This window comes from Gopherus flavomarginatus, chromosome 25 (assembly GCF_025201925.1).
Source record: "Gopherus flavomarginatus isolate rGopFla2 chromosome 25, rGopFla2.mat.asm, whole genome shotgun sequence".
NCBI lineage: Eukaryota > Metazoa > Chordata > Testudines > Testudinidae > Gopherus > Gopherus flavomarginatus.
Window position 1 is genome coordinate 13,558,384 of NC_066641.1, and position 70,411 is coordinate 13,628,794.

At 49.2% G+C, this 70,411-nt stretch overlaps 2 protein-coding genes across 5 annotated transcripts; both read right to left on the reverse strand.

Annotated features, from left to right (window-relative positions):
• Positions 1-4,693: 4,693 nt before the first annotated feature.
• On the reverse strand, positions 4,694-11,868 carry LOC127040788 (keratin, type I cytoskeletal 19-like). Its single transcript, XM_050935374.1, has 9 exons — positions 11,266-11,868; positions 10,220-10,302; positions 9,167-9,323; positions 7,518-7,679; positions 6,930-7,055; positions 6,475-6,701; positions 5,736-5,866; positions 5,579-5,640; positions 4,694-4,864 (listed from the first exon to the last, which is right to left on the reverse strand). Exons 1-9 carry the CDS (start codon positions 11,866-11,868, stop codon positions 4,694-4,696), a joined length of 1,722 nt encoding a protein of 573 aa, XP_050791331.1.
• An 11,548-nt stretch (positions 11,869-23,416) lies between these two features.
• LOC127040706 (keratin, type I cytoskeletal 14-like) lies at positions 23,417-43,096 on the reverse strand. 4 transcript variants are annotated; one of them, XM_050935223.1, is made up of 9 exons: positions 42,731-43,096; positions 30,966-31,186; positions 27,455-27,537; positions 26,986-27,142; positions 26,378-26,539; positions 26,146-26,271; positions 24,964-25,184; positions 24,219-24,268; positions 23,417-23,700 (listed from the first exon to the last, which is right to left on the reverse strand). In XM_050935223.1, the coding sequence occupies exons 1-9, from the start codon at positions 43,062-43,064 to the stop codon at positions 23,603-23,605; spliced, it is 1,452 nt and encodes a 483-aa protein (XP_050791180.1). In that variant the 5' UTR covers positions 43,065-43,096; the 3' UTR covers positions 23,417-23,602. The 4 variants fall into 4 exon arrangements, with proteins under 4 accessions (XP_050791180.1, XP_050791182.1, XP_050791179.1 ...); XM_050935225.1 differs by lacking the exons at positions 24,964-25,184; positions 26,146-26,271; positions 26,378-26,539; ... (1 more) ...; positions 27,455-27,537; positions 30,966-31,186 and adding exons at positions 39,063-39,283; positions 39,383-39,508; positions 39,616-39,777; positions 40,258-40,414; positions 41,003-41,085 and having other exon boundaries at positions 42,522-43,096; XM_050935222.1 differs by lacking the exon at positions 42,731-43,096 and having other exon boundaries at positions 30,966-31,570.
• Positions 43,097-70,411: the final 27,315 nt, after the last annotated feature.

Here is a 70,411-nt window from a genome sequence, read left to right on the forward strand (position 1 = left end):
TCAGTAATGACCATGTCTGACAAAATTCCAAGCAGGTAAATGAAATCATTACCATGCTGAATGTGGCAACATTGGTTGTGGTCCCAGGTCTTAAATATGCCTTCCAAGGTGCCGATATTGTACATTACTTCAGTTTCTCTCACACAGGTGGTTAGTTCGTAGCTTTGAGTTATCTCAGCACATTTGTTAGTGATGAAGTGCAGGTGCGGTAAAGCGTGTGCAACAAGAACAGAATCATCTACTCATAGAAGCTTATCCCTAATCTCCTCGATTTCTTGTCTGGAGGCTTTAATCTGCTTGTAGAGTCTGCTGATATTTCATGATGCAATAAAGAATCCTGGCATTTACATACTGGGGGCATCATCGTCGATCGATCATCATGGCAAAGAAGAATCCAAAGAAACTTACATTAGGGAATACCAGGAAGAATGAAATGGGAGCGAAGACAAAGCTGGTTCACCCTCCTTTTATATTTTCTTGCTGGGTTGTGTGGGCACTGATGGATTGGAATAGGAGGCAATGCCGGAGCCTGCAGCTGAACACAGAAATGTACTGGTAGAGCACTGTGTGAATGTGGGAAGTGAGCAACAGAGCTGGACTATTTTAAGTGCTTCAAACACCAGACATTAGGTGGTCAGTCCAATGCAAGCAGACAGCCAGGTAGATAGATAGATAGATTCTGAAATGATTCTTCTATTTGTATTTAATATTTTTGAAATATTGTACAATACATTTACGATTTGTCATTCATGTGACCATTTTACAGCATAGAACATTACCAGTCATTGATACTAACACAGTGTTAGACTAGGTGGAGACAATAGACATGAAGAGGTGTGAATTATAACTATTATTTATTGTTATTTCTATTGCAGTAGCATGTACAGATCCCACACCAGCGGAACAGCCGTATTGTACTAGGCACTGGCCAAACAAACAAACAGTCCCAGCCTTGAGAACTCACAGCCTCAGGGTTGGTAATCATCAGTTTACACTTACATATATCTTTACAAATGTTACAAACTGTATAATAAATAAATACAGAAAAACTGATCTATGTTACAAAACAGACTTATCCAGAGAAGTTAGAGTATCTACATCGTACCATAAAATACACGAGTATTCAACAAAATCTAGACTCCACAGAGTCTTGTATAATTATTTTCAACACCCAGTATTTAATAGATGCTCTTTGCAAACACTTTGCACTCTGTGTGACTAGCGGTCTCCTCTCGATCTCCTCATTCACATCTTGTAGCATCTGTTCATTTGTCCCTACAGAGATCTCTTTTTGCTGATGCTGTAATCCGTATTCATTTCTGCTCCCCTGTGAATGGGCTGGTGATTCTGCCTCTCAATGGGAGCACAAATCATTTTAACCACAGCTGTTGGCATCAGTGCTGACAGCTTCCCAAGATCCATTCCGCACTGAGCCTTGAGACTCCTTCCTTGTGCTCAGCCCACACTTCTTCCTTGTTGTTCTCTTTGTCTTCTCCTACTTGCATCTTAGTGCCTTGCTCATGCTGCCTCCTACTCATGGAACAGCCTCCACGTCCCAGCGCACCGAACATCTTCACTCCACCTTTAAATTCCTCTTCAAAACTTATGGAGCCTGTGCCTCAGTCACCTGCCCGTCATCTCTTGCTGTAATTGTTTGCAGTGAGAAAAGAAAAAAAAATCAACGCTTATAAACAACATTCCTCACATAACATGAATCACGTCTCCTCTATTTGTTGTCACTTTCCTTCATCCCTTCCCTCCTTCATCTTAGTCTGTTGTCATCATTTCCTCTGACTGTCTGATTTAGATTAGAAACTTGTTGGGGCAAGGACTGTGTCTTCTTTTATTTCTGTAAAGCATTTTGCACACTTAGCATTGATGAGCAGCATGGGTTAGTGATCAGAGGGACAGATGAGCCTCAGTAAACTTCGTGTACTGTCTCAGATCACGGCTCCAGGCATGCTGCACACCTCCCAGGACATCAGGTCAGGTCAGCAGATGGATGTCTTTGTTCCCCTCAGAAGGGAGTCCTCAGCCACCACCACCCTACATCTCGTGGGGACTGTGAACACCCAGCCTTGGGGCAGATGGCTCCTCTTCCTCAGCCTTTGGGACCTGCTCCTCTCTTACTGTTGGCAGTACAGCATACCAGTTCTTGACCTCAGTGGGTGGGGGACTTGGGTGGAGGGGTGGATCTTTGCCTACTGCCCAAGCTGGCCAGCAGCTAAGATTCCTCCCTGCAGAGCACCTGGTTTTCCTTTCTTTTCTAGTGCTGCGGTAGTCTTTTCTAGTCAGCTAGCATCCTCCATCTTGATGTCTTCACATGTGTCCTGTTGATGAAGTCCTCATGCTTGTGGATGCTACTCAGACCAGCCACCTCCTCTTGCAATTCTCCTACCTGCTTCCTGAGGAACACTACCAGGAGACACCTCTCTCACTCAGTGGTTCCTGCCAGAGGTGCTGGAACAATTTTTGTTGTGGGGATGCTAAGGGCCATTGAACTAAACTGTAAACCCTGGATCTAATGAAAACTATTTCAAGTCAGGAGGTGAAGCAGCACTCCCAGCACTGGTAGTTCAAGCACCTATGGTTTCTTCCGCCTGGCTTTCTTTGGCAGGGACATGCAGGCTATATTCCCAGCAACTCAAGACCAGGGTATAAGTAGATACCTCCAGGGTCAGAATGCCTATCTGGCCAGGACCCACGGAAATGTAGGCAGAGGAAGAGCTAATGGGACTTTTCTAGCTGGCATTGCATAGTATTTATGTGTCTGATACACTAAACACTCGTATGCCCCTTCATGCTTCAGCCACCATTCCAGAGGACATGCTTCCATGCTGATGACACTTGTTAAAAAAATTATGCATTCACTAAATTTATGACTGAACTCCTTCAGGGAGAATTGTACGTCACCTTCTCTGTTTTACCTGCATTCTGCCCTATATTTCATGTTATAGCAGTCTCGGATGATGACCTGACCCAGCACATGTTGTCCATTTTAAGAACACTTTCATGCAGATTTGACAAAATGCAAAGAAGTTACCAATGTGAGATTTCGGAAGATAGCTACAGCACTCGACCCAAGGTTTAAGTATCTGAAATGCCTTCCAAAATCTGAGAGAGACTAGGTGTAGAGCATGCTTTCAGAAGTCTTAAAAGAGCAACAATCCTATGTGGAAACTACAGAACTCAAACCACCAAAAAGGAAAAACAGCTTTCTGCTGGTGACATGTGACTGATATGATGAAAATGAACATGCGTCAATCTTTGGAATGTTATCGAGCAGAACCCATCATCAGCATGGACACATGTCCCCTAGAATGGTGGTTGAAGCATCAAGGGACATATGAATCTTTAGTTTTACAAAATCTTAGAATTTGAGAAAATGTGTCTGGTTCCACTGAGTCCCCAGGGGCACAAACACAGATGACCAGGTTCTGACAGAAGCTGTCACAAACCCATTGAGAACCCAACCCAGTATGTGGCTCAGAGTGGGACTGGATTGTTCGTGGGTTGGTAATGGCTTACATAACCTTCCACCTTTAGATTACTAAGCTGAGTTCAGTTTGGCTGGTAGTGACCAGAGGAATAGCCCAATAACCTCTATGAAGGGAATTGGTTACTTTAGTCCATTTCTTAGGGGACAGCCTAGAAGTCACCAGGCCTGTCTTCTAGTATTATACTGCGGCATTCAGTCTCCACAGCTGTCAGCCCGATTCTTTCTGCTGTGCTCAATTCCTCCATTTTTTTTTTTAAAAAACCTAATGTGTAGCATAGTATCCCAAAAGAAACCCACAAACTCACATGAACCTGCCCGTATGGGTTGTACATATAGACTGGGAACAATAGCAGTTTATACAGTAACAGGCAGTTTCTGACATAGGAGTTAGGACTGGAAAAGACGCGCCCAGTTAGCTAGTCCATTCCCTCAGCCCCGTTGGCCAATGCAAAGTTGTTCTCCTTAATTTATAGGGATGAGGTTTCCACCACTTCCCTTTGGGGACTATGGCACAGTCTAAGAGACCTATCTGAGCATAGAATCATAGAAGATTAGGGTTGAAAGAGACCTCATGAGGTTATCTAGTCCAGCCCCCTGCTCAAAGCAGGACCAACCCCAACTAAAGCATCGCAGCCAGGGTTTTGTCAAGCCAGGCTTAAAAATCTCAAAGGAAGGAGATTCCACCACTTCTCTAGGTAACCCATTCCAGTGCTTCACCACTCTCTGAGTGAAAAAGGTTTTCCTACTATCCAACCTAAACCTCCCCCACTGCAACTTGAGACCATTGCTCCTTCTTCTCTCATCAGGTACCACTGAGAACAGCCAAGCACCATCCTTTTTGGAACCCCCCTTCAGGTAGTTGATGGCTGCTATCAAATCCCCTCTCACTCATTTCTTCACCAGACTAAATAAACCCAGTTTCCACACGCTTTCCTCCTAAGTCAAAGCACATGGCTTTGTGTTTTTGGTACCAGAGCCACTGGAAAGTTTGATAGAGGAATTCATTTCCCAGACACAGGTTTCTTATTGCATCAGGCAGAAGCAAAATTTTATTAGAGTTGTACAGATTATCTCAAGTAAATAATTCTTGTGATTGGACACACAGAACATCACAGAATGGAAGAAGCAAATAGCATGATAGGCAGGAAGGTGGACCAAAGCTCACTTGGGCCCCTTAGGACAGTAGTGTTGGCATTAACAGCGTTGAGTAATTCGGAAGAGCTCTTCTCCATGCTCTTTGCAGAGATGCACAGTGAATCTGCTGGCTGAGCTCTCGCTTTGTCCGTGGGTGGGTCTTTGCTCGCTGGGTCTTGCACTGGAAGATGCCGGGTTTCTCTTCTTAGTCACAAATCTTTCTGCCATGCCCTGGAAAGAGAGAAATAGAACCATCATTTTGCTTAGAAAGGAAGTAAAACCTTCCCTGCAGCATTAGGCTTTGAGATATACCCTGAGGGTGGAGGCTTCACACAGACACTCTGCTGACTATAAATTCTGATGAGCTCCAGAACTTCCCTCAAATTGTTTATGTGTTTAGAATACAAGAAAAGAATATAAATCCCACGGGTCGAGCCAGCCGCTGTGCTGGGAATGCCCAAGCACAGCTCCTTGTGCCCTCCCCCTGGCCACATCCGTCCCCTAGACACCCAGCTCACTCTGCCCCCAAGGGTGTTTTATTTTTCCTAGATTGCAAATGTACATTGTTGTGCTCCCCCATCAGCTGGATGGACCTCCCAGAGATACTGTTTGTGGCCTTGGAGCCATTTTCCCATCCCCCAACAACACCTCGTTGGTTCCGTCTCTCTGTTTTAAGGACGTTTTGCCTCATCCTTCTCCCTACAAAACACCCAGCCTCCATTTCCAGCCTCTTTCTCCAAGTTCTCTAGACTCTCTCCCTCTCTCTCCCTGCTTCCACTTCAGGCTACTTCTTTCTCTTCCCTCTTTCCTCCTCCCTCTCTTTTAGCTCTCTTCACCCTCACTTGCACCATTCAGAATTCATAGTGAGAGAGTCACAGCTGCATTGGGTCCTGTTTCTTGCCAACACTCCCCACACCATACCACTCTTCTGTCACCACGTCCTACCAGGCTCTCCAGTTGCCTTACAACGGGGTCCTGAAAGGTGAGCCACAGCACCTCAGAACCACCTAACAGAGAGTGGGTTTGACAGCTTCTCTCTTGCCCTATGGATAAGAAGAGGAGTAAAGAAACAGTTTCCCTTACACGGTAAGTCAGTTCTTACCTTTTAGGTCACCAGGGTGGCAAGACGTGACATGGGGGAGAGAGTGGGAAGATGAAGAGTAGGAGTGGGAAGTTTTAATGACCGTTCCTCCTCCTATTCCACCTGCTACGCCAATCCCTCCTTCCGGGCCACTATGACAAGGAAAGAATGTTTGGTGAATGAAACAGAAACCAACCTTACAATGGGATTGTAGGTTCAGTGGAGCTATGTGACTTTGCCTGTCATCAATCACTCCCCATCCAGCAAAGAGCCAGGACCTGGCCGGCACAGCTCCCCAACACCCTCACTCCACCTCATCCAAGCAGAAAAGCAAAAGCACATCACTACAGGCCAGTCATTCTGCCCACAAACTTTGCCCACAAAGGATAAATTAGTCATAGGCTGCCATTGCCAATGGGCTTTTTAAACAGGGTCTGCTGTATCCCTTGCTTCCAAATCAGGAAAAATCTTTGCCTAATTATTTATAGCACTTGTTTCACAACGAAGTGGAGTTGGGGACATGCCAGATGCTTGGGATAAAAGAAGGAATGACCTGGACTTTTGGCAAAATCTCAGACTGGGTCTTTTATGCAGGTTTGAAATACTTAGGTTAATCTCTTGTTACAATTCTCTCTCCTTTTCACAACTGCCTCTGCACCCCCTGAATCTCCACACTCTCTGTGGTTTTAGCTCTCACACATTGCACAGATCACAGCATAGGTGTTTGCTTTATGCCCCGCTGTGTCTGTAGTCTACGTACACAATGTCACGCTGTCCTCCTTCCAGCAGGCAGCGGTAAGTGTGAATCTCCTGCTCCAGTCGACATTTGACATCCAGGAGGACCTTGTACTCGTGGTTCTGGGACTCAATTTCTGCTCGCAGGTCAGCCAGTTGTTGCTCCACACAGGTGATCTGTTGCTGTAACTGGCACAGGTGGCTGTTGTAGCGACTTTCGGTTTCAGCCAAAGAGGCTTCCAGGTTGTCCCTCTAAGAATTGAAGCAAAAAACCCACATGTACTATAGCCATGCACTAAACTAAACCCATTTGGATGCAGGAAGTTGAGGATAATAAAAGCAAATCGTTGCTAACGATCGGTTTGTCAGCGATATCGTCACGGCTACGTAGAGTGCCAGGCTGGGCTGGTCCCCATCAGTCCAGAAATGCAGATGTCAGTGTGTCACAGGTGAGATATCAGTGGTGACAACATCACATACCTGGCTAAGATGGGCTTGCAGATCAATCTCCAGGGTCTGCAACTGACGTCTAAGTTCAGAGACCTGGTTGTTGCACGACTCAACCTCCTGACTGCTTGTGATGACCTCACGATTCAGCTCCTCGATCTGAAAGCCAGAAACACAGAATAAAGAGCTTCAGAGGGGTTTTTTAATTGTCAGGTGGGTCTAGGAGTGGGTAACAAAAGATGTAAGATGGGTAGTGGCTGGGCAAGTTTTCTGCACACTGGAATCGATCTCATCTATCGCTTGTAACTCCCCTTGCTATTCCAATGCTAAGACCCCTCACAACTTCACCAGTAATTCTCCTCTGTCCTAATTGACAGGCTTGCCCACTGTTCCACCAACACCCCTCAATAATGACATGTAGCAAACCCTATTCTACCATGAGACACACGCACCGTACATGCACAGGGCCTCCATCCCCTGTGCACCAGGTCACTATACCCGTGTGCTGATCATGTTTGGAACTTATGATACAGGAATAAATTCTCCCCTTGGCGTGACTTTGTGATTCTGAAATAGCTCCTGTATTTTTGCTTGAGAGAGTTACAGTTGTGATGAATTTACCTTGCATTCATACCAATCCTCAACCTCTTTGCGATTTTGCGCAATCATTGTTTCATACTGGCATCTCATCTCCTCTAGGATTTTCTTCAGATCTGGGCCAGGAGAAGAATTGACCTCCACGCTGACATCACCAGTGGTCTGGCTTCTCAGACAATTGATTTCCTGCAAAGATAACGCAGATCAGCTTGTTTAAAAAGGAAGAAATGAGTTGAGAGCAGCAAGACACTGTCCGTGAGCCTCTACATCCTGGGGCCCATTTCTGACAGTCACAACAACTGTCTCTGATGCATCTTGTCCAGTATAGACCCAGCCCAATGGGGAAACCACAGATGATTTCCAAGCAAAGCTCCACAGTGAGCATTCCTGAGGTAAAGAAACAGTGGGTGTTTACTGGGATGTGTGATGGTTATTCACAGCAAATTAAGGAATTCCTGACTATTTTTGCAGGAAAAAAGGACATTTTTTATGCTTCATCTCCATCTGGGTCTTTGTGTCACTGGATCTTGCATAAGAGGTGTTTTCTTCTGATAGTCTCTACATTTTGCTTTTTAGTAGTTCATGTTTTCACAATAGCTACCATTTTTCTGTGTGTCTCTTCTGTACACCAAATCCAGTCAGCACATTTCCACTGCCGTTTTTGTTGCATACATATTATGACTTTTTCACTAGGAGGGGTGATGAAGCACTGGAAGGGTTACCTAGGGAGGTGGTGGAATCTGCTTCCTTAGAGGTTTTTAAGGACAAAGCCCTGGCTGGGATAATTTAGTTGGGGATTGGTCCTGCTTTGAACAGGGGTTGGACTAGATGACCTGCCGAGGTCCCTTCCAACCTTGATATTGTATGATTCTTTGAGAATTAAATTTGATGAATGAAAGTCACTGATTTTCCTGAATGGCTTTAGACTAGTGTTACAGGTTCTCTTGGCCTCTTTTTCTCAAAGAAGTTGTTCCTTGTCTTAGATTAGTCACAATATGTTGGCTCTCTTCATATTTTTTCCTTTCATATTTACTTTATAAGACAAGGGAGCTTGGTTCAGAGCTTAGAGCTCCTGACCTTCTGTTCCTGGATCTCCTACTGAGATTCCAAGTGATCTTGGGCAAGATACTTCTCTTAGCCATTCCTTAGATATCCTGGCTTCACAACAGAGAGAATACTAGCATCACAGGGATGATGTTAATACTAATTAATTGTTTATGAAGTGTTTTGAGTTGAGTTATGTAAGTTAAGTTAAGTAATCGGCCGTGACAAATCAGCTGGAACATTTATCCAACTCACTACTAGTGCCTGAGGTAGCTCTCTCTCCTTCCCCTTTTGCAGAGCCCAGGAACTCCCAGAAGCTTGACATTCCTTCCTAAGACTCAACTCCTACTTTGTTCAGAAACTTTAGAGGGCTGGACCTGAGCTCTTGGGCTGCTTGTGACAATTACTCCAGCACAGGATCTACTCTTTGTATATTTCAAATTAGAATTAATATGATTAGGAAACGGAATTTGTGAGAGGAGCAATATCATAATAATGCAGATTTTTATTAATATTCTTTTGGTCGTACTTGCATTCGTGCCCTGATGTTTTAATCAGGATCAGGTCCCCACTGCTGTAGTAAGTAATGTACAAAATTAAATTTTTTCTATACGGGAATGAGTTCCTACCTCCTCATGGTTCTTCTTCAGACAACACAGCTCTTCCTTCAGGCACTCAAGCTGCGCCTCCAGGTCAGACCTGCACAGGGTCAGTTCGTCCAGAACTTGGCGTAAGCCATTAATATCAGCCTCCACACTCTGGCGAAGGGCCAGCTCAGTCTCATACCTAAGCCATGGACAAGAATGACAGAAAAGTCAGCCCCTGGCAGAACCCACCACTGAGATTCCTGGCATCTGCACTTTGGTTATGGATGGGTCTGAGTTTCACTTCTTTCATCTTTACCTTTATAGCTGTGCATGAAGTATAACACACGAGGTCTGCTGCCTAGTCTATCTGTGTGTTCAAAGGCTGGGGTTTGGTTCACAAAATACCTTCTTCTTCAGCTTTTTTTGCCCCTCTCCTCTCTAATGGAACTACTACAAAGATGTCACGCCCCAATTTTTCTGCACTTCCCCTGGGAAATAATCTAAACTCTTTTCTTTATTAAAAATCCATGGGCCAGAGTCTCAGTTGGTATAAATCTGCATAGCTCCATTGCCTTCAATGGACTCATGCCAACATGCATCCATTGTCCCTATATTTTAGCCCCCTAAACCCCACAAGCAAACTCTTTGTTGCCTCAAACACTCTGTCCTGGAAATGCCCCTATTCTGGCACCTATAGAGTCAAAAACCAAAGGCACATCTCAAAATCTGCGACCACCACTTCTGTGTCATTGTTCCCGAGTGCTCCCCCCTTGGTCTGTCTGTATCCATTGTTGTCTTTTGTCTTCTAATGGGATGGTCAGCTCTTTGGGGGCGGTGAGTGTCATTTTGTTCTGTGTTTGTACAGTGCCTAGCGCAATGGTCCATAACGTGGCTCATAGGTGCCATGATATTATCAATAATTAACAATGATAAAATCTCACAAAAATCCCACCTGTCCCGATTTGAAAATTCCAGTAACCCCACATTAGGAGATACCATAATTTGGGAATAGTATAAGTAATTGTCAATTTGTAAGTAGGATGTAAGGGAACAAGAGGAGAATGACAGATTTGTCTGGTACAGAGAGGTACTTACTTCAGTCTGAAGTCATCAGCTGTCATCCTGCTGTTATCAATGTTCAGAATGATCTTGTTGTTGTCTAGGTTAGAGCAAACTATCTGGAAAAGAAGAGAGTCCGGGAGATTTTCAGCCATGAAATTTCTTCCTTATGTCACATTCAGTGCCACATTGCAAATTTCAGTCTTTTTGCTCTCCCAGTATTCAAATTTCTGACAGAGAGGAAGCACAGAAAATTTCTGATCCTCGGACAAATGTTTCAGAAATACCCAAGTGTTTGAAGTGAAATAGGTGAAATGCATAAATGTGTAAAAACACACAGTTAAGAATCTAACAGTTTTGTAATGATATTTAGTGTTTTCTTGTGCCTACTGTAACAAACTTCATATTTTCAAACTTGGTCTAGAGTTCGTAACTCCGAGTTTATATGTTTTTCATCACAAGACTTACATTACAGCCCAGGATTTGGCGTGTATCTCTCTCCTGTACCTTGTGAATCTATCTGCTTTTTTTTTCGTATCTGACTAATCCTTCTTCAGAATACACTTGGAAAATATTTTTTACAAAAATTCAATTGCCCAGTCAACACTATTGATGACAAAGTATTCTTTTTTTCTTATTGTTCTTTAGGAGAATAGTCCCCTTCCCCACCCCCATTTCTGTTGAAAAAGAAATGGGATTCTAACTAGAATCCGGGGAAACTGATGACAGGACACTATCTAATAATGCAGATAAGTCAGTGGATTAATGAATGAATTTCTCTTCCCATCTCCCTTTTGGGTATAAATATATTAAAACATCCTGTTACAAACTTCATTCAGGAGGAGTACTGACCAGGCCCAGATTGTTTCCTGCCTATGTAACCTTTTTCTCTTTGTACAAATCTGGTCAAGAAAAGGCAAATTGTAAATGGACTCATAAGTTTTCACACCCTCACTCGTAGTTCAGAGAAGGAGTTGCCTTAATTTATGTCTGCAAAGAACATTTTACAAAGGTGAAATAGGATCTGAACAGAGACTCAGAGGGAAGCTCTTAGAATGGGGAATACAGCCAAAAAATGTCACCTGATTTTGAAGATCTTCTATTTCCTTATGGTAGCAGCTGTAGTCCTTTGGTACACCGGTGTGTCCATGATGGGCATACCATTCCCTGATTTTGCACTCTAGGGCTGCATTTTCTTCCTCCAGGCATCGCACCTTGTCCAGGTAAGAAGCCAGGCGGTCATTAAGGTTCTGCATGGTCAGCTTTTCATCACAGGTGACAAATGCACCATCTCCACAAACACCACCACCAAAGCCACCACCAACTGCACCACCAAAGCCACCACCAACGACACCACCAAAGCCACCTCCATATCCACAGGGAGTGCCACCACCGAACCCAATGCTGGAACAACTTCCATAGCCATATCCTGGGAAACCTCCTGGTAAGACACCTCCATAGCTACCTCCAGAAAAGCTACCAGCACTCAGTCCCGCTCCACAAGTCGCTCCACCACTGTAACTCCTACCCGAAAAGCCTCTACTGCTGCCTATCCCACAGGAGCTATATCTTCCAGAAGAGACTGAAGAAATCCTTCCTCCACCACCACCTCCAATCGCACAGCTACCACCACTACTCCTCCCTTTGGTAGAGAGAGTAACAGTCTGCTTGGTGCTGTAGCTCATAGCGACAGCGATTAAGAATCCAACCCAAAGCCCAAAGCAAGAGGCACGGCTTGATATGAATTCAGACTGCAGATTTTCTCTCCGCACAGATCTCTATTTATACCTTCCACAGTGCATGTCACCAGTAGGGTGTTTCTCCTTCCCATGGGGCTGTCTAGTTTTGCTTTTTATGCCAAGAATAATTTCCCAAAGGCAGTTTCCCTCCAGAAATCCCAGTAGACAAGGAATTTATGTTACATGTCAGCAGTTTGTTCCAAAAATACACTCACAATGATGTTTTATGAATCATCAGCTTTTCCTTATGATGAAAACTTTACAAGATGCCAGGAAAAAACATGGTCCTAAATTATATGCAGGGAATAAATCATAGAACATATTGCAACAGAGAACTCTTAATCTGTAATTATTTTATTTTCATTTCTGTTTTGTCTTTAATAAGCATTTTTTTCATATGAGATGCTGTGGTGTAGATACAGAAGATCAAAATGGATGAATAAATATGGAGTCTTGCTCTGATAAAGTGAAAACCTCACTGTAGAAAGATCTGACACACCATGATAGAAATACTCAGGTTTGCTTCTTGGCACAGTGGCAGATACTAGGTCCAGTACTCTCCTAGCAAAACTCTGAGAGCTTGGACGCCACTACCGCTATAACATACAGAGACAAACTAAGAGGATTCATAGACCTGGCACACCACCCAATAGCCCTAGAGGAAATCTTAATGGTGGGATGCTTTTCTTTTCAAGTGCACAAACACACAAATTCTCTAATAGATGGAAATTTTCATGCAACTATTAGTAGTAATTGGCCTTTGTCTCACAAACAACCAGTTAGGCCTTTAAGGGAGATGTTATGATCAACCCTCATTTATGTAGACTGTGATGCTTTGAGAGAAGACAGAGAGGATGTCAGCTGCCACCCCAGAAGAGAGGGACTTCTTTGCGAAAGAGTTAGAACTATTTACATCCAACCAGAACCAGTCAACTCCAGACAGTCAATACTTGCCAGCATGAGATATTGTGCTAGGGTTCTGAAAGCCCTAACATGGAAAATTACGAGCAATCAGGAACTCTCTATACAAGGAGAGGCTAAATAGTGTTGCCTGAATGAGAGAGAAAGAGATTCCACATTAGAGAAGAAAGAGTTACTGAAAAACTACTTGCTGTTGTGAGCGCCTAATTCTCCAAACCCTTCTCCCCTGGAAAATAGTGTAAGATTAAACTCCTATTCACACTTCTCAAACCATCTCATATTTACTGGTGGGATTAGCTGTCTCTCCTAGGCATTTATATGGCTGCCATCACCCCAGCATTCCAACTGCCTTCTAAGTGTTTATGGATTTATCCTCATCTCATCCATGTGAGGTAGGGTGCTATGATCTCCACTGACTGATTGATTGATTTAGATTTTAAATTATGAAAGGGATGCCTATCCAAGGCTGTAGGCATCCTGACACATTCATTAATTATATAGTACATGGAAATCCCAGCAGCACTGGAATAATACTTTCAATAGGGCAGGGGGATGAATACAGAAATGACTTGCTCCAGCTCCCAGAGTGAATCTGTGGCTGAACCAGGAATTTAATCTAGAGCTGCTGAATTAAGCTATAGTGCCTTAAACACAAGCCTGTCCTTCCTTCAGATCTGTGACTCAGTCCATCCCCACATACCGCTCAGCAAAGACTCACTCATGAGTAAGGAGGAAAGGGGTAAGGAGGAAAATCTGATTTTCATCACTTGCATTGTGGAGTACCATTGGAGTCAGGGTGAGGATCTGTGAATAAAAAGAATTAATATGATGTTTTTGTTGCTGGATTCAAGCTTTGGTTGGGCTGTGTAAGATAACTGAAAAATGATCCAGCCACAATCCACAGCAAGCAGTATTTCTGGATGAAGTTACATAACATTTCCTCTTTCAGACAGTGCCAGCTCCAGGCATCAGCACAGCAAGCACATGCCTGGGGCGGCAAGCCGCGGGGGGCGCCCTGCCGGTCCCTGCGAGGGCGGCAGTCAGGCAGCCTTCGGCATCTTGCCTGCGGGAGGTCCGCCAATCCCGTGGATTCAGTGGCAATTCGGCGGCGGGTACACCGACGCCACAGGACCGGTAGACCTCCCACAGGCAAGCTGCTGAAGGCTGCCTGACTGCCATGCTTGGCGCGGGAAAAAAGCTAAAGCCACCGCTGCATTCAGAGGTATCATTTTAGCACTGCAGAGTTCCACTTTCTTGCCAGCACATCTGGTTGCCTGAATTACATGCAGCACAAACAGGTTTATTGTCAATTCCACATTCAGTATTGTAGGAAGATCTTTGTACATTTGTAGTTAGCTAAAGACTCCGTTGCTTGACATACAGGCCCTGCCATGGATCCGAGAGGGAAATGCATTTACGTTTGCTACTCATCTCATTAACTCTGACTCTTTCCTGCTCTCTGTGACAGCAAACTGTCCTTTTGCTTCAAAACTTGCAGCATCATGTGTTTCTGTTCTTCCCACCAAAATGATTAATTTCCTGCTGCACCTTCCCACCGATGGCTTTTTATAACAATGGGCAGAGTTAATTTTCAGGACATCTCTCTCTCTTTCTCTGTCTGGTTCTTTTGTTCATCAAAAGTCCACTATAGAATATTTTCTCTCCGAGCCCTGGGTGCTCCTTGAGCAGGGTGTGTCCAAAGCATCAGAGCTTTCTTTCGTAAGCATTGCTTCCATGATGTTTGTGCAACCTTGTTAGACATGATTTTATCTTGTCACTTGTCATAATTACCTTCTATAATTTGCATAATAGCTGCCAGGCGTCATCTATTAAATTTTTCCAGTTCTTTAATGTGTGACAGAGAGTAAGTTGGAAATCAGGACTCTACAATAACTGTGGACTTTGATTTTTGGATGTGGGTGGGTGTGGGATACTGTGCTGATTGCAGTTTTAATGTTGCAGCCTTTCAAATTCAGACTATGCCTTTTTATCGGGCTAATGATTCACAGGTCAGTAATGACCATGTCTGACAAAATTCCAAGCAGGTAAATGAAATCATTACCATGCTGAATGTGGCAACATTGATTGTGGTCCTAGGTCTTAAATATGCCTTCCAAGGTGCCGATATTGTACATTACTTCAGTTTCTCTCACACAGGTGGTTAGTTCGTAGCTTTGAGTTGTCTCAGCACATTTGTTAGTGATGAAGTGCAGGTGTGGTAGAGCGTGTGCAACAAGAACAGAATCATCTACTCATAGAAGCTTATCCCTAATCTCCTCGATTTCTTGTCTGGAGGCTTTAATCTGCTTGCAGAGTCTGCTGATATTTCATGATGCAATAAAGAATCCTGGCATTTACATACTGGGGGCATCATCGTCTATCGATCATCATGGCAAAGAAGAATCCAAAGAAACTTACATTAGGGAATACCAGGAAGAATGAAATGGGAGCGAAGGCAAAGCCTGTTCACCCTCCTTTTATATTTTCTTGCTGGGTTGTGTGGGCACTGATGGATTGGAATAGGAGACAATGCCGGAGCCTGCAGCTGAACACAGAAATGTACTGGTAGAGCACTGTGTGAATGTAGGAAGTGAGCAACAGAGCTGGACTATTTTAAGTGCTTCAAACACCAGACATTAGGTGGTCAGTCCAATGCAAGCAGACAGCCAGGTAGGTAGGTAGATAGATAGATAGTCAGACAGACAGACCGACCGACCAACCGACCCGGCCAATTGGGAACAGCAGAGTAGTAGAAGGGATATATACTGGCCACTGGATTAGCAGTTTTCTGTTCCCTGAGTGACCAGAGCAGGGACTGCTCCAGGCTCATGAGAACACCTGTCTCCAATTAACCTGCTAAGAGTCAGGTGAGGCTGTTAAGCACCTGACTCTAATTAAGGCCCCTCTGATGCTATAAAGGGGCTCACTCCAGTCAGGCCAGGGGAGCCAGAGGAGAGGAAGCTTGTGTGAGGAACTGGGAGCAAGAAGTGTGCAAGAAGCTGAGAGTGAGCAGGCATACTGCTGGAGGACTGAGGAGTACAAGCATTATCAGACACCAGGAGGAAGGTCTGGTGGTGAGGACAAAGAAGGTGTTGGGAGGAGGCCATGGGGAAGTAGCCCAGGGACTTGTAGCTGTCGCACAACTGTACCAGGAGGCACTCTAGACAGCTGCAGTCCACAGGGCCCTGGGCTGGAACCAGGAGTAGAGGGAGGGCCCGGGTTCCCCCCAAACTTCCCAACTCCTGATCAGACACAGGAGGAATTGACCTGGACTGCGGCTTCTACCAGATGGGAAGGTCTCTGGGCTGTTTCCCAACCGACAGGCGAGAAAATCTGCCAATAAGTGCAGGACCCACCAAGGTAGAGGAGGAACTTTGTCACACTAGATAGATAGATAGATAGATAGATAGATAGATAGATATCCAACTTGCTGTTTCTTCTTAAATGATTCTTTTATTTATATTTAAATTTTGTACAAATATCATACAATACATTTATGAAGTTTCATTCATATGACTGCCTCAGCTTTTATGTCCATTGATACTAAGCAAGTGTTAGACTAGGTATGAAATATTATTTTTATTGCAGTAATATATACAGATCCCATACAAGTAGAGAAGCCCTATTGTAGTAGGTACTGGACAAACAAACAACACGAGGACAGTCTCAGGCCTTGAGAGCTCACAGCCTGAGGGTTGGTAATCATCATGGGAGTTTACACTTACATAAATCTTTACAAATGTTACAAACTGTACAATAAATAAATACAGAAAATCAGATCTACATCATAAAATAGACTTTTATGGAGAATTTAGAGTAGCTACATCATACCATAAAATACACGAGTATTCAAAAAATCTAGGATAAACATAATCTTGTATCTTTTTTTGCAATATGCAGTATTTCATGATGATTCTAAACATGTGACTAGTGGTGTCTATGGAAGCACTTATGTAGCTCTGGGATGTGAAAGAGCCACCCCCTGACCAATGTACATTACACCAACCTAACTGCCAGTGTTGACATGCAGATTGATAGATAGTTTAGACAGTTGTCGGGAGAGCTTCTCCCGCTGACATAGCTAGTACCGCGGCTGGCAGGGCTGGCGTTGTTAAGCTGACAGGAGGGTTCTCTCCTGTGAGTTAGAGTAGTTACATTACAGAACCTACAGCAGTGCAGCTGGATTGCTCCAGCTCTAGTGTAGCCATAACCTCGGTATTCTCCTTCACACCTTGTAGCATCTGTTCATTTGTCCCTACAGAGATCTCTTTTTGATGATGCTGAAATCCGTATTCATTTCCACTTCCCCATGGATGGGCGGGCTGGTGATTCTGCCTCCCAATGAGAGCACAATTCATTTTAACCACAACTGTTATAATACATGGAGATGTACCTATCTCATAGAGCTGGAAGGGACCCTGAAAGGTCATTGAGTCCAGCCTCCTGCCTTCACTAGCAGGACCAAGTACTGATTTTGCCCTAGATCCCTAAGTGGCCCCCTCAGGGACTGAACTCACAACCCTGGGTTTACCAGCCCAACGCTCAAACCACCAAGCTATCCCTCCTCCCCCACTTTGATTGTTGGCATCAGTGCTGACAGCTTCCCAAGATCCTTTCCGCACTGAGCCTTGAGACTCCTTCCTTGTGCTCAGCCCACACTTCTTCCTTGTTGTTCTCTTTGTCTTCTCCTACTTGCATCTTAGTGCCTTGCTCATGCTGCCTCCTACTCATGGAACAGCCTCCACGTCCCAGCGCACCGAACATCTTCACTCCACCTTTAAATTCCTCTTCAAAACCATGACAAAGGCTACGGTTAGGTCATAGAGGTCATGGAAGTGACAGAATCCGTGACTTCCAGAGACCTCGGTGCCATTCTCTGCTTCAGCCCCAGGGGCTGCAGAACTCTGGAGCTGGCAGCCAGTGGGGCCCTGGCAGGGTTCCACTGGCAACAGCAACAAGTGACAGGGCCCCTGCCAAGTTCCAGCAACAGGTGACAGACTCAGGTTCCCGCGACAGGCTCCAGCCTCACAAGGGGGAGGGGGACACCTCGGGCAAGCGGCTGGAGTGTCCCATTTTCTCTTTGGGAAATATGGTCACCTGCTGCTCCCAGCTGCCATGGGTGGAGAGGGAACCCCACAGCTCCCAGCCACCACGGTGATGGGGGAAACTAGGGAGCTGCCCCAACAAAAGTCACAGACAGGTCCCGGATTCCGTGAATTTTTGTTTATTGCCCGTGACCTGTCCATGACTTTTACTAAAAATAACCATGACAAAATGTTAGTCTTACTCATGACTTTCAGCCTAAGCCTGGGCCTGTCAATCACCTGCTCGTCCTCTCCTGCTCTACGTTGTTCCTACAGGAAAAGTGAGAAAAGAAAAAAGCGTAAAGCCTGTAAATGGCATTCCCCACCTAACATGAATCACGTCTTCTCTCCTTTTTGTAACCCTCCTTCATCCCTTCCCTCCTTTCATCTTTGCCTGTTGTCATCACTTCCTCTGTCTAATTTAGATTAGAAACTTGTTGGGGCAAGGACCGTGCCTTCTTTTCTTTCTGTAAAGCATTTTGCACACTTAGCTCGGGGTGCCGTATAAGCATAGCTGTGACCAAAGCACTAGAGAAATGCCTGGGTCCAGTTACTGTTAGAGATGAACTAGGTGAACTGGATACAGAGCTCTCCATAGATAAGGTTAATAATAGTCTTGCCACAGGGCTGGCTACACTAGCACACCCAGATGTTGTGTGGGTTAAACACTGTCTCTTGTCTGAACACAGACTCACAGAGCAGGCAGCTCATAAAGATGCTGGTTATAATTTACCTTTTTGAGTAATTCCTTGAGTTGCAGAGCAGGTGGCTGAAAGAGTAGTTAGAGCCACTGAACTAACCTGTGGTCAATGTTGAGAACAATGGTCTCTGTGACACTCTATACCTCGGGGGAACACCTTGTAACCACCATATTCCTCAGTTATATATAATTGTGATATTGCCTATAAAGCAGGCCATGTGAGGTATCAGGGGAAAGGTTATGATCCGCTGAAAGCCATTGTCCAGTCTAAATATGTATCCCATCAATGCATATAAACTTATAAGAATTGTGTTGTATGGTTTTCACTAAAATATGCTGTGGGTTTGGGAAGTGCCCAGACACTAGCACTCCAGAGACAACGACAAGGGGGGAGCCAACACCTGGGTGGGTGCTGAGCAGACATCACCATTGTCCAGCAGAGGAGTTACATTCAATGGCTCACTCACAGGAGAGACACTGGCGTATTGCTTCACCTTGTGACTCAGCAATGCCCACCAGACATGCCTGGACTTGTGCTCTCCAAGCACATGGGCTGAGGGTATAAAACAGAACACAGTGGCCACAGGCTTGGCCTTTTGTCCTGCCCCCATCTATGCTGCAAGCAACAAGAATGCTCAGAAGAATGAAGAGTCCAACAGAGAAGACTGGCCCAGGTTTAAGAGACAAACCTATATATTAAGGACTGTAAGATCACTGGGGTGAGAACATTGCTTGATCTAAATACTGTCTGGTATGGTAAGGGTTAGGGTTTAGACTGCATGCTGGGATTTTATTTTCTTTAGTAACTCTCTCTGACTTTTTGCCAATCACTTAAAATCTATCTTTTGTAGTCAATAAACTTGTTTTACTGTTTATTTTTACCAGTGAGTTTGCCTGATTGTTTGGTAAATCTGCTCAGGTTACAGAGGCTAGTGTAAGTCCACTTTCCATTGATGAAGTGGTGAACCAATTAATAAACTTACATTGCTCAAGAAAGGGTCTTGTGTAGTGCAAGATGGTATATTCCTGAGGTACAAGGCTGGGAACTGGGGGGATATGGCTGGTGCCTTTATCTGTCTGATTCATGAGTGGCTCTGGGAGCATTCATGCATCTAGCAGGGTGTGGGCTCCACATGCAGTCGTGCTGAGTGATAACAGCACCTGGAGGGGTTTACTGCTGGTCACTATCAAGGCACTGTGAGAGACAACTCAGGCTGAAGAGTTAAGGGGGCACAGTGGTCCCACAGTTCTAGGCTGCACCCCATGGATCCCATCACAGTCTCCATGCCCTGTGACTTGGGGCTGAAGGGTGAAAGTAAAAGGAGAGGGGACACAAGAACCGAGTGTACTGTCAGCAGGGGAGAGACCAAGGTCTAGAAAGTGAGCTAGATTCTGGCTACAGGGCTGCATCATAGTTTTATATTGGCATCTCATCTCTAGGATTTTCCTCAGATCTGGACCAGGACAAGAACTCACCTCCATTGATATCACCAGTTGACTGGCTTCTCAGACAATTCATTTCCTGCATAGAGAACCCACAGCAAACATAGTGAGTTCACTTCTGGAGCAAAAAGCAGTGAAAACCGCCTCTGGGAGCCAGTGACCAGCTTCTTTGTGAGACTCATCTTTGACACATCTCTAGTGCTGGTCACATCTCCACAGAGTCACACTTGCCTACGCTAGTTGTGAATTTGTCCCTGGAAGCAGAGCAGCATTCCCTGGGTATCAATGAGTTCTACAAGCACTGTGCTTTTGAGGGTGATGATTAACCAAAATGGAGTGGGCAGCACTGACTGTTGTGCTAGGGAGGAGAATTACTTTCCTACATGTAACCATGTCTCCAGATCTACCTGGGTGTTCTAGTCACTCTGGGATGCGGATCCTGCATGGGGATGTTACATTTTTCAATGGTGCATGTTGTCATATATTTTTCTTTTGGCTTTTATAGAAACTAAATCTAATCTGCCCAATTCTAGCGTCAGCTTTTCCCACATAAATGAACTGAAGGAACTTGATGAATCAAACCTGCTCATTCCACTGAACTGACTTGGACTAATGTTACAGGTCTGTAGCTCTAGACAGATATGCCAGCCAAGCCATCTATACGTGTCTTTTCTATCTCCAATATCAAAGAGTCTGTTCTCTGCAGGGAAGTTGAAAGTTGTGGAATGTTGTCCTCAGTCCTGTCTCACAAAGCTCAACGTAGCCGTCTGTCATAAGACATACCAATGAATCCAATCATTTCAGCTTGCTCATGAATCTCTTACACCAGAACTACGACGCTGCTCTGAGGAACAAGAGAAGTTATCAAAATATTTATTGTGTGAATCTTTTGCTGTATTATTCAGCATCTCTCAATAATTCAGTTGGACCCACCTGTCTCCCTGAAGATTTTTGTAAATACCTCTCCACCCTACTCTTCTTTGCCTGGTAGTTGGCAAAGAAAGTACCCTGCCACCAGCCCACTCCTTCCTTTCCTGAATAGACATTCCTGGAAGCTGTAGGTTGGCCAGTCTGTCAGCTACTGCCTGGAATAGCTAGTTTTGCACATGATTATCTTCCATTCTACAACTTTTGAGCAGGTTTTCCTTTAGAGCAGGGGTTCTCCACCTTTTTCTTTCTTTTTAACCCTCCCCCCCTCAACATGCTATAAAAATTCCATGTCCTGTCTGTGCCACAACAGCTATTTTTTCTGCCTATAAAAGCATTAGAGGGTAGCAAGCAGGACAATTGCCCGGGGCTCCATGTCACAGGGGGCCCTGTAAAGCTGAGTTGTTCAGGCTTTGGCTTCAGCCCTGGGTGGCAGGGCTTGGAGCCCCGGGCTTCAGCCCCAGGTGGTGAGGCTTCGGCTTTGTGCCCTGGGCCCCAGCAAGTCTAGCGCAGGCCCCGCTTGGCGGACTCCCTGAAACCTGCTTGTGGGCTCCCCAGTGGGCCCCAGACTCCTGGTTGAGAACCACTGCTTTAGGGAAGAGATAGCTAGAGGAGTCCCATTACAGGGGAGGGCAGGAAAAATGCAGTAGTGTTTGTTATTTGGGCTCTAACTCCTTTCTCAATTAGAGAAATGCCATCTATCTTATGTAATACAGCACAGCTTACTTGGAAATTTGATCTGTCACATGGTTCTTTAGTTCCCCACATTCATTTGTTTGCCCTTGTATCTCCCCATATGTTGCAGTCCATCTTTTCCTGTGTTTGCTTTATTTTACCCATTAGAAGTTCACTCTTCAGCGTTTTCTCTGGCAACCTCTAGTCATCCTCGAGGAGAGTGTGTCCTGTCCTGCAGAGCCTGGCTTTCCGAAGTATTGCTTGTCCTATTTGGCTGAGCTCATCTTGTCACCATAAATATATAATAGCTCAAAGGTGCTCTTGATTATTTATTTTCAGCCCTTTGTGGTGCCAACAATACCTTGGCCATAATTAATAAATGTAATTTATGCTGCAGCTACACCGGCAAATTTAGGACACACAAGTCACGATTATTGCAGCTCCATTAGTGATGTCAGTAGTGAGACTGTAGTGTAGACAAGCCTTGTACACTTTTACCATCAGGTTATCTAACTCATCTCTGAACAGAATTAGATGACAGTCTGATAGAAATGCCTGTGTTTACACGACAGTCTCTGCTATTGCTATGACTGGTGGAGATGTAGCAATGGTAAATTACAAGAATTTCTGGTCAAAATCTTGTTTTTTCACAAATTGTAAAGCTAATGATCAGTTTAATTTCATTCAAAATATTTCACTCTTATTTTTCAACAAAAAAAAGTCAGCATATTTTGTTTCATTTTGAAAGTGTGCAGCGTTTCAAAAGCAAGTTTTGAATTGTTTGTGAGGGATTCCCCTTTTCTGTCACTTCTTTACTTTTTCCCTAAAACTAAACATGCCGAGGTTTTTAACCTTTCCTAGTAGGTCAGGTCTTCTAAAACTTTTATTGGTTTTGTTGCTGTCTGTTAAATGTGATCACAAGGTAATGCGAATATTTTATATATAATATGCCTATAAAGTGGTTACCATATAAGTTAGGTAAGAAAACAGGAATTGAAATGACATTTGTGCTTTGTAGCTTTATATTTAATTTACTCTAATTTTATAATGTGACTTAGAAATACAGTGGAATTCTGTACAGAGAGGGATTTGGAGTGATTTTATCCTTTTCTGATAAATATATCCAAATGATGTCTCTGTGCAAGTCATGAAAGTGGGAGCTCCTCAAATTGAACATTTCATAAAAGTAAAACCTTCGTCTCTCACGAACAGAGTCCTTTTTGCAGATCTTTTAATGGCTAGATTGGTCAGTTAAATTGCAGTAGGCTCAATGCTGCAATCCTAACTTGCTCTGAGTAATACCTATGAAAGTACTAGCCCTGTTGAAGTCAATGATACAGCTTTGTAGGTGCTTCTCAGTGTGACCAAAGGTTACAGAATTGATCCCAGTATTGTTAGCTTTAAGGAGCACTCCTGCAAACTGTTACTTTTGTTCAGTCTCAAGCATAATCCCCCAACCATCACCTCCACCAGCAATAAATCCTATAAAGTTCTTCACTCAGCCATTCCCAGGTACTTCCTAGCAATCCGCAAAGTAACAAAACATTCCCCAAGATTCTTTATGCTGCATTTGGGAAACCTATCCCTCTCGCTCTCTTCCTTCAGAACAACTCCATCTTCTGGCTGCCCATGGGTGACTCTTGTCTATCATGGTACATCCCACCAAGGATTTGAGAGGGCCCCTGCCTCAGGCCTTTAGAGTGACAAAGACAAGATTCCATTTTGCATGAATGAGAAGAAAAGGTTTATTAGACGTTTGCAGACTTCAGTACGGCACTCAAAGACAGGTGAAAGAGAAAGCACAAACTGAGCTGAGTATTCCCCATGGCTCAGTTAGATACAGCGACTGGATCATTCAATGACTCTCTTGCTTTATTGTTTCTGAGCAGCGCAGGCCTTGGGACCGGGATCCATAGAGTTCTCTGTACTGTTAGCGGGTGGAAAGCTGAACCTGCTCACGGGAAGAGACCACCTTTCCATCTTGGACCTCCTCAACAATAGTGCGGACTTGACGAGCGGATGAGATTACTGCAAAGAAGAGAGAAAAACAGTTACTTGGAGCATAGAGAAGATATTATGTATGTTCCCTAGGCATTTTGAATATACTGTTTCAAAGAATCCTTCATTGGCTGAGGGGAGAAAGAAAAAATGTGATTCCAAACGTTAACTTGTATAAATCATTTAAACAAGTCAAGAGAAAGCAAAATCTCAACCTGGATTCATAGAAAAGTTCACCACAATTTGTAGACCTTTAAAGTGAAGATTGAGCTATTTGTATATAATTTTGAGCTCATATTTGAACCAGTACCTCCATCTCTAGATTCCAGTGATGGATTTTCACATTTGATCCCAACTAAACAAAATTAGGTGACCATTTGAAGGTTTTGGTATTATTTGATTTTTCAGATTTCTCCAAACACCCATTCTCCACAGAACACTTTGTTAGTAATCAGATTGCACAATTTGTTAACTGATTAGCTTGTAGACTGCAAAGCCGCTTGTTACAGATGTGTCCAAGTTACACTTCAGATAAGGTACATCCTTACCATCTCTCCCACCCTGCGAGGACAGCGCTGCCGAGTACTGGGAAGCAATGCTACAAGGGGAATAACAATAAGACAAATTAGAAACATGAACACGGCTTTGGAATCCCACAGTCTGCATTCAGTGCTGGAGGAGAGACAGCAAGGTCACAGATGATAAAAAATCACAGACCACCAAAAATGTAAATTAATTATTTAGAATGACACCTGGCAATATTTGTTCTGACTTAACCTTGCTTTTCACATCCTGCAACAGCCTGAGTCTCCCTGAAATTGTCCAGTGTTATAACCCTAGGAGAAAACCCTTTCAAAAAGATCAAAGCATCTCACATCACTTTAATCTGTCAGATAACTCTCAGCCCTCCTGTGAGGCACAGTAATAATTACTGTTATTTACACCCTTTTACAGATGGGAAAGCCAAGGGCTAGAGAAGTCAATTAACTATTAAGCTTGTTCAATGAATTGGCACCAGAGCCCAGAAACCAGTTCTTCTCATTCCAGTCCCTTGCTCTAACCACTCCAGAGTCCAGAGAATGAATACCTCCCAGGACAGGGTTCTCACTGAGGATGGTAATGGGATAAACCATTGAGCCATCACTTATTAGTCTTCTTCACAACTACCTAGGAATCTGGATTATTTATTTAAAAATGAGCCTCTAGGGACACAGGTTATTCAGTTGTTTAGCTGTGTCATTATTAGCCGGCCCTGCTTCACGGCACTCTATCTAATTGACTCCCTTTACGTACTGGGCATCCTCGCCCTCCAGCAGGCGGCGATACGTGGCAATCTCTTGCTCCAGGCGCGTCTTAACGTCCACGAGAATCTTGTACTCGTGGTTCTGGCGCTCCATGTCACATCGGAGCTCGGCCAGCTGCTCCTCCACGCTAGTGATCAGGGCCTGGAGCTGTGCCAACTGGGTGCCATAGCGAGCTTCTGTCTCCGCCAAGGTGCCTTCCAGAGCAGCTTTCTGGGAATGCAGAGTAGAGGGGAAAGAATTCAGTGAGGGGGTCTGTCATAAATATAAAGGAAATGGTAACAACCTTCCTGTATACAGTATTATAAAACCCTTACTGGCCAGAGGCACCAAATCCTCTTACCTGTAAAGGGTTAAGAAGCTCAAGTAACCTGGCTGGCACCTGACCAAAAGGACCAATAAGGGGACAAGATACTTTCAAATCTGGATGGTGGCAGGGGAGGCTTTGTTCTGTCTGTTCCATGCGGCTTTGGCCAGAGCAAGATCAAAGAAGCAAGCAATCCAACTCCTATAGAATCAGTAATTATTTAGCAAGAAAATGCGTTAGTTTTACTTTTATTTTGGCTTGTGAATTTTCTCTGTACTGAGAGGGAGGGTATTTCTGGTTTTTTTTTTGTAACTTTAAAGTTTTGCCCAGAGGGAAACCCTCTGTGTTTTTAATCTGATCGCCTGTGAGATTATCTTCCATTCTAACCTTCCAGAGCCGCTCCTTTCACCTTTTTTCTTTAATTAAAATTCTTCTTTTAAGAATCTGATTGATTTTTCATTGTTTTAAGATCCAAGGGTTTGGGTCTGTATTCACCTGTACCAATTGGTGAGGATATATTCTCAAGCCTCCCCAGGAAAGGGGGTATAGGGGCTTGGGGGATTATTCTCAAGCCTGCCCAGGAAAAGGGGTGTAGGGGCTTGGGGGATATTTGGGGAAGGTATGGCTCCAAGTGGCCCTCCCTAAATGTTTGTTTAAATCACTTGGTGGTGGCAGCATTACTTAATCCAAAGTACAAGGAAGGATTTGTGCCTTGGGGAGTTTTTAACCTAAGGTGGTAGAAATAAGCTTAGGGAGTCTTTCATGCAGATCCCCATGTCTGTACCCTGGAGTTCAGAGTGGGGAAGGAACCTTGACAGGGTCACTCAGTTCTGTGCCTGCCCTTGAATGGGAAGTCAGTGGACCTACCATGCTGAGCTGGGACTGCAGCTCTATCTCCAGGCCCTGGACGGTGCGTCTTAGTTCTGTGATCTCCGACTTGCCGCTCTGCAACTGTTCCGTGTTCATGGCTACTTCTCGGTTCAGCTCTTCTGTCTGGACAAGGGAAAACAATCTAGTTACTGCATGAATGATATGTGTAAAGCTCTGCCCCACCCGTAAGTGTCAGGAGAGTGCTTCTCTTCATTCAGGCATTGTGCACCTTGGTGAAGAACCACTGCTCGGCTTCTTTACGGTTCTTCTCTGCCAAGCTCTCATACTGCTCTCTCATGTCGGCCAGGATCTTGGTCAGGTCAACCCCAGGAGCGGCGTCCATCTCCACAGTGATATCTCCACCCAGCTGGCTCCGTAGTATATTCATTTCCTGTGACAAGAGATACACGCTATGTTCAGCTGCCTCTTAACTATACAGATCCACTGCAGTGCATCTGAGGAGGTTTTTCCCACTTGCACCCTGCATAGAGACTTAAACAAATACTATAGGGGTTTCAATTGTTTCTGTTTGGCTAATAAAATCCCAAGCATCAGGTGGCTTCTCAACCTAGCAAGCAATGTAAGGTTCTGTTCCTATACCCAATGACTTGGTTCCAGTAGAAACTACCTGAATTGTAAGCCGTGGATGTAACTTACCTGGTACCTACAGAATAGATGTTCAAAGTCTGTTATTCTTTACCTGCCCATATACCTGCCCATATCCCCTCCCAACAACTGCAAATCTCGGAATTGTTCCTACTGATTGGCCTGTACAGATTCCATTGTGCATTAGCTACAATTTACAGGTCCCTCTTTTCTGCCTTGTTTCGTCCTCACCTCCTCATGGTTTTTCTTGAGATAAGCCAGCTCTTCCTTCAGGTTTTCAATCTGCATCTCCAGGTCAGCTCTGGCCAGGGTCAGCTCATCCAGCACTCTACGCAGGCCGTTGATGTCAGCCTCAACACTCATGCGCAGGGACAGCTCTGTCTCAAACCTTGAAGTGTAAAAAAGGTCAAAAACTCAGGCACATCCAGTTGATACCGATTTTTCACTCCCTTTTCCTCCCCAACCTTCATGTATTTTTGAATGGCATGTTTGCTAACAGAGTTTCCTTTGGTGTTTCAAAAGTTTCTTCTGAATTCATGGAAGCTAAAATGAAGGTCACACTTGACACAGACTCCCCCATTCCATAACACAGGAATATGGGAAGCATCTTCAAATGCAATAAACAACAGAGATCTTCAAGCAGAATGGCTTTTTTACACATTTCCCTTCTCATCAGAGCTCCAAGGAGCCCTGGACTTACTTGGTTCTGAAGTCATCAGCTGCCAGCCTGGCATTGTCAATCTGTAAGACAATGTTGGCATTGTCGATAGTGGCAGCAAGGATCTGGGGAAGAGAAAAGAGGGGATAAAAGGGATTGAAAAAGAAGTTTCAAAAGTTGCATATTGCTGATTAATTGAGGGATGCAAACAGAAATTAATGCTCAGGAGAAGGGCCAGGAGCAGCACTGACCTTCTGCTCCTGTATGGTGGAATTTGTATAACTATACCGTGGAGATATGAGCCAAGCTGGTATGGACCAAATTCTCATTTGCACTAGGGGCCCTTTGCACTGCTCTAGTCGTGTAAACAGGCCCTAAAGTGTGTGCAAATCTAATTTATACCCACCTTATAAATGGCCAGCCTGTATAAAATGAGCTTAGTGTAAACGAGGATCAGGCACCCTATATCTCTTTTGTACATATCTCTGTATCACCTGCATGCCTTAAAACTCTGCGTTTTCAGTTTGGGAACTGTGCTCATTTGAAAGAAAGGTAGTGACCAAGCAGTGTCTCATCCCATATGGTTTCTCCTTCAATTTCAAATATTTTGCTGGATTTTAAAAAGAGCTGGATAATTTAAAGACTAATAATGTTTGCAGCTACATGCTAAGTTCATGGTGCTCAGACCTCATGCTTCAGGACATATGACAGTAAATTACAGAGGTCAGGAAAGATTTTCCTCCTCATCTACAGCGTTGTGTGTAGTATGGAGGGGGCAGGCTTGCCTTCCTCTGAATCATCATGTATTAGTCATACAGGAAGTGGCGTATGAGACTCGATTGACGACTGGTAAGATCTAATATGATAAAGCCTGTATAAAATGGTTAGGCTGTTGGTGTGCCGAGACCACTGCACGTCAAGCTGACCAGTATTGTCTCATTGTTTCCTTGTGATCCCCCGCTGGTCTCTCTCTATCCACCTGTTATCTCTTGTCTTATACTTAGACTGTATCTCTCTGGGGCAGGAACTCTCTTTATGTTCTGTGTTTATCCAGCGCCTATGTACAATCGGGTCCTGGTCAGTGGCTGAGCAAGGAGTCGAACCATTACAATTTGGGGGCAGTTCCAGTTCAGGTTCATCAATACTTCCTAACTGTCCGGTTCCGACACTAACTTCGAACAATGGATCAGTGACCAATGCAACCTGCTGAACAGTAAGAACCAGTTCAGATACATTGCCAGCAGATTAATGTCACACACTCTTAAGCTTGCACTGTAACTCCTAACCAGAGAGTAAAATGATAAATATTTATTTCACTGTGAAAAAATATTTTTAAACAAATTACTTGCACGCCCTAGTACAACATCCTCCAGAACTCTGTCCATCATATTTGATCACGAGGAAATGGAAAAGGAAACTCAGCCCAGAAAATGCCCTTTCTATGCTGACTTCTCCAGCAGGAAGGAACATGCACTCAGCAAGAAACTGGAGGGGACAAAGCGGGGAGGGAGGTGTTCTGGGAGTTGTAGTTGCCTTCCATGGACAGTCCTCTCCTTGGGCATACCAGACAGGGGAACTACCAGTCCCAGAATGCCTTTCTCCTGCCTCCCTCTAGTGTCCTCTCCTCCAATGGCTTCCTGGGAAGTGTGGCCCCTGCCTCATTGTCTCTAGGGTGGGAGCAGAGAGAGACCCTTCCTCAGCACGCCCAGATACCATCTCTCAGCACCTGATCACTGAACCTGTTGGTTTAAACCAGTTACTGGTTTGGGGGTCAGTTCAGGTTCAATGCAACTGAGAGCTTTTCAGTTCTGAATCCGTTAAAAACCTCCGTGAAGCAGCTTTCAAGCTGGGCCTGGGTTTGACTCTCTCTGGCCAAGGCTCCGAGGCACAACAGTCATACAAAGAATAAGTAACAATAATCATTGAGTCTCTTGCTCCAGGACTTCCGTTGCTGTCAGTCACACTGTCATGCAGGAGGAAGGGACAGAAGCTGAGTGGAATTCTCTAAGCAGAAAATCTCACTGTGTCTGAGCTCCCTTTAGAACCTATCCCGAAGCTCTAGGGAGAGGAAAGCAAACCTGGGACTCTAAGTACAGTTAGCAAAGTGGAGCCAAAATGAAGAAAAGAAAATACCATGGGAGTTTTATTAGCTCCAAGTCTGATTCACCTGCCTCGCTGAGAGTCTCACTTTCTGCACATCTGATGTTTTGCTGACATTCACTGCTGATGCTTTGTAAGGAGAAGATAGTGACAGTGAGACAAATGTTGCATTTGTGACTGCATCCTTACTCAGGAGACACTCCCCATGACCCCCAATGACTCTACATTCAATAAGGGTTGTCTGGGTAAGGACTGAGTAAGGATGTCACAACCTAGCCTACTGAAAGGAACGTAAAATAAAATAAATGCAAACAACACAAGTGACCAGTGAGTGGCGTGAACGTTGGTGCTGCCATGAGGGCATCCCTCAAGCCTTTTCCTGAGACCTTACTGTGCAAATGCTGAGACACAAAAATGAATTAGAATGAAGATGACAGGACTGGTTCTGCTCTCAGTGACTTGAGTGAAGTTACTCCTGACCTACGCTGGTGTAAGAGAGAACAGAATCAGGCCCACATTGTTCTGAATCCTCCTAGTTTTGAGCATATGGAAAATGTTAGGTCTTGTGTCAGCCATTCCAGAATTGCAAAGGTCTCACGTCCTTGTTATCATCTGATTTGGTCTCTTTTTAACCTCTAAATTCAGCCTAGTAACAGGCTAGAAGTGATTATTATAATCATTATGACTATCTTAGCATCCGTGTGTTCACAAAGTGTCCTACAATAGGCGAATGGTGCCAAACAGATAACACGTCCCTGCCCTGAGAGCTCACAGCCTTCTGATGAGCTAAACATCTGGCAAAAGAAGCACATACTTGGAGCGTAAGTAATATCCGGTACTTGGCCATCTGTGTATAATCCTACCAGCAGTATTGCTGCTGCAGCCCGCTTCCTTCTAATGTTGCTGCAGCACCCAAGACAGAACAGCTAATCAACATGAACCAGTAGGCTTCTGCTGCTACTTTCCTGCCCCAAAGTCTGTTTCCCTATTAGAACTCATTTAACAGGAAATGCAGTTTGCTCCTTCTGAAGGAATATCATTAAATCACAGGTGAGCATAAGGGCACGTCTTCACTAGCAATGTTAAAGCACTGTTGCAGCACCAGCACTGGGAAAGATCTCTCCCAGCGCTATAAAAAAACAGCTCCACAAGGGGAGTAGCTCCCAGCACTGGTGCACTGTCTACACTGACACTTGCAGCGCTCGGGGGGGGGGGTGTTTTTTCACAGCCCTGAGCAAGAAAGTTGCAGCGCTTTAAAGTGCCAGTGTAGACAAGCCCTGAATTGCTAAATCTCCTTCATTTGTGTCTGGGCACAGGACTGCTATGTAGCCCTTATTATACCTGTTGCCTCTAATCAGTTAATCCCTTGGTAATCAGTTTTTAGACACAAGACAATCTGTAATAAACAAAATCAGACAAGAGACATCCGACCTTTTTAACAATAGTGTCATACCTTGCTCCTCAGGTCTTCAATTGTCCTGTAATATGGGCTGTAGTCACGGTCAGGACTGGGTCCCTGCTTCTTATACCACTCCTTGATCTTAATCTCCAGATCAGAATTGGCCTCCTCCAGAGCACGCACCTTGTCCAGGTAGGTAGCCAGGCGGTCGTTCAGGTTCTGCATAGTTTCCTTCTCACCCGCAGGGAGAATGCCATCACCACCTCCAAAGCCACCTCCAAAGCCAACCCCATAGCCACCTCCATAGCCACCTCCAAGGCCACCCCCATAGCCACCACCGAGGCCACCACCAAGGCCACCTCCAAGGCCACCCCCATAGCCACCTCCAAAGCTACTACTGTAGCTCCCCCCATAGCCACCACCCAGGCTACTTCCTACTCCAGAGACATACCTAGAAGAGGAGACAGAAAAGCCACCAGATCCCCCATGAATACTTGGGGCTCTGTAGGGACCTCCAAGATTCACAGAGGAAACCCGTGTGGAGCCACCTCCTAATCCACTTAATCCACCTAACCCCTTCAGGGATGTAGACGAGGAATATTGCCTGACACTGGTGGTCATGGTGAAAGGTAGTTGAGGATCTAAAACCCAAGAGAGTCACCCAGCTCAGCTATGAAAGAAGGAGAGTGCTGCTAACTTCCCTGACTCTGAGCTCCTTTTATACCCACAACAGGGGGCGTTGCCACTGCAAGGTCCTTTTTTCTCTCTTACATTCCCCAGGGTTTTCATCACCCTTAAAGTCTGTGCCAACTTCCAGAATCATCATTTTCTCCTTGATGTGTTCTTGCTTTTGTCACATTCCACTAGAAACACTTTACTTCATAAAGAATGTTTCTCTGTTTCTTCTTGTTTCTAAATGTACAGCCAGGTGTGATTCAAAGTGGGAGGCTCATTGCTCCAGGCTACATTTTTACATTATGTTACGCTCCTGAATGTGAGACAGAGCCATTCAGACTCCTCCAGTGCATTTCTGTGAAGTAAATCTTTCTTTCCTGTGTTTTATAGAGTACCATTCTCAGTAATTACTGCGTGCTTAGTAAATCTCTTGTGATAGTTGCTGTTTTAAGGAAGACCCTTAAATAAAACCTTAAATGCAGCATTTCTCATATGCGGCCACCTTGGCCACCGGGGGCTTTTCGTTGCTGCCACAGCCTCCTGGATGGTGATTTGGGGGGCAGGGGACAAAGTAGCGGCCCCTCCTCTGGGGCTGCCAGGAGGGGTTGGGCCCTGCCCTCCTTTGGAGCCACAAACACCAGGGGAGCAGACAGCCGGTGTGAGTTCCCCACCTTCCCGGGGCAGTGGGGCTCAGGCTTCTGGCTTCAGCCCTAGGCTCCGACCGTGTGGCAGCAGGCTCCTGCCACTGGCTCTGACTGCGAGGCAGTGAGCTCCATCCCTCAGCTGCAAGCCTCCATCCCCAGTCGCACCACCCCACCCATTGCCCCCACTGCCTCCCTACCCACCTTCTCATCCAAGTCTTAATTTGTTCCCCGACTTGCCAAGGCTGAGTAGGTCTGCTGTGAAAAGTGATATTGGTATATTTGTTAATATCACCTCTCACTTTCTCTCAGCCAACTAACAGTCTGCTGCTATGAAAAGTGATATTAACAAACTTACCAATATTGCTTTTCATAGAAGCAGACTTACTGGCTGGCAAGTCTAAAAAATGCAGCCAAAAAAGCAAAAGGAACAACAACAACAACAAAAGACAAGAACATGGAAAGCACCTTATTTGTGTTTCTATTCTATTTAGGTCCAGTAAAGAATAGAGACAACTGTACGTTATTTTTATTATTGAGTCTGCAAAAAAAAACCCCTACATAAATACATTATTATGATTTGAACATGTACATGTGCATATTTATTTGTTTTTCCTAAAGTTCATTAAGTATTTTAGGAAAAATTGTGTGAGTGGCCACCAGCAAGAGTTGGTGGTCACACTCTGAGACCACCAAAAAAATTGTTGTGAGAACCCTTGCTCTAATGTGTGTCTTTAATTCTGTGAGTATGGTGTTGGTGAAAGAGGTATGGTGGACAGCTCTGAACCCAAGTCTTCTGTGTAACCACAGAACAGACACAATTGGCAGCAAACGTGCAGGCTTCATCCATAACGCTGCCTGGCAACATACCTTCACCTCATCCTGGAAGATCTCCTATAGAGGTGAGAGGGGACTTCAGCCCCCTGGCCAATTCAATGCTTGGCCTCTCTGCTGAGGCAGCCATTAAGAGGCCCAGTTAGTGCTGGATGCGGTCATTGATTTTGTGATGTCAACATTTGCCATTAAGAACTAGACTGCGATCCCCTGAGTCATTTTTTAAAATCCAGGGCATGGCTATTAGAGGGAAGAACTTTAGAAATTATGGAACTCTCTAAGAAAGAGGAGAGTTCAGTGTAAAGAACGAGCCAAGAAAACAGTCTGAATGGCCTGGGGACCGGTTATTGGATTTAAGAATTGGGGATTGAAAATAATGCTCAGAACAACACAGTTCTGTATCGTTAATCTAATGAACAAGTTAATCAGATGTTACCAGAGATGTTCCTTGTGGCTCCCTGCCCTGAGAGCATCCTTTGAGTGATGTACACACCCAATGTAAACCAAACTGCTCAAGAGATGCTAACTGCCTGTGAAGAGCCAAGGTGCTCAGAAAATTGCAGGGTTGAATAAGGTCGAGCTCTGCTGTCTCAGTTCTCAATACTAAACTCCCTACCAGGCTGAAAACCCTCAGGTACAGATCTAAGTGGCACTATTTAATAATGGTCCAGGGTGTGGAGGAAAGCATATTTCTTCACATGTTGTACCATGTCTACCACTTTACTGTCTTCCTAGACAGGCCCTAACAGTCCCCTTCCCCAAAGCTAAAACTTACGTTCCTTAGATCAGCTTCCATGAAAGGGGAAAGAGACTGTGTCCCACAAGCAACAGATGTATATTTCTGAGCAGGCTTTGATTGCTCAGCTCCGTCCCACCCGGGCTGGAGCATTTTACAAGAAAGTGGATGGAACTGATGAGTGAGAACAGGGATGGATGTGTCTTTGGGATATTTGCTACTATTACATTACAGCTAATTCTAGATATAGCAGAGAAAAAGATGGCACAAAAGCTTTCATGTGTTTATAATTTACTGAAGCAGCTTTGTACAAGCATCGGGTGAGATAGGAGGTGAACCTGATATTTCAAGAGATCCCTTCCGGCCGCAAAATCTATGACATATATGAATGGTCACATCCACAGGTAAAACATGGGTACAAAGTGGGTGTCAGATCCTACCATTGCAACGTGGTGGCAGTTTACACTCCCTTTGTCCAGGTGTAAATGACAACACAAGATGCGAGGCAAGGCCTATAATTTTGAGGTCCAGATTCTTTCCCCCACTTGATGACAGAAACATAAAAAGAAGAAAAGAACCAGAAACTTCCTGCATTGTCCCACCTGAATGTAGTGACAACACAGAAATGTGTAAGGTACCATCCAGAATGGTATAAGACCTAAACGACCATAAGGCCTGATTTGCTTGGCAGCTGCAGAGAGCAAGGATCACATGTGAAGCGATCCTACTGACCTTGTCCCTGAAGTTTATAGTAATTCTCCAGTCTGTACTTTAGCTAAGGACACAAATCCAAAGAATATCAGAAACCCAGCTGAGGTAACGGTTAATTGTGTTATTAAACCAGTGTGTGGTTTATAACCTCTCTCTTTCATGTGCGGATGCTCCTGGGGTAGGCGAGTCTGCTGCTAAAACAGAGCCAGTGTGGCTGGATGCTTTGCCAATCCCCCTGCAGCACAGGTGTCGGGCAGGCAGGGACCATGGTTCCCCAGCTCACACATCAATTTTGGGATACTATTACCTGTGCTGCGGCAGTCTACAAGCAACCTGAGAAAGAGGAACCCATAACCATCTCCCTCATGACCCAGCAGACACACCAAAGAATTTGAATCTGAACTTCTCTAGTTACATTTGAAATCATTTTAATTCTTTCTTCTAGTACAGACGTGGGCAAACTACGACCTGCAGGCCACGTCTGGCCCATGGGACCATCCTGCCTGGTCCCTGAGCCTCCGGCCGAGGAGCCTAGTCCCTGGCCCCTCCCCCACTGTTCCCCTCCCCTGCAGCTGGGCCAATGTGCGGGCCGTGCTCTGGCCCGCTGCTCCTGCTGGGCAGCACAGGGAACACAGCTGGCTCTGGCCGGGTGTTGCAGCTGGGAGCTCCTGCTGTTGGTAAGGGGGCAAGGAGCGGGGGGGTTGGGTAAGAGAGCGGAGGGTCCTGGGGGGCAGTCAGGGAGGAGGGTGCGGTTGGATGCGGTGGAGGTTCTGGCGGGGGGGTCGGGGGATGGGGAACAGGGAGGGATGGGAGTGGGAGTCCCGGGGGGGCTGTCAGGGGGTGTGGATAGGGGTCGGGAGGGCAATCAGAGGACAGGGAGCAGGGGGGGGTTGGATAAGGGGGTGGGATCCCAGGGGGCAGTTAGGGATGGGGGGATCCCCAGAGGGGTGGTCAGGGGCTCTGATAGGGGGTGGGAGTCCCAGGGGGGCTGTCAGGGGGCAGGGGTGTGGATAGGGGTCAGGAGGGTAATCAGAGGACAGGGAGCGGGGGGGTGGATAAGGGGATCCCGAGGGGGCAGTTATGGGCGGGGGATCCCCAGAGAGGGTGGTCAGGGGACGAGGAGCAGAGTGTGGTTGGATAAGGGGTGGGAGTCCAGGAGGGGCTGTCAGGGGGCGGGAGTATGGATAGGGGTCGGGAGGGCAATCAGAGGACAGGGAGTGGGGGGGTTGGATAAGGGGGTGGGATCCCAGGGGGGAGTTATGGGCAGGGGACCCCCAGAGGGGGTGGTCAGGGGATGAGGAGCAGAGTGCGGTTGGATAAGGGGGTGGGATCCCAGGGGGAAGTTATGGGCAGGGGACCCCGAGAGGGGGTGGTCAGGGGACGAGGAGCAGAGTGTGGTTGGATAGGGGGTGGGAGTCCCGGGGGGGCTGTCGGGGCGGGGGTGTGGATAGGGGTCGGGGCAGTCAGGGGACAGGGAGCAGGGGGGTTGGATAGGGAGTGGGGGTCCCAGGAGGGGACAGTTAGGGGACAAGGAGCAGGGGGAGTTGGCTGGGTCAGGGATTCTGAGGGGAGCAGTCAGGGGGCGGGAAGTAGGAGAGGTGGGGGCCAGGCTGTTGGGGGAGGCACAGCCTTCCCTACCCGGCCCTCCATACAGTTACGCAACCCCGACGTGGCCCTCGGGCCAAAAAGTTTGCCCATCCCTGGTCTAGTTCTTTAATTGTTTGATTTTTTCTTTCAAAAACAGTCTTCTAGCATTGTGGGTGTACCTGGCATTTACAAGAGAAACATACAAAGGCAAGTTTCCTGCCTTCAGCTGAAGAACTGAGCAGACAGGACTCCAACGACACATCCTCTACAAGAGGAATCTTGTCCATGTATTTTCCTCCTGTAAAATGCCAGGCACATCAATGATGCTATATAAATGCACAGATGCGTTCTGTAAGAGGATGCTAATCTTACAGAGTCATTTTGCTGGTCATAACCCTGCATTCATGGCTCATGTTTATAATGTACCTGAATAGAGCTTGAGTGGAATGATGATGGGGTCATTTAAGTACCAGAGAGAGAACAGAAAGGCTCCTTTCCCCCTTTTCAGGGAGAACCAGAGCTCTCTCTAGCTATACCAGAGCTTAGCCAGGTAAAATCAGGGCAAGCTCAGGCGTGACGTACCAATGGCAGTGATGTACCAATGGCAGTGATGTACTTGGACAAGCCTGCCTGAGGCCCTTGGTAATTACTTGGGTGGCTGCTCACGGAGCAGTCCATGCTGCTGTGGCTTCACAGCTCTGATGGCTTGAGCTGGCTCAGTTAAAGATCTCAGGTATGTCTGCACGTGCTGCAGTTACACCCCTGACTACAGTGCAGACGTACCCTGATATCTGAAATTGTCTTCCGGGAACTGCCAGTCAAGATGGAGTGTACCAGTGTCCCACTGCATCAGGAATGGGCAGTAATGACAAATTGGCACAGGGGATCAAAGTCCAAACACAGCATGTAATAACCTTATCCTGAGCAGGTCATGCACCCCCTGACAGCTATCTGAGGGGTCTGCATTTTTCTGACCCTTTGGAAACACCTGGACAGTTCCCAAGAAAGTCACACTGAATAAAACGGAAATTGTGTTACCAAGGAAGGGGTCAGCCAATGGTACCGTTAACACAACAGCCACACAAGTTAATTTCACCACCAAGCGTTGTGACCTGTGTAATACAGCCAGCACTGATGGAGGTGTGTGGCTGACAGTTGGCAGGGAGCTGGCATGATGGTGTCTGTGATTCATTTTCTTTCACTGTGCACCATGCAGCTTGGCTCAGACTCAGTGAGCTGATGAAGCCGCATCTCCTACCTTCCTTTGTGGAATGGCCACGTATGGTCCCTGAGCAGAACTGTGAAACAACCAAATCGGAGACTGTTCCTGAGGATTCTCTCTCAGGTTTCACATTTTGAGACCATTGCAACTTAGAGCAGAATATCTGACCCTGTTTATACAGTTCAGTTGCAGAATTTGAGCCAGGTTGGATGTGATCAATAAAGCCACTAGTTCTTTGCTTTAATATTTAGTCCTGGTGTATTAATTCACATCACTCAGTGATCTAGCGTACAATGCCTTATAGTGACCATCTGAACAATTCCTTCTAGCTGCCCACGAGTGCTGATGGAAGCTCTAGCAAACAGCACCAATCTCCCCCTAGAGAGCCTGTGTCGTTAGCCCTCTGGAACAACCGAGACAAGACTCTACTTTGCATGAATGAGAAGAGAAGCTTTATTTGACATTTGTGGGAAGAGCACAGCATAGCACTCAAACAAGGGTGAGGGAAACAGAGGCAGGATATAAAGGGAAGGAACACACGAATGGAGCCCAGTCCTACACAGCCTTGGTGACAGTATTACACATCTACAGCACATGGACTGGAGTCTTCTTTCCTTTGCTGTGACAATCTCTATGTTGATGTATCCAAGGTGCTCAGGACTGGAGCCTGTGGAGTGGTGTGTAGTCTTAGCGGGAGGAATGATGGACCTGCTCGCGGGAAGAAATCACTTTTCCATCTTGGACTTCCTCAACAATTGTACGGACTTGTCGGGTGGTCATTGACGCTACAAGGGAGGAAGAGATAGAAGAAACTATCAGCTGTCCTAAGGATCTGATCATCCTTTGGAATTTTTATCCTAGCTAGTGTATCTGCAGAATTGAGTGTCATAAAGGCATATCCTATATTCTATTTTACACAAATACTTGTCTGAATAATATCTTCAATATTTCAAAGGAATCATTCCAGGTTTGCATCCACTAATGAATTAGAGCCTATGGAAAGAAGCTTGCTAAGGATGTGATTCAGAAATGTGTGATCATTACTTTGGATAAGACAGATTCTTACCTTCTTTTGCTAAAGCGTACTGGGAGGCAATGCTACAAGAGGAGAAAAAAGAGAGAAAATTAGACATATAAACACCAGAGGAGAGGGCGCAGTGAGAGAATAATGGTGCAGACCTCCTATGGGGAGAAATAATTATTTTGACACAAGTCTGATGAATTTCATTATTATGTCAATTTGCAGGTCCCCAATGTCCTCTCCTTGAAATTGTCTAGAGTTAAGGTTTGAGCAGAACATGTGATCTTGGAAGGATTTTCAAGGTGTGAAGGGATTTAGACATTATGTTAGCCTCTCAACCCTCCTGTGAGGTTCGTTAGTGTTATTAGCTACTTTTCCAGGGTCATGCAATCGCTGAAGAAGCCAGGAATAGACCCCCAAAAGCCCTGAAAGCTAGAGTTTTCACGTAGCTACTAGACAATGCTGCCTCTCCAAGATGGAAATGTTATGTTACACTCCATAATTCAGACAATAAATGCCTCCCAGGACAGAGTTCTCACTGAGGATGGTAATGGGATAAACCATTGAGCCATCACTTATTAGTCTTCTTCACAACTACCTAGGAATCTGGATTATTTATTTAAAAATGAGCCTCTAGGGACACAGGTTATTCAGTTGTTTAGCCGTGTCATTATTAGCCAGCCCTGCTTCATGGCACTCTATCTAATTGACTCCCTTTACGTACTGGGCATCCTCGCCCTCCAGCAGGCGGCGATACGTGGCAATCTCTTGCTCCAGGCGCGTCTTAACGTCCACGAGAATCTTGTACTCGTGGTTCTGGCGCTCCATGTCACATCGGAGCTCGGCCAGCTGCTCCTCCACGCTAGTGATCAGGGCCTGGAGCTGTGCCAACTGGGTGCCATAGCGAGCTTCTGTCTCCGCCAAGGTGCCTTCCAGAGCAGCTTTCTGGGAATGCAGAGTAGAGGGGAAAGAATTCAGTGAGGGGGTCACTCAGTTCTGTGCCTGCCCTTGTGTGTGTCTCCCTGGGAAGCCAGTGGCACCTACCATGCTGAGCTGGGACTGCAGCTCTATCTCCAGGCCCTGGACGGTGCGTCTTAGTTCCGTGATCTCTGACTTGCCGCTCTGCAACTGTTCCGTGTTCATGGCTACTTCTCGGTTCAGCTGTTCTGTCTGGAACAAGGGAAAACAATCTAGTTACTGCACGAATGATGTGTGTAAAGCTCTGCCCCACCCATAAGTGTCAGGAGAGTGCTTCTCTTCATTCAGGCATTGTGTACCTGGGTGTAGAACCACTGCTCGGCCTCTTTACGGTTCTTCTCTGCCAAGCTCTCATACTGCTCTCTCATGTCAGCCAGGATCTTGGTCAGGTCAACCCCAGGAGCGGCGTCCATCTCCACAGTGATATCTCCACCCAGCTGGCTCCGTAGTATCTTCATTTCCTGTGACAAGAGAGACACGCTATGTTCAGCTGCCTCTTAACTATCCAGACCTACTGCAGTGCATCTGAGGAGGTTTTCTCACTTTGTGGCTTTTCAGACAAGAGACCATCTCCTAATGTGTGTTTGTTCAGCACAATGGGACTGTGACCCTAACTGTCAACAACAAGTAAAATAATAAAAATAATTTTCTGAGAAATCTCCATATGGGGATTCAGTTGCCTCTGTCCAGCGACTAAATCCCAAACAGGTGCTCCACAGCCTGGGAAGCAGATTTCTGTTGCTGTAGATACTGGTGAGTCTGACCTGGGGCCTACGGGGGACATGTTGTTGTGCAGAATTAATTATTCCCCGCTTCTTTATCCCCAGATGCCCTCCCAACAACCCTAATACTTGGAAATAGCCCTGCTGATTGGCCTGATTTTCATTGTACCTTAGCTACAACTTATAAATCCCCTCCTTTGTGCTTGGGTTTGTCCTCACCTCCTCATGATTCTTCTTGAGATAAGCCAGCTCCTCCTTCAGGTTTTCGATCTGCATCTCCAGGTCAGCTCTGGCCAGGGTCAGCTCGTCCAGGACTCTCCTCAGGCCATTGATGTCAGCCTCAACACTCATGCGCAGGGCCTGCTCCGTCTCAAACCTTCAAGCATAAAAAGGGTGCTCACTACGGAGTTGTCACTCAACCTTTCAATGTCTTAGAACTCTCTGTGCTGCGTGGGGGGTTGGGTGAATGAGAGACACAGTGAGTGAGATGCAGTGTCCAATGGATGGAACAGCACTGGTTGGTCAAGTTTCTGCTAAGAACAGTAACTTTACTGGGCAGCTTTGAGGCATATTCTATATTGAGCTCCAAGGTGAGTGCTTCTGTAATTCGCCTCCCATTAAAATACTGGTAGCTCCATTGCCCCAGGCCTATGTGTGCTGAGTGATATGTAAATTAGATCAAGTCCTACATGCAAACTAAATAAAATAAGATAGGTTCTACTGGAAGCAAGACATTGCCCAAATGTTTAGTCCCTATTTGCTTTGCAAAATGCACATTTATTTTAAATGCCTTGTTTGCCAGTGATTTTTCCTCATTGTGTCAGTTGTCTCATTGGAACCGAATAGGAAGCTCCCTCTTAGAGAGGAACTCTTCCTCTTTTCCAGTCATGATGCATGTGGGGAAGCTTGACGTGCACAAAAGGATCCCCATATGGATCTCACTCCCAGGGGAAGCAGCACTTACTTGGTTCTGAAGTCATCGGCCGTCAGCCTAGCGTTGTCGATCTGCAAGAGGAGGCTAGCATTGTCGACAGTGGCAGAAAGGATCTGGGGAAAGAGAATGAAAGAGCAAGTGGGAAAGAAGCCTCAAAAGCTCTTCATGTTGTTGGCTGATTGTAGGATCCAAGCAGTGGTGAATGTTAGGGACGGGCCAGGAGCAGCAGAGGGATTTATCAAGCTGTACCATGGAGAAATGCAACAGTGCTGAGTTAGACTGGGCAGTGTCTGACTGCACTGCGGCCTCCCTATCCTGCTTATCCATCAGGATGAATTGCAAAAGGCAGCATGATAATATCTGAGTACGTGCAAGGCCTGATAAGGACACTCAGTCTCATGCTTCAGGGCATTTGCTGATCCCATGTGGCTCCAGAAAGAACCAACCTTTCCCCTCCCCAGCCCCACCACCATGTACTGCTGTGTGCAATTGTCGGAGGGGGAGGGGAGACTAGCCATCCTCGGAAACATCAGGTATTGGTGGCTGCCACAGGCAGTACATGTGGACCCATAGTGTGCTCTTGTATGTCAAAGCCTGTGTCCATGTGTTCTGTCGTGGAGCTCATTCACGCTAACTCCTTGCAGAAGCTGACCAAGACGTAGTGAGCAGGTCCTCATCATATCTAATTTTTGTGATACATACTCAGATACAGATAATCCACCCAAGGCTCCCGAGAGGAGAACTCCAAGCCAGGCTTTGAGGAAGGAACATCAAAAATGGTGCCAGTGAGAGGAAGGGAAAATAATGTGTCTAGTTTGCTCCTGCCCCTGCATCACTGAGGCTTTCTGCTTCTGCTTTCCTCAGATTTCCCTTATGTTTACTAATGATGGTTTGTAAGAGATTAATAATGACAGTAAGAGGAAAAATATCAGCCCTGGGGCTTTTCCTCTCACGATATGAAGCCAGGAAACCAAAACAGAATGGAGAGAAATTGCTCCACATGCTCCTGGTTTTGAGATTATAGGACAAGTCAGGCCTTGCATTGATCATTCCTGGAAGAAGGCTGTGGAATTTATCAGTGCTTCGACCTTTTTCTTTTTAACCCTCTGCACTCAGCTTAGTACTGTGAGTTAAAGCAATTGACAGGAGTTTGCAAATTCTTTGATTCTGTGCATATACAATAATACTAAGTCTATCCTGGTTTGCCTTACCTCTAGATTAGTTTGTTTATAGAGTATTCAAACTGTACCATATTATCAACATAGATCAATGTCTATAAGACTCTGCTGCTGCTTCACTGCCTCTTCTGTCTGTTTCATACAATCAAATAATAAGAAATACACCATTTGTTCTTTCTGGAGGAATGTAATTAAATAACTGAAGTTGATAAATTACTAAATCCCCTTCCTTGATATCTGGCACAGGAGAAAATTGGATTGCCTTTTATTGCCAGCTTTTAGTTACAGAATTGTTATTCAGTGCCCCTGTGCCAGTTTAATGAAGAGTCTCAGACAAGAGACATCCGACCTTTTTAACAATAGTGTCATACCTTGCTCCTCAGGTCTTCAATTGTCCTGTAATATGGGCTGTAGTCACGGTCAGGACTGGGTCCCTGCTTCTTATACCACTCCTTGATCTTAATCTCCAGATCAGAATTGGCCTCCTCCAGAGCACGCACCTTGTCCAGGTAGGAAGCTAGGCGGTCGTTCAGGTTCTGCATAGTTTCCTTCTCACCCGCAGGGAGAATGCCATCACCACCACCAAAGCCACCTCCAAAGCCAACCCCATAGCCACCTCCAAGGCCACCACCAAGGCAACCCCCATAGCCACCTCCAAGGCCACCCCCATAGCCACCTCCAAAGCTACTACTGTAGCTCCCCCCATAGCCACCACCCAGGCTACTTCCTACTCCAGAGACATACCTAGAAGAGGAGACAGAAAAGCCACCAGATCCCCCATGAATACTTGGGGCTCTGTAGGGACCTCCAAGATTCACAGAGGAAACCCGTGTGGAGCCACCTCCTAATCCACTTAATCCACCTAACCCCTTCAGGGATGTAGACGAGGAATATTGCCTGACACTGGTGGTCATGGTGAAAGGTAGTTGAGGATCTAAAGCCCAAGAGAGTCGCTCAGCTCAGCTATGAAAGAAGGAGAGTGCTGCTGACTTCCCTGACTCTGAGCTCCTTTTATACCCACAACAGGGGGCGTTGCCACTGCAAGGTCCTTTTTTCTCTCTTACATTCCCCAGGGTTTTCATCACCCTTAAAGTCTGAGCCAACTTCCAGAGTCATCATTTTTCTCCTTGATGTATTCATGCTTTTGTCACATTTCACTAGAAACACTTCACTTCACAAAGAGTGTTTCTATGTTTCATTTTTGTTCCCAAAGGAAGGGTGAGGTGTGATTCAGAATAGCAGGCTCATTGCTCAAGGCCACATTTTAACATACCTTTACACTGTTACGCAGGAAACACAGAGACATTCAGACTCCACCTAGCAGTTTGTGAATCCATCTTAAATTAAATGAAAATATTTACAAATCTGTTTGCGAAAGGTGCTGATGTGAGAGGTTTGTGGGAACAAATCTTTTGGACTGGATCCCAAGCCCACTGAAGTCACTGGAGTGCTTCCAGTCAGGCCCTTTATCCATGGGACAGGTACAGACCAGGCAGCAGCAGTGAAAACTTCTCTGAGCCCTGCAGGGCAAAAACACTGTAGCTCCACAGACTGTTCCCACTGGTAGTTTCTGTCTATGTACTGATGTTGGCTAGGATCATAGAAGGGATTGGAAAAACATCTAAGAACGTCAGTCCATTGCCCTGCTAAGACAGAATCTAGTCCCATGTTAGAGAATGGGCTGTATACAAATTGATACAACATTAGAGTTTAGCTCCCTGGCCACACTGCATGCTGCTCCTTTGGGAGGGGTGTGACCAGTTTTAATTTGTATTTCTGTATGAATTTGTATTTCAGCTCCTTTGCAATCACAAGAGAATATTGTCCAGGCCAATTTAGCAGGAGAACTGGAGAATATTTCAGTGTGTGTGATGGGTTAAAGGCAGTGTTTGCATTTGTACTGAGCACTGGACACTAACCAGTAAGTAGGAAACAGACAGTTTTGACAGAGCAGGGCAGGGCTGAAAACCCAAAGGCTGATGAAGCAACAAAGCCGTCTGAAAAGAAAGGAGCCGCTCCTGTAATATGTTATTAAGGGATTGAGAGTAATCAGTGTAATAACGGTGTTGGAAGCTATTGGTGTGAGGAAGCAACAGGAAAACCAGGCCGGGATTAGCAGCACTGTTCCATTCTCTGCTAGGGTGACCAGACAGCAAGATTGAAAAATCGGGACAGGGGTCGGGGTAATAGGCGCCTATAGAAGAAAAAGCCCCAAATATCGGGACTGTCCCTATAAAATCGGGACATCTGGTCACCCTGTTCTCTGCTCTGGTTTTACATTGCCAGGAGCCAGCTATCACTTGCAGTGTGCAGAGGCAAAGTGCAAACCCAGCCCACTGGCATGACGGTTCCAGGGGTAGCACTGACAGATAGTGTGAAATGATGCTTCTTTCTCTGGGAGATGCTTATGGGCAGAGCCATGTGTGGGGAAGGCTTGCAGGGTCACGTTCCGCGCCTTCCCCCCCCCAGCCCAATTTGCGGCTTGGCTTGTACTGAGCATGCTCACACAGACTGAGCGTGCTCAGTAACATTGCTGAAGCCGGCTGCCCTCACTTTGCTCCCCTACTCTCGGCTGGCCTGGGTCGTCTCTGCTTGTGGGGTAGCAAAAGACAGTGACTTATGGGGATCTTCTTGGGATTCTGGAAGCAGTTTGTGGTGTGTCTCTTTCATTCTGACATCTTTCATTAAAGTGGGGTCTTGGTTGTCCTTGGCTGAGTCCCAGTCCAGTGCTCTGTCTGCTAGGCTGCACTGCCTCAGCTTTGATGTACAATGGATTTTCATTTCTGTCTGGGCACATGGCATTTTCTCTAATCTCCAGATTCACTTGTTTCATTCTCCCTTTGTCTCATGAGTTCTAACAAACATTTGTTCCTCCTCCTGGTCTTGTCCCCTTTGGTGTGGGTGTCCACTCCCTGTTGTTGTGTGCTAGCGAGGTTGCTGTGATGACATGCTCCCCATTCCAAAAGCCAGTGCTACAACTTAACTCAGATTCTTAATCAATCTGAAATTGGCAGTGGAGGCTGCTTATGAGATAGTCAATGTGCTAAAAGTGCCAGCCTTGCCCTTCCATAGCCCCTGCATGGAAGAACTCTCCGGATTTGGCTGAAATTGCCATAAAACCAGCCAAACTTTGCTATATCCCTTCACTGATAAAATCTCTGACTTGGGTCCCTTCTTTGTACATGAGCTGCCATGGCATTTATCTTCATTTAATGCGTTACTGTATCTCAGCCAAGGAGGAGACCAGCCAATGGTCTGAAATGGGTGATGGAACATTTCCTCTTTCTGTCACTGGGCTGAATCCAACCTGTGCTAATAGTGACCCAAATTCATTATCATTCAACTGCTGCTTACTGACCTCCAGTGGAGTCCCTAAGGAACAGGTCTCCATATCCTCCCAAAGCCGGTCACCTTGCTGGCACAGCAGGACAGCAAGGACTGACTAGGCCCTTAAGCCTGAGATTTCCCCTCCACTCCTAGTAGATCCCCAGGCCAGTGCTGATTCCCGTTAGTAGGGCAGTGCCAGGGCAGCCTTCTCTGCTGTAACTATTTTGTAGAGCAGTGGTTCTCAAGCTACGGCTGCCACTTGTTCAGGGAAAGCCCCTGGCGGACCGGGCTGGTTTCTTTACCAGCAGTGTCTGCAGGTTCGGCCGATTGCGGTTCCCACTGGTTTGCCACCTAGGCAATGGGGGCTGTAGGAAGGGCGGCCAGCACATCCCTCGGGCTGCGCCACTTCCTGCAGCCCCCGTTGACCTGGAGCGGTGAACCGCAGCCAGTGGGAGCCGCTGTTGGCCAAACCTGCGGATGTGGCAGGTAAACAAACTGGCCTGGCCCGCCAGGGGCTTTCCCTGAACAAGTGGCAGCCCTAGTTTGAGAACCACTGTTGTAGAGGAACAGAGGACTTCACTCTCTGAGGCTGTCGGTCCTGCACCTCTGTCCAGCCATAAATTCACCTGAGATAAAACCAATAATAATGCAGGAGACGGTATCGGAGTCTGTTCCAAAAGAAGCACATTGCAGATGTTATTTTCCTGCAACTAATGCCACAATTCAGTGTGAGGAACGGATTTGAATGGACCTGGATAATTCCGTTGTAGAAATTACGATCAAACAGTAAACTCCGCTTTTAATCTAATGAAAAAGCTAATTAGAAACAATTGGAGATTCCCCTTCAGGCCAGTTTCCTGGTGAGTGCTGCTTGCAGTGATACGTACAGCCGAGAGAAACCAAGCAATGGAAAAGACACCAACCGGTGTCCAGGGCTAAAGGGCAGAATCCTGAGCAAAGAGACAGTAACATGAAGAAAGGGCTCAGGTACTGGCAGGAGTGGAAATGCAAGAGCTTTTCTCCTTCTCCTCTCTGAGCCAGGCTTCCTTACAGAAACGCAAGTGTTGCTAGGCAATAACATACCAAGGTGTGAGTCCAGCATGTTGTTTTTGTTTCTGTCCAGTTTCCTATTTACTGTCTGCCCCGCTGCTCCTACCAGCCCCCTACTCAGCACCTGGAAAGAATGTTCCCTAAGTGTGTTTGCATGAAAGGAACCCCTAAAATAACCTGTATACAACAGAGGCACATTTCTGAGTAGGCCTGTGTACAGTCCCCATGCCAGCTGGGCTGGAGCACTGGCAGAAAGGAAGCCCCCCCTCTTCTGAAAGTCCCATTTAAAACTAGCCTTAAGCAAAAGCATGTCACATGACTGCTTGGGGCCTGCACATTTTCATTCCCCCATACCCTCATCGTCCAACCCATCCCCTGCCAAGAAGATTGGAGTGGAGGAGAGGGCAAGTCGTGGCCTGATCCCCTTTGGCAGTAGAAGTCGAGAAGGAGGCTGTGGCACCAAAGCAGAAGGTCCAATTCTGCCTCTGGCACCAGGAAGGAAAGCAATTTTAGGCCTGATTCTTTTTCCCGCCCCAAACAGGTTGGGGTCTTGCAAATTGTAAGGCCAGTCCTGGCTCGGTTGTTATCCGTTAGGACCCAGAATACACATCCTGGCCTCAGTCCGAAGGTTAGGAGGGTCTTTTATCTTAACGCCACGTCAGCCAGAAGGCTCTCAGCAAGCTTCTTTTTTCTCATTTAATTAAGTGTTATGGGGCAGGTAGACACCCCTTCCTTCCAGCTTCCAGCACCCGGGCTCTTCTGTGTGCAGAACATCAAAGCAGAGCATCATGTGGGCTCTCTCCCCATCAAATTCTTTGAGCCATGCTCCACCAATGAGCAACCTGCCATAAAGCACCATCCTGAACGCTCTTTTCTTGCACCCTTGCTCTCTGGCAGGGAGGGGTGACTGGCTGACTCTTGCTTGTCCATTTCCAGTTGCAACATGCACTGAAGAATTTCTGTCACTGCAGTGGGTGTGAAAGATTCCCAGTGATTCACAGTTGTGAGTTCATTCAGTTCACACAATGAGTTATTCACCTGGTTCAGTGGCCTCCTCCAAAGGGAAGGAGAATGCACAGAACAGCAATTAATTTGGGTTTGCTTGGGGGAGTGGAGACAGATCTGAGGGCAACAACCTCCAGATGATAACTCAAACTGTTCCCATGCATGCGCTGCAATTCATTTACCTTCTTAGTCACGTAACTGCTCTCACTGTCCAGTTACAGAGTACACTCTTCGGGGCAGGGCGTGGCTGAGCAGTGCTCATTTACAGCACTCATTTTAATAATACAAACCCACCTATCCCTCCTTTTGTGGTATGGAGCCGACCCCACTGTGGAGCTAAGGCTCCATGAGCAACTCAGATTCCATATTTATGAAGTAGAAGGTCATCACTTGCCCCTGGCTGCTCTTGTCCTTAAGGGGCTCTCTATTTCCATTGCAGGCCATCGCAGAGACAGTTCTGGTTCTGGATTGGTGGTTTAATAAGCAAAGCTACGGCGTTCCGCGCTGGTTGATGTGAGGATGGGATCTTCTAGGTTAGGCTGAGGACACCTTATGACGTTATTATAGAGCACTGATAACTGAAACATCAAAGAGCTCTAGTGGTAGAACAAAGCAGCTTTTATTTTATCAAGACAAAGAAGCAGTTCTTTGCCTCCAAGGAGCCAAAATCCTGAAGTTGTTGTGTGTTTATTAAAGGTGTCTGTTTAACAGAATATAGTCATAGAGATTTCCCACCTCATTTTTCAGAGTCAATCTTCCACATCTGGCGGAGAGCCCTCTCCACTGAAATTCACCCCCTGAGCCTAAGCCTGAGCCTGGCCACCTGGCTTTGAGCGAGCTGCCACTCCACCCACTACAGGGTTTGGAATCCCCTGGGATCTGATCTGCTGGCTGGGTTTGCCCATGGAATCTGACCCTTCCAAGGCTGTTTGGTGCTGCAGGGCTTTGGAGTGCATAAGCTCCTCCTCAGCGGGAGAATCTTATTTGCTTCTGATCTAAACTGTGGGAAGTTTGCCCAGTTTCTACAGTGACAGCGTCCTTAGAAAGGTAGGAATTGCCAGACTGTATCAGCCCAGGAATCCAGCTAGCACAGTCTCCTGTCTCTGACTGGAGCCAGCACCAGTTGCTCGTGAGGCCATAGGTCATTAAGGAATAACTTGCCCACAGGGTTTCTCCCCAACAGCCATCAGATAGAGGCTGGCTTATGCCCTGAAACAGGCGGGTTCAGACCCCTTTCAGAATTCCGTGGTTTCTAATCCGTGTTACTGTAGATCTGGATTTTTTTGTTAGCCATATATATATATCCAGTCCTTTTGGAATCCTGCTAAGTTCTTGGCCTCAGTGATATCTAGTGGCACTGACTTCCACAGGCTAATTGTGCACTGTGTAGTAAAATGCTTATAGTAAATGTCCATAGTACATAACTACACTACATGACACCTTGAGCTAGGGTCCAAATGCTGGAAACAGGACAGGAAAGAGCATTTACCCACTGTACCCCAAACACCTCCCTGCCACAAGCCTCTATCAGCTTCTCGCCTTCTGCGCGCCTGAGCTACTCCCACTCTGTGTCACTGAGCTGCACCCACGCTGCGCCGCCCAGAGGAGTTCCTGGAACTAGACTTTAATAGGGCTTCCCATGGTACAAGAGTATTTTTGCCTCCCATTAATCTGTGTTTGGCAACCGGTTTTATGGTTCCATTGTCAAGACTCAAACTGCATGAGCCTCAGGCTCCAGAGGTTCCCACCAGTTCTTTAAGCAATTCCCATTGCCGTTTCTCTCTGTATTTTGGGAGATCTCGTCTCAGTCCCCTGGCTGGCTGCCCCCTCTGCACTCCCAAGCACGCGTTGTGTCCTGGCCACACACGAGTTCCTTGTTTACTGCTCCCAATGGCAGCTCCTCCCGGTGGGCACTGGGGCTCTCTGCTCCCTGCTCTTACATTCGGCAGGGCCTTGCAGGGCTCCTGGCAGCAGTTCCCAGCCCCGCCTTGGAGCCGTAATGATTATTTACAAGACTTCAACAAGGGAAAACAAAGTCGCTCTGCCAGACATGTACGTGAAGGTGCAATTAGTGCCTCTGGCCTGGCTCTCTTCCTTGGTTAGCTCAGCTCCCCACCTGCCTTCTGCCCACAGCACAGCTGGTAACTTTGACATGACAGAGGTAATTATGATTTGTATTTTGTCAGCAGCATCTCTGGAACTGTAGATAACAGTGCCTGGACGCATTGCTGCAGGAAACAGCAAGTACCTGAGTTAGAGAGTACTGTTATACAGGGCCCGTATGGAGCAGACAAGGGCTCTATCTGGCCCAATAGTCCATTCCTTAAATCAGAAAAGTCCAGTGGTCCATCTAGTCCAGTATCCTGCTCTCTGCCAAACTAATGTTCTGCCTAGTCCAGTGAGCTGTCTCCATCTGTAGCCAATGCCATATACTTCAGAGGAAGCCATAATCCGCCCCGCTAGTGTATCCAAGTGTGTCCTCTACACCGTGGGGGTGGAAGATATACTTCCCACCCCATAGGTGGTGGCCAGCATACATCCAAGGCATGATCGGTAACAATCTCTGTGTTTTATCCTACTTTCTGTCAGTGCAGATGGTCCTCTTAGCCCAATACGTACGGTGTGGGCCAGACCCACTGAGGGCACTTGGGTGCAGCATTGCAAACACCCAACTCGAGGCCCCCTGCCACCAGTGGGATCTTCAGCCCCTAGGTAGGGCTCCCTGGACAGCGCATTGGGGGCGCTAGGCACTTACGAGTGGGATCCACAGAAGCTGGCGAGCTGAGCCGGGAACCACCTCAACTAGCACATGGGAAATGCCAGGGAGAGGGGCATGGGCTAAGCACAACCCTTCTGTGTAACTCCGGGCCAGAGGGAGACAAGTCCTAGCTGTGAACCTGCTCTCAGAGCCAGGCACCTCGCTGGATGCCCTAACCTCTGGGCTCCAGGGTACTCTGGGGAGGAATCCGCTCCTGGGAAACTCTTCCATTGTGTATGAAATGCTTAAATATTGATTGGAGCAGGGACTGGAGCGAGTTGGGTCCCCCAGGTGCATGCCTTACCCACTAGTCCATAGAGTCATTCTCCTGCTCCCTGGCCCAAGGGATAAGTGAGTATTTTAGACCAAGTGGAAGAGTTTCACCAGGAGACTGAGCCAGCCATCCTGGGGTTAGAGTTAGAGCACTCACCTGGGAGGTGGGGGACCTGCTGCCAAGTCCCTGCTCTGAACCAGGCAGAGGAGGGATTTGGACCTGGTCTCCTGCAGCATGGCTGAGTGCACTAACCATTGGGCTAGTGGGAATAAGAGAGACAGCAGAACCGTCCCCTCCTCAGCTGTGATCTGGTAAGCACTCCTAGCAGAGGTGGCCCCACGGGCAAGGTAGGTGGGGGAATGCCTCACTGGAGGATCCTGCCAGGGCATAAACACGCAGCAGCAGGACAGGGGCAGCTGTGCCCACATACCCACGGTGCAAACTGAGGTGCCTAGAGGGTTGGTTGGCAACTGGGCAGGGGGCTGACAATCTGAATTTTGGACTTAGGCTCCTAAATCCCTTTGCAGCTCTAGCCTTACGTGTGAGTCCCAGGTTGGCCGACCTTTTCCAGGGAGCTGGGCCGGCCTCACCTGGGACTGAGCAGCTGTCTCCCAGCTGAGAGCCGCCAGTTAAGGCTCAGGGATTATAAAAGCAGCCCAGGCAAGGAGGCTGATGCAGGAGCTGGGGGTGGGTGATGAGCACTGCAGGGAGCAGGTTGGCTCCTGTGGCAGGCCCTGCAGTAGTGGGGATCCCAGGCGGACGCCCTATAGGAGGAGTAGAACAAAGCTGTTCAGAGCAGGGCGTCTCCGGGCTGGGAGGAAAAGCGCCCGACTTGTGGGTGTCTCCCGGGAGCTGTAGGGAATGGGTGGCCCCAGCAGAAGACCCCAGGTTAGGGAGAAAGGGATGATTGATGTGGAACTTGTGTTACCAGTTCTCATGGGGAAGGAATAAAACTGAAACCCCTAGAAAAAGGGCCTAAGCCAGCCTCAGAGTATGGCATCCATCCTCCCTGGGCTGCGGGGACAGGCCAGCAGCCTGCGGTGCCTGATCCTTACAAGGAGCCCGATCCTGTAAGGTGCTTCACTCCCCGGGAAGTTGGTGCTGCACAGGGGCAGGTCGGGAGCTCAGCTCTCTGTGCCCAGCCCAGGGCCGGGGAATGCACAAAGCTGAGTGTCGCAGCACCATGTTGTGCTGACTTGTGGGTGATGAGACCAGGCCACTTTTCTGCCTGTGTCCGAACAGAGATGTGGCAGCTAGCAGGCAGCAGGCTTAGCTTCTGGGGGCAGGCAGGAGCCCAGGGTCCTTTCATGTCTCTCTCCAGGGCCTTGGGCACATGAGCACTGCCCCAGGGCCTCCTGCACAGCTCAGGAAATGAGCCAGAGAGCTGCCAGAGGCTGGAGACAGGCTGATAAGGATCAGCTGATGAAGTGAATGTGGGAAAGTCTGGTATCTAGAGAGGCCCCACCTGAGCAAGCCGGGGAAGGGACCAGGGAGTTGGCTGCAGTCAATGTTGAACACTATATGGAGCACATTGGAATACACGCCCCAGGCACCACACGCCCTCCTCCCCCACCCCCCACCCTGGGGTGCACAGTGCTGGTCTGGTGTGAGATTCCCCGAGGGATGAAGAGCACCGGTCTCTTCAATCCTCGTCTTCCCCTCCTCCCACCAGGAATCCCCCGAGGCCCACCACCATGATCCCACGGAAACCTTACATTACTGTTAGCACCTGAAAGCCCCTAGCCTCTCTGGGCAGGGGCTGGGCACAGGTCTTGCAGGGCCCTGTGTGAAGTGAGACTTGTGGGCCCCATCTTGGCACTGCATGTGGCCGAGGCTGCCATCCTCCCTGATCCACCAGGGGAAGCTGGGAGTAGCACTTTGGGTGGCAGTCGTGTGTGTCTCACAGGGCTCTGCGTGTGCAAGGCAACCGCCTTGGTAGCAAACACCCCTGCTGTCTAGTCAGCCCAAACAGCCTCTTCTCTCAGTACTTTCTGGTCATCTCACAGACTCTAGTCTCCCTGTGCCTCCAGTTCTCTGAGGCCTCTGGGAGAGATGCCTCTTCCCCTTCCCCAATATAACATGGAAAGGATCTGAGAGCCCAGGGAGAACTGGCAGACTTGAGCCAAAGAGCACCGCTTCTGGGAAACCGGGTAGGGGAGAGAATGACTCTTACTGGACCACCTTCTGGCGGTAGAGAGACAAGGTTTGGAGCTGAAGAAGAGCTCTGTGCTGCTCAAAAGTTTATTTCTTCCTCTAACAGAAGTTGGTCCAGTAAAAGATAGTCCCTGCCCCCACCTTGTCTCTCTTCTCTCCTGGGAGGAACACAGCTACTTCTCTGCTCTCAGGGAAGCAATCTGTCTTCTGGAGCGATTCTTGTTGGGACCTGCTGCTGGAGACCAAGTGTCTGGGGAGTCAGGGCTGTACCTGACTTCGGTGGGAGTAAACATGGTGTAAGTTGGCATCTGCGGCTCAGCTGCCAGTGCTCTCGAGGCTCAGAGACGTGAAGGCTGGCCTGGCAGGGCAAAGAGAAGGTGCACCTCATAAGGAACACTGCACCTTGGCAGTTGTCTGTTTGGTGCTGGTGACTTAGTAGGGTGCTCTGCCCTCTGGGTCAGTATTGATCTAGTGTCCCAGGCAGCAGGGGGTGCTGTGCCGTCCTGCAGGAGAGGGCATCGGTGATGGATGGGGGGCACTATCTCCTCTGTGACAGTACTGAACCACTGTTCCATTATCCTTCAGGGGCGCACGTTTTCTCCTGAGACGCACTGGCCAACCTTTAAATTGTGGGACAGGAATTCAGAGTTGGGGGCAGGAGAAAACACTAGCACAGGAGAAGCAGGCAGAGTGGGAAATACTCTGGTGCTGGCTTCTATAACAGAACTTGAGGAGCTGAGAATCAGTGTTTCTTCAGTGGGAGACTTGTTAGAGTGAACGCTGTGCTGGTGAGAGGCACTGGGCTGACAGCCATGCAGAATGAAGTGCATGTCCATGGGTGTCCATGGAGTGGGAACAGTTAGCATAGCCACCTAGGATGGTCCCAGAGGTGTGATGGCCACCTGGATCTATGGGCTGTATAGGTCAGCCGGCCATGTGGGTCTAATAGCCATACAGGTCTATTGGCCATAGGGGTGGATGGCCACTTGGGTGGGATGGCCACATTTGGCCCCATAGTAGCAATTGCCATATGGTTATAATGGCCAGGTTGGTATGATGCTCTCCACGGCTGCATATATTCCAGCTAATTTCTCCCAACTGCCTTTTTCGTTCAGACTTGAAGAAAGGCTTCCTATCCCTAACCTGGTTATTCCTTATCTCCTGTCTGCCTTTCCCTCCCCCATCCAGCTTGAGGTCAGACATTCAGTCGTGTCCCTTTGCAGGGGCTTCTAGTTTGGGGTCACTACCTGCATTTTGCTTCAAGTTCAAATCAATCAAAAAGCTCAAAGAGAAACTGCTGATTTGTCTGGTTTCCCGTCTGTCCCAGGCAGAAGCTCCAGGCTCTCTGCTGTTTCCAGCTCCTGGTGTGCTCAGAACTCAGCTGCTGTTCATCAAAGGTTAGCAGCTGAGAGGAGGGCGCAGCAGATCAGGTGACATGTCAGTGACTGGGGGGGAGAGGGAAGTTCTGGGTCAGTTCACAGAGCTGAGTAGCTTCATCTGTAAAGCTGTAAAGGTCACGCCAGCCCAGTGGCTTTGCTGCAGGAGTTGCAGGTTCGGGGGACACTCGCAGGGTCTTTAGGAACGGCTGGGAGCCTGGTGGCAAATACTGACTGGCTCCCGAGGGAGAGGCTAGCGCTGAGAGCCAGCAAGGCTGGGATGGAGTCAGGCCTGGCCTACACTTGAACGGTTTGTCAGCATGTTGGTGAGGAATGTGATAAAAATCCCAGCCCTAACCAACGCAGCCCTAATGCCAACCAGCCCTGTCTAGCGCACTCAGAGAATTCCTGGGAAGGTGGTTTTTCCCCTTCAGGGAGAGCAGTTGTGGAGCCATTGTCAGGGACATGTTCCAGAGCCACCCAGAGATACTGTCCTCTAGGCTCCTGCACCCCGACCACCATCGCTCGGAACTACAGGCTGGTTTCCAGGCCCCAGAGGACGCCCCAAATTGAATAATCCCCCACTCGCTCACAGGCAGGAGAGCAGGTGGGGGCAGGAGATCAAAAGTCAGAATTAAGGAGCTGTCACATAGTGTTGTTAATTATTACCAAGTATTTCTTGTTACTTGGTGCGTTTACGCCGCTTTCCAGCCAGGGATTACTGGGTAGTGCAGCAGATCCCCCTGCTCCCAGTGTCAGAGACAGGCATCCTGGGGCCTCACTGGGTTCTCAGCCTCCTGAATGTGCTGGAACCAGTCGCCCACTCCATATCAAATGTTCACCAAGGCTGCCCTCACCTGGTGACTCTTGGTATTGCTGGTCGGCATTGGGGATTTCCACGATACATCCCTTTTGTACATGGTGCAGCAGCAAGACAGACTCTGAACGTAGTTCAGGGGCAGATCCTGACATGGCAAGGTTCCCTGTGCAGGGAAATAATTGCATCTCTTCCGGAGTGCAGTGCAGGTCGGTGCTCCCAGTGGCTGCAGGCAGCAATTTATCCTCCTGCCCCGCCAGTGCATCCTATTTTCAAAGGGCCACTGTACTCCAGAGGGGATGTACTTGAGTGACTGGTAATAGCAGCTCGTTCTGCACCCTGCAACACAACATCAACCGCTCTTCCTAGCTGTGACACCACAGCTGTCCTGCTAGTGGGTGATGGGTACATGATCCGCTTCTTTATGCAGTAGTGTATAAAATAGACTTAAAATGATTACGTCTTCTTGGTAGTGCGGAGTGCCTAGGGGCCCTCTGTTGTGCTGGGCATTGTACAAGCATCACACAGAGATGGCCCCTGACGAGCTTCCAGTCTGTGTATATGGCAAGAGGCAATGAGGGGGCTGCAAGGAATTGATGAGACGAGACTGGTGACCTGGGTAAGGAATGGTCACAGATGACAGCAGTGACTCTGAAGTCTAATTAAACCCATTATACGCTGCTTTTGCAAAGCAGTAGGGTTTTCTACACATGCTGCGTGTGGCTATGCTCGTACCAAGATGTCTTTCCCCAGGTGGGTTGCAATATAGGCGCACAGACAATATACAGGCATACATGTGCGTATGTACACACGTGCTGGCCCGTGTAAAAACGGGAATCTTGACTGGATATGTAACTCAATGCAGTCTGAATGTTACAGGCTCAGATCCTCCTCTCGAGCTGGGCACGGCTTCCCCAGCGTCCGTGGCAATTCTGTACAGCATGGACTGAAGGGAGACTGGGGCTTTCCTGAGGCAAAATACAGGGTTGAGAGGAGGGGCGGCTCCAGGCCCCAGCACGCCAAACGCGTGCTTGGGGCAGCATGCCATGGGGGGCACTCTGCTGGTCGCCGGGAGGGCGGCCGGTGGCTCCGGTGGTCCACCAAAGCTGCGGGACCAGCGGACCCTCCACAGGCACACCTGCGGGAGGTCCACCAGAGCCTCCTGCTGCCCTCTCGGCGACTGACAGAGCACCCCCCGCAGCATGCCATCCTGCCTGGGGCGGCGAAATGTCTAGAGCTGCCCCTGTTTGGGAGGGAGGCAGGCAGGAGTCCCTCGAATTCTTTCCTATTCAGTAGACGGAAGGGCTTCTTCTGCCCAGGCCAGCCAGCCTCACAGCCCCCAGGACGTGTCTCCCTCATCGCCGGGTACAAATAATGGCACAGCGCGGAGCTGATGGCTACATAGGTAGCGTGGCGGGGCAGGGCTGCTTCCCAGATTAAAGCTGCTGAGACGTGATCTCTGGCCCTGCCGCTGCTCACTCCCTGCTTCCTTCTTTGCCAACTTGTGGGGTCCTCTCCTTTCTGTGGGGCATGGGAGGGTGTAGTACTGACTCCTGCTGATAGGTGGCACCACACTGCTGCTTAACCATCCAGCTCGGAGGTGCTGGGAATCCAGTGGGCGAAGGCTGGTGGCACCGGGTGAGCATGGAGCTGCCCCCCTCAAAACCCCTATGACTCCCGCCTGATGCCCCTGCACTGGGAGGGAAACCCTCTCCCAAGCTGCCCAGGCCACCAGGGCCAGGAGCCATGTACAGCTCACAAGCGTCCCACCACCCTTCCTGGGAGCAGCCGTGCAGCCAGGCGGCAGGGTCAAAAGGGGGAAGCTGGATGTGGGGGTGCAGGCTCTGCAGACGGTGGGAGCTGGTATCAGTCGCCCACAATGGGGTCTCTAGGCCCGGGACGTCAGAGCATGCAGAGCGGGGTAATGTCTGCAAGGGAACGGAGAGGCTGCCATTGGGGAACTTGAGGATGTTCTGTCCCCGCAGGCAGCTCTGTTTCTCGGGTTCCCTGGTGTCATCAGAGGAGCTTCCGCGTCTCACTAATCCTGTGTCATGCCCTTGGCACGGCCCCTCCCTGGGAGAATCCTCTTCTGGGCAGGCCTCGCCCTTGAGTCAGCAGGGTGGGTTTAACTCCGAGGGGCCTGCCCGTTGGTACCCTCTCCATGCCGTAAGTTATCCGTACCACTAGTGACTGCACTGCACTTGCGCCTAGAGGCCAGGGCTGTGTTGTGCACAGTGCTGTACGCGCACCTAACAAAGAGACGGCCCCCACCCCGCAGAGCTTCCAGTCTGTGCACCAACAAGCTGCTTAGTGGATACGATGCAGTAACAACTTCAGGGACCCTGTGCCTCTGGCTCACCCCAGCAGGGTGAAGCAGCGATGGCCTGGAAGTGGCTCACTGCTTCTGTGATTTCCATAAGCCCCCGTCCCGAGCCTGTGTGGACAGCCACCCCTCCCCACATGGGTCCCCAACCTCCCATCTGCAGTACTAGGAAAGCCTCAATATCTCTGTTGTGCCAAGAGTAGAATTGTGCCCTCGTCAGCCCTTGCCCCCTATTGGGATGGGTACATCAGCAACCAGGGCTCTTTGGCCTCTGCAGGCCTGTAAAACGAGTGGCTACTCGCTATGGTGGCAAAACCCCTGCTTGCAACGGTTCCCTGCCTGTGTCTGCAGAAGCAAAAGGAGGGCAAATCTGATCCCGGCCAGTCCCTGCAGATACAGTTTCAGCTGAGATTGGAGAAGAGGTGGAGACACAGTGAAGCTGATCAGGGGCCAGGGCTGAGGGATTGGTGAGGGGCAGGAGGAGCACAGCAGGTGGTTCTGGTTCTGGTTCCAGAGCCATTCAGCCTCCAGAGCTCTCAAGTTGGCACCTTTCCCCCAGGCTAACTTCCCTCTAAGGTCAGGCAGACAGATCAGGACTGAGCAGAGCGTTTCCATCTGCCATGGCACAAGCAGCTGCACCCAGCATTTCCCAGGCTCAAGTTTTGCAGGCCTCAGAGCTCGCCTGGCAGAGGCAGCTGTTGTATACCCCTGACCCAGGCAAAACTAGGCCTGGCTGTCTGTGACTCAGGCACATTCCTGAGGCAGGCCAGGACGTGTGTTTCAGGTATTGTTTTTCTCAGTGCTCTGGCCTCAGGCTGGGCGGCCTCCCGTCTCCCGCTGAGACATGTGAGAAGATAATTACAGGCTAGTTAAGACTTCAAAGGTTTTACATTCCTTCCCATGGGGCCACGCCTGGGACAGACGTTCTCCAAAGTGCCACTTCCCATGGATCAGGCCCCTCAAAGACACAGTGGCCAGTCTGGGCCCTTGGAGTTGCAGTCATGTCAGGGTGACACGCACGGGGTCTCTTCCACCTCTCCTCCGAGACCTGGCTCGGTGACACCTCAGTCACACTCTGGAGCCTATTTCAGTGACAAACAAACCTCCAGCAGGTTCCTTCAGATCAGCCCCTGCAGCGACCCAGGCAGGGCACCCTTCTCCTATGCCTCAGCCAAGATCCTGTCTGGTGAAGACGGGATGCTCGGTCTGCTTGGCCCAGTTGCTTCTGCAGCTAGCACCAGCTGTGGTGGTGCTTTTTGTGATGTGGACACACGCCCTGGGGCCTGGACCGAGACCACCCTAAGCCCATTCACACAAGCCTCTGGACAACTGTCAGGGACCTCAGATGTTTCTGCCAAGCTTCTCTGCCCCACGTAGCTTTGACCAGCTTGAGAGCACTCTCCATACGTTCTGGCTTGGCCTGGGCTAGCAATACCTTGAGAACGGTCTTCCTTGCTCCAGTTCTTTTGTGCTGGGTCAGGCTCCCCGGCGCTGCAGGGAATCATGGAATCCTTACACGTGTGCCTAAAAACCGACTGATTTCCACGGAGATGTGATTTAATCCTACCTCCATCTCCTCCTTGGGCCTGCACAGCAGTTAGAGCCAGATTCCTGTCTCAGGTACATCCATGTTGTTGTCTTCAGTGGCGTAACCCTGGACAGGTACTGGAGTAACCATGTGGGTCTGATTAGTAGAATTGCTCCTGCTCCCCTTCCTGTTTGACCCTACAGCAATGTCATGGTCTCGCATGTGACAGCCCCATGTGATGTCACCGCTGTGGAAACGGTTGTGTTGTCCCCATTTCAACACTACGTCCCAGAAGCTCAAACCGGGGAATAAGGCACCAAAACAAGGAGCCTGATTCCTAAGCTGCACAGCAGCCAGCAGCTTGTTTCAGGGCCTAAAGCAGCATCCAAGGGTGAATTTTCAAAAGTGCCTGAGTGACTTAGGAGCATCATCAACTTTCAGTGGGACTCAGGCTCCCAGGTCACTGGCTGCTTTTGAAAATCCCACCCTTAAATCCTGACAGAGGCACCTAAATAAGTGGCCTGATTTTCGGCACCTATGTTTGAAAATTGTGGTTTAGCAGCAGGCTCAGAAAAGGGCAGAGAAACAGGCCAGCAAGTACGTTTAATCAATGACCAAGACCCCTCAATAGGGCCATTTACCATCGGTATGTCTCACTGCCAGTCCTCTGCCATGCCCCAGGGCCTGCTGGTGACAGCTCCTCAGTGACTCACGGCGGCAGGAGTGTGTGAACTTGGCAGCTGCTCCTGGAAAATCCCCACCCCAGCGAAGGGTGTGGAGCGCTGCAGCGAAACTCATGCAGGCCCCACCTCTCCTGCAGACGCTTGCCAGGGCCAGGGGATACTTGCTATCGAGTGCCGAGGCACAGAAAGCTGACCAGGAGGAGCCGCTGCCCCCCAGATCTGCGCAGGAGCCTGGCGTTGGGGGATTGGTTCTTGGGCATCAGTCTGGCTTATTCTTTTGCTTATATAATATAATTTTGAAGTACACTCAATGCTGGTGAATGGTGCTGTATCATATGACTGGCCCTGCAGGCCTCTGCTTATCTCAGAGCAGGCACAGCTCAGGCAGCCACAGGGCAAACTTCCCACTAACGTAGAGCGTCCCCTCCAGGGACGAGGGCCATTCAGTCCCCGGGCCCCTCTTCTGAGACTGCCAACAAAGGGCACCGAATAGTGTCAAGTGTAGGACATGGATCCATGCAGTAGGGACTGGACTGAAACCCACCAAGTCATTTCACACAGTCCAGCAAAGAGCGTCAGCCACTCCAGCCCGGCTGGATTCTTGCTGGTGGCCTAGAGGGGATCCCATTCCCAACCCCTGGGGAGGTGTATGTTCCTGTCCTGTGTGGAGAGAGGGTTCACACAAAAGGAACTTGGATTAATGAGCAGCTGCTGCCACTGGTAAATATCCCAGCTGGGACCCTGTGACGTCTGCTTTTCACACCCTTCTTCCTTTGCAGCAAAGGTCTCGCATTCTGCCCTACCATGGGCATCCGGCTCAGATTCCAGACGTCTAAATACCCATCCTCGCAGCAATGTAAGAGTAGAGGTGCTGGAACAAGGGGGGCATTCGCACCTCTTGGCTTGACGTGGTTTCCATCATATCCAGGGTTTACAGTTTGGGTCAATGGCTCTCAGCCCCCCACTGTACACATTGTTCCAGCTTCCCCCCCACACACCCCGTAAGAGCTGCATTGCTGCAGAAAATCTCTTGTGTACTGAGCATGCCTGAGTGCTGCCCTGTCAGTGCAGCCTGGTGTACTTAACTTTAGCAAGATGGGACACTGGCAGAGAGTGACCTAGGGAGATAGTCTGTTTCCAGAGACAGCCTGGAAGGCATGAAGCCCTTTTCTCCAACCCCCTATAAAACACCTAAATCTGAAATCCTGTCCCATTGTGAACCTCTCTTCCTGATCCCAGCCGGGGGCCAGCTAATGCCTTGTAGCATGAGGACGGGGTCCCTTGGTAGCTAGTATCACACTGCATGTGCTATTCTTCAGCTGGTCATGGTGTGAAGATCATTAAACTATTTGTGTGCTCCAGGGGTTAATTTATCAGTGTATTTACATGTGTCCTTTTAAACTATGGGACCTTTGAGTTTCCCAGAGTGTTGTGGGATGCAGCGTGGAATCCCACTGGCCTCCTCTCTACCGCTCACTGTTTCATCCACCTCTGACTTTTACCCTTTGATTTTGTATTGGCCTTTGCTAATTTCAGGTTCTCTGAAGAGCCCTTAGCAGGGCACTAACACCTCCTGAGAACTGAGTGTGCGGTTTTACAGTCTGGTGTCACCCGGGCGAATTTGGAACAGGCAGAGGGGGCGCGGTGTGCACAGGGAAGGTCTGGCATGAAAACGAGGCAATACTCCAGACTGACAGAATGAGTCTCCTTGCTCTGTGCTGTCCACCCTTCCATGGCCATCCATGCTCTGCACTGCTCTGACGGGCAGGGGCCTTGCAGTGGGGCCTGCGTCCAGTCAGGGATCCTGCAGCACAGGCCATGGGGAGAGCAGGGTGGGGTCTTGTAACACAGGCTAACCCTGCAGCTGGGGGTGTGTGAGGGGGGGTCCTGCAGCACAGGCCATGGGGAGAGCAGAGTGGGGTCTTGTAACACAGGCTAACCCTGCAGCTGGGGATGTGTGAGGGGGGGTCCTGCAGCACAGGCCATGGGGAGAGCAGGGTGGGTTCTTGTAACACAGGCTAACCCTTCAGCTGGGGGTGTGTGAGGGGGGGTCCTGCAGCACAGGCCATGGGGAGAGCAGAGTGGGGTCTTGTAACACAGGCTAACCCTGCAGCTGGGGATGTGTGAGGGGGGGTCCTGCAGCACAGGCCATGGGGAGAGCAGGGTGGGGTCTTGTAACACAGGCTAACCCTTCAGCTGGGGGTGTGTGAGGGGGGGTCCTGCAGCACAGGCCATGGGGAGAGCAGAGTGGGGTCTTGTAACACAGGCTAACCCTGCAGCTGGGGATGTGTGAGGGGGGGTCCTGCAGCACAGGCCATGGGGAGAGCAGGGTGGGGTCTTGTAACACAGGCTAACCCTGCAGCTGGGGGTGTGTGAGGGGGGGTCCTGCAGCACAGGCCATGGGGAGAGCAGAGTGGGGTCTTGTAACACAGGCTAACCCTGCAGCTGGGGATGTGTGAGGGGGGGTCCTGCAGCACAGGCCACGCACTGGGGAAGGGGTCTTGCAACATGGGACAACTCCAGCCTCAAGCCCAAAGAAGCCCTTTCTCCATCTGCTTCCTCTTCCTCACGCTATGCCCTTACTCTGCTGCGCTCCTTCCCAAGGCCATAGAGCGGGAGAGGGCGCAGTCAGACGGCTGGACCCGGGGGAGGTGTTGCTACGTTTGCAGCCCCCAGTCAGGTCAGATCCAGCGGGGCTGTGACTTCGATTTGAATCCCTCTGGTTTGCAGCACCCGGTCCCTGCGGAGGGCCCAGAGAGGGGCTGTGGTGGCGGCCGCGTCGGGACTGGCCCAGCGCCGCCCCAGCGCGAAGAGCTGGCTGTGTCAGTGCATTCCCAGTTGAGGCTCGTTCAAAAGCAGCCAGCAGCAATTTGTTTCCTTATAAGTTAAAACCCAGCTTCTCTCTGGGAGTAGCCACAGGCAGCCAGGTCCAGTCACGCAGGTTATGCAGACACGCCCGGCTTGGCAAGGCCTGAGAGAGCAGGCTGGCCCAGCCTGGGCCTGAGGAGTGCTGACAGAGGGAGGCTCTCCAGGGCGCTGCCGCATCTCCTCCCTGCTAATCAGTGACTAACACCAAGGCGGGAGCAGGTGGGGAGCAGCAGAGAAAAAGGCAAACAGAAGCATCAGCTAAAAGAGGAGTCTCCCTGCCTGTGGAATTTACACCCTCATCCCTTAACCACTGGCCTTCCTTGGGGGGTGAATCCCTCTGACCCAAGCACCAGGCCTGGAGCTCCATGCTGGGAGCCTCAATGGGCACAGAGCCCAAGTGGGCAGCAACCGTAGTGCAAGGGTCTGTCCCCTGCCATGGCAAATGGGAGCCCCTCACACGTGGGGGAAAATCCCAGAACCAAGGAGAGTCCCAAAGGAGTTTTGCCTCTTCTCAGGAGTGAATCTGGGACAAACTCTACAGGGGATTTGGCAAGTGACAGCTGATAAAACAAAGACCAAAATTCAAACCAAATCTGTCTCCCATCAAAGGGGAAACGAGAGGCCTCAAAGCAGCAGCTAAAGCTTTCGGAAGGGGAGAATGTTCTTGCCCCAAGTACGTCAGCCCAGCAGCACCCACCTTTCGTGAGTGAGGGGGCAGCTCACAAGCAGTGGGACTCCACTGGGGAAACACCCAGGAGTTCCACTGCTGCAGGTGGGACCCAGGCTGGAGAGCTTCTGCGAACAGCCTTTCTCATGGGAGGATTCTGCTTTGGCCTCCAGGCTGGACCCAGGGTGCTGAGGAAGAACGTTGCAGACGTTAGACAAGCTTCCCTCTCCAAAGATGTGGCTGCAGGCTTGGGCCAGTCTTTCCCGGATCCAACCAAACTGGCCCTTCCCAAATCACCAGCATTTCAGAGGCCCCCACTTCTCTGCTTCTCCAGAGGCCCCATTGCTGAGGGGAGCCTGAGCCATGAGCTGGGGACTCCAGAGCAAAGGCAGGTACCTAGCGTCAGATGTGCCCAGTGGGGATCAGCCCATAGGAGCTGGACAGACAGCCAACACTCTGGACCTAGCCAGTCGCTGCACAAAAGGCAGACGCATCCCACGGGCCACTTCCCGTTGGGGGAGCACCTCCACAGGATGGCAAGAAAGTCTCCTTTCTCCCCGAGCTTATAAAAACACTGGACACATTTGCAGTTGACTATCTGATCAGTGCACTCACAGCAGCGTTTGTATTAGGGGAAAGCAGCACATAACATCATCCTCATAGAGAGGCAGTGAGGGTCAGTGGCTAGGACAGTGGCCTGGTAGTCAGGACTCCTGGGTTCTGTTCCCAGCTCTGTCACTGACCTGCTATATGACCTCACGCAAGTTGCTTTCCCTGTTTCTTCTCCCCTCTTTGTCTGTGTAGATTGCGAATTCTTACAGCAGAGACTGTCTGTGCAGCGCCCAGCACAAGGGGCCCAATCTTGGTTCAGGGTCTCTAGGTGCTACCCTGATACAGGTGATGGTTACAGATTGGCCGGCCTGGAGAGCTGCATCGCACTGAGCAAACCAGAGCAGCTTTTGACCTAATCCTTTGCCGCTGGGAGCTGGGGTCTCTTAGCAGGTTCAGCTACTACCAGACACCGCTGGCAGTGACTGCTGGACTTTCCCATTGCCTGGCGCGAGGAGGATTAAATGCGTCCAATCTGGGGTGTCACGAACCGAGAGACAAGTCTTGTGTTGCGGAGTAAACGGCCCCCTGCCAGCCAGCTCTCCGCTTGGACAAGCAGCCAAGGGACAGGGGCTGGTGGGATCATGTCTGGGGCCCTCGTTGCTCATTGGCAGCGTGGTTTGGTTTTGCAGCCACGGTGGGTAGAACGAGCGCGGCTGATTGTGTAGGCTGCTGGCAGTGTGGAGAAGGTGAATACACGTACTGCCTACGAGGAAGCCCGGCTGTTGGGGAAGGACATGCTCTGCTCTCTTCTTGCCAGTAACCAGAATCAGAGACAGTTTAATCCCCAAAACAAAGGCTTCCCCGCCACTGTGCCCAGTCTGCGTCGCCTGCAAGGATGTGCTCGTGCGCTCACAGGCCATCCAATGCGCCTGGGAGGACGGGCTGAGAACACTCACTCAGGACGGCAGGAAATCCCTGGCCCTGCTGAAAGTGGGCAAAGAATGGGCGCGTTTGTGTGGGGAGCAGCAGAGTGTGCAGCTATACGGCTCCGCACCGGGCATGGCTCCCAGCAACCCCACAGAGCCATGGGTCACATAGCACATACCTTCCCATAGCTCCCGCGAGAGCGTCCCAGCATGTACCACGCACTGACATCGCAGGAATCTGCCCCCTGGCCAGTACAATGGTGCCGCATGTTACTACCCTGCACAATTTAGCAACTGTTAAAAAATAATTGGCACCTTAAAATACTCCTCTGACCCTTTATCACAAGACCCCAAGGGCTGTGCCCCTCGCTGCCCATGGACCCAGCCCCGTGCTGCAGCTGGGCTCTGTGGCGGGTGTGACCCCGGCAGCCCAGTACATGCTGGGATGCCCCAACAATGTACAACTGCATGGGCCTAATCCAGGAGGGAAAGGGAAGGCTACAGCCCTTCTGTGCTGAATGCCCTGGGCTCGACTGCCCGAGCGGAGCCCCAGAGTCAGAGCCTTCCCGGTGCCTGGCTGTGCTGGGAGACTGATGTAAAAAAGAGCCTGGGCCCCTGACGCAGCAGCCATTTAAAAGACGGGCTCCTGCTTTGCTCTGAAGGGCAACTGAGGGATCCAGCCTGGGCAAAGCCCACTCCCCAGGCCAAACCCGTCACCCTAGAGAAGTCAGCAGGGGGACCCCAGGAATGACTCTGGCCCCGTGTGTCCCAACCAGGGAACATGCCCCCCATCTCAGAATGGCTCCATTGGGTGTAGAAGGTGCCGTGCAGATGGAAATCTCGCTGTGGGCTGGGTGTTGTCCCTTTCAGGCTGGGTGGGGTGTTTGTGCACCGTGGGAAGCTTTGCTCCTGTTGCCAGGTACACAGGAGGGAAGCTGCTGGAGCATAGCCAGTGTTTGGCCCTCAGGGGGAGGCTGGGTGTGTGGGCAGGGAGCAAGCCGGTGCCTGGCCGAGGGGCAGGGCTGGGGCTGGGAGAATGCAGGGGCTGGGCTGGAGCCAGCGGGGTGCTGCAGATTGAGACATGCTCCTCCCTTTGATTTTTTTGCCTAGTAAGTGAAACCTGAATCTGAAGAGGGAGGAAAGCAGCCAAGAACTGAGGGCCAGAGCAGGCGCAGGCAGCAGAGCCAGGGTCCTTTCCGACGTTCCCCCTCGCCTGTGGTGGCGAATAGGATACACAACATGTCCCTGATTCTCCTCTCACTCCCCCGGTATGGCAATGTGGCATCTCTGTCAGCTCAGCGGAGCTGTCCCTGATTTATACCAGTGTCCTTAGCATCGTTCACACCAGCGTCTCCGTCCACACAGACCCTGCAGAGACAAGGGGAGCCCAGCTCTCTGTGCGATCCAGTACCAGTGACCCGGCTCCCCACGGCAGAGCTAACTAACCCCAGAGGGCGAGGCTCACTCCAGACCTGGGCCCCACTCACACCATAGTTCCAGAGGCCCCGGGATGGGGGTTGCAGAGCGAGGGAGAGCCAGTAACATGGAGCTGCACAGAAGAGAACGCATCCAGTGAAGGGCCGGGATGGAGGGACAAGGGATGAGCGCGATCCCTGCTGGGCAGGTCCATGGAGGGTTAAACCCTGGAGGGCTATTTTGGTCTGGACCCAAAATGAGTGGGGAGCCAATGCAACTGTCCGTGTCAAATCCCCAGACAGGGCCCATCGGCTGAAAGGCCTTTGCCATTAGCCTCACTGCAGGTTCATTCCCTTGGTGTTTGGTTCCCTGCGTGGTGTTCAAGCAGTGTGAAGATGGAGGCCACCGATGCTGCAATCCCAGCTGGGAATCGGGAGTTACTGTCCAGTCAGGTCTCAGTCCAGCAGTTCCAGGTGGCACCAAAGCTCCAGGTCTGCAGCAAATGTGAATCCCAATAACAACCCACGTGTTAGCCCAGAGGGACCGGGCCAGAGACAAAGGCTCCAGCATCTGAAAATCACTCCAGGGGGCAGAAAGGGAAGCACGGCTGTGAAGCATCCCACCCCCAGGAATGACACCCCATGGGGAGGATACAGGGCAGCAAGCCGCTGGTGTGTCAGGAGCAGGGAGTCATTCAACTGCATGGGCCAGGTGGGCCCAGGGTTAGGGGCTTTGACCTCTCAGCTCTTGCATCCTGTGCTGGAATCCTGCCTCGAGTCACAATGGCTTTGTTGGGTCTCATCCTTCTCCTGGTCTGCCCTCATTGCCACGCTTCCCAGGAGAGAGTGGCTCGAGACTGGCTGAAGGGGAGGGGCTGCAGGTCCAGGCTGAGGGGCACTGGCAGAGCGGTGAATGGGCCCAGGCCTGGAGTTGCAGTGAGAGTGGAGGTCAGGCACTGCGGGAGGGCTGGGAGCTGGATGGCAGTGGAGGCTGCAGGTCCAGGCTGAGGGGCACTGGCAGAGCAGTGAATGGGCCCAGGCCTGGAGTTGCAGTGAGAGTGGAGGTCAGGCACTGCGGGAGGGCCGGGTGCTGGATGGCAGTGGAGGCTGCAGGTCAAGGCTGAGGGGCACTGGCAGAGCAGTGAATGGGCCCAGGCCTGGAGTTGCAGTGAGAGTGGAGGTCAGGCACTGCGGGAGGGCTGGGTGCTGGATGGCAGTGGAGGCTGCAGGTCCAGGCTGAGGGGCACTGGCAGAGCAGTGAATGGGCCCAGGCCTGGAGTTGCAGTGAGAGTGGAGGTCAGGCACTGCGGGAGGGCCGGGTGCTGGATGGCAGTGGAGGCTGCAGGTCAAAGCTGAAGTGCATTGGCCAATCTGTGTGTGGACCCAGGCCCGGGAGATCAGCGGGGCTGGTAGCCTGGCCTGGGGTCTGTGGCTGGGGGGCCGCACTGAACTGCTGCAGTGACCCCAGAGATGCCATGTGTGACTGCACAGCCCAGAGCTCTCCTCCTGTCCCTTGAACAGACCCACATGGTTTCTCGCAAAACGAAAGGAAAAGCCAGTGACCCCGGGAAGCAGGGCGAGAAGACATTTCCGACCTCAACTAGCCGTCACTGCCCTACTCTGAGGTTCAGATGCACAAACCAAGCAGAGCGAATATTTGTAAGTCTACTTTTGGACCTCAGAGACACGGGTTGTTTCTTGTGATGATGGGATCAACTCTGCTTTTTCTCTCTTATTTAGAGAGAAAAGAGGGTTTGGACAGAACCCACAGGGTCTCCCAGCTTCCCTCTTCTTGGCTGCTGAGACTGGTGCCTTTCCAGATAGATGTGATCATAGCTGGAGCATCTGGGAATAGTTCCAGCAAAGCAGGACATGTCTAGCACCAATGGGCTCGTTGGCATGTGGAAACAGATCACGATGTGGAAGAACAGTCCAGCTGCTGATGCCAGGTTAGTTCCTGTGCAAGTAATTACTGGCTCCCTGGGCAGGGCTTGCTACAAAACTGAGTCAAGCGCAGACTAGTCATGCAATCTTGCACAAAGGGTGGTGGGAGGGTTTCTTTGATCCGTCTGTCCAGCTGGCTCTACAATAAAGACCAAATGTAAAAATCACGGCTCTCCCCAAATTGTCTTTTAGTTCCTTCCTCCCTCCACACACCCCTCACCATCGCATCTGTGCTCCTTGGCAACATGGAAAACACACAAAGATCCAACACCTCCGAAAAGTGCAGGTGGAAAACATCCCCTTCTGTTGCTGTCAGGGGGTGCCTCTTACTCAGTCGCCCTATTGTCAAGCCAAACATCTGAGTAAAAAAATCACGCCTTGAAGCCCACCAAATGCAGCCTCTGGCTGGACCCTCCGAGCCCTCCACTGAGACCGCTCTGCTGCTGCTGACCCGGGCAAGGCTCCACCTAGCTGCAGTGGCCACGTGTCATTCCCATGATGCTCTGCATAGCTGCTGTTTTTTAGGCAATGAGGCAGGAAACGAAGGCCGGCCGTGCAGTGCAATGGTTATGCACAACTGCTGGGCAGTACTACAGATCCGGCATGTCAGGCAGGTCCACAAAAGCTGCCTGCCTTCAGATCCAGTGTGGTCCTGCAGAGAGACCTGAGACGCAAATCACTGTTCCCAGCTGAGAGGATCTCCCAGAACACTGTGCTCTGCAGCCTTGGCTCCCTGCCCACCTCGCTGAGCAAGGCCTTGTCCATACAGCTGAGAAGCGAGGGGAGCAAGGAGCTTATGAGAGCCCTGGAAATAAATGTCCAAAGGCTCCACCCCCCCACATGCCACCCGCCTCCCCCTTTGAACTCCCATGTGTGGCCCAGGTCCTGTGCTCTGTCCCCTCTCCCACCAGGGAGCCAGCTCGCCCCAGTGGATGGCAGTGCCCTTGCGACAGGTGCTCGGAGAAATCTAATCTCCACTTCAGCTGAACTGCCAGCACTAACCGGAGAGGAAACGCCTGCTGCCCGGCTCTCTCCGAAGGCCCTGGCCTCTGGGAGCCTTCTGGTTTGTGGCTAACTCCGCAGTAAGCAGGGACCAGCCCAGGGCTGCACAGCGAGACACCCTATCAGAGGCTGTCGAGAAGGCTGTAAATGTCCGGTCGACGTACAGCTCCATAAACACCACAATGGGCTGTCACCAGCCCTGGCTCTGGCAGGAAACATCCCTCTTTTTCTCACCCTTTGCCACGGCGGTACACACCCAGCAGCTCACGGCTGTGCAGAGTCCTTGGCGGCCATGGTGGGAGGCTCATCTGCTGCTCTGTGGACCAGCTGATAGCAGCCATACCCCTGTCCTTCTGGCACCGGTGCTGACCCAAAAAGGGACACTCGGCCCAATGGATGGTGCTTCCTAGAGGTGAGCAAGCCAGTCTGGAGAAGAACCAACCTGAGTTCAGGCCTGGCCTTTGCCAAGGTTCTAACGCTTGGAAACTTGTTTCCTCCTCATTTCGGTGACTGCCTTTGCATTCAAGAGCATCTGGGTCCGATCGGCTTCTGTCCCTGGCTGCTAACAGCCTGGTGGCAGAGGAGCTGGCAGTTAGCCACACTGACCTGCCCCCCGGTACCTGGGGGTGGCCTGCGTTCTGGGCACAGATACACTGGGGGGCTCAGCTTTCTAGCAGCACACAGCCATTCTCCATGGTTGTCTGCATGGCTGATGCTAGCCCAGGAAGTCCTGCAGCCCATTATCATATCTCACATAGCCAGGACTTGGAGACCCCAGTCAGGATGTGTGCTGCACCCAAGATGTTCCTGCTCACATGAATCCTAGGTTTGTGCTGTGCCCTCCTCCCCTCCCCCGGCACAAGTGACCTGCTGCTGAGGGGCTGACGGAGGGCTTGGAAGAGAAAGCACTCGAAGAACCTCGTGGGTCCCAGCGGCACACACCAGCCACCAGCCCATTGGGGTGTCACCCGGGCTGCCCCTGCACAGGCAGCTGGAGATGGCAGATCCAGAGACCACAGGCTGCAGCCGCCCCCTCTGCAGTGACTCCGGGAGCCATCCCAGGTGGAGGTCGAGGCCTTGTTTGCTGACAGAGCCACTGGTAGCTTTGTGCTGCACCTGGAAACAGTCATTTCGCTGCCCTCTGAGAGGCTCTGGGCAGATGCCTGAGCATCAAGGAGGCACAAGGCAGGGAAATCCTGATGCTCTGAACGCAGCATGGCAGGATCCCAATATAACCTCTTGGCAGAAGGATGTTCTCAACCCTCTCATCTCCTCCAGCCTGGGGCTGCTCTTTTACCCCATTACCTGCCTGCTGTCCTCCACCACGTACTTGTGGCTGGGCAGGATGAACCAACAGCACCACCGGAGGAGTGGGATTGTTTGGGAAGAGCCCATACATTGACTCAGCCCTCTTCCCCAAGCCCTGGCCACGTCCGGCTGCCACTGGCAAATCTGCAAGGTCTCCCCAGAAAGCTCCTCTCTTGCTGCAGGACACCTTTGATTCTGGCCCCTGCCGCCCAGGCTATGCCAAGAGGCTCTCAGGGTTCAGACCCAGGGCAGCGGGCTGATTCCACCTGATATCCCTTCTGTGG

Coding starts and splice junctions, on each gene's coding strand:
- LOC127040706 (XM_050935222.1), bottom strand. CDS start 31,532: ATGACCACCAGTGTCAGGCAATATTCCTCGTCTACATCCCTGAAGGGG. Junction 26,272..26,377: donor AGCAGTGGTTCTTCACCAAG/GTGCACAATGCC, acceptor TCCCTTGTCCAG/ACAGAAGAGCTGAACCGAGA. Junction 23,701..24,218: donor CTCGCAGGGTGGGAGAGATG/GTAAGGATGTAC, acceptor TCTTCTTTGCAG/TAATCTCATCCGCTCGTCAA.
- LOC127040788 (XM_050935374.1), bottom strand. CDS start 11,868: ATGAGCTACAGCACCAAGCAGACTGTTACTCTCTCTACCAAAGGGAGG. Junction 10,303..11,265: donor TAGAAGATCTTCAAAATCAG/GTGACATTTTTT, acceptor CTTCTTTTCCAG/ATAGTTTGCTCTAACCTAGA. Junction 7,056..7,517: donor AGGATTGGTATGAATGCAAG/GTAAATTCATCA, acceptor TCTGGCTTTCAG/ATCGAGGAGCTGAATCGTGA.